This window comes from Silene latifolia, chromosome 6 (genome assembly GCF_048544455.1).
Source record: "Silene latifolia isolate original U9 population chromosome 6, ASM4854445v1, whole genome shotgun sequence".
Taxonomy (NCBI): Eukaryota; Viridiplantae; Streptophyta; class Magnoliopsida; order Caryophyllales; family Caryophyllaceae; genus Silene; species Silene latifolia.
This window is the reverse complement of record NC_133531.1, coordinates 109,336,139-109,408,227: the sequence shown is the minus strand read 5'-3', so window position 1 is coordinate 109,408,227 and position 72,089 is coordinate 109,336,139. Positions and strand designations below refer to the sequence as shown.

Genomic DNA, 72,089 nt, shown 5'->3' with positions numbered 1-72,089 from the left:
TCTTACGGAAGCTTTGAAAAGAGTGGGAAAGGATAAGGATGTTGATCACTCCAAAATCAGCATTCACATAGCTAGGTTCAACCCTAAGGATTATAAGGGGACTGGGGTGCCAATTATGTTGGATAATTGGCACAGAGAAATGGAGAACATTCTTGAGTTAGTTCATTGCCCGGAGGAGATGAAAGTGGAACAGGCTGCGTTCTACTTGAGGGAAACGGCCGATGAATGGTAGGATAAGGTTAAGGTGAGTGCTAGAGAGATGTATATGAAGCAGGGGCTACCTGCAATACCTTGGGATGAGTTCAGGAAAGCTATGAGACGTGAGTTTGTGCCGGAACATGTGAGGAGTAAGCTAAGGGAAGAGTTTGATGATTTTAAGATGACATCCGATATGACGGTAGCTGATTACTTCCGCAAGTTTAATGAGAAGTCCAGGTATGCTGAGGACATGGGGCTGAGTGAGGAGAACTTAGCTTTGAGGTTTGAGAAGGGGTTGACCCCCAAGATTATGGAGAAGCTACCGGTGGGAGTCCTTACATATGTGAAGGAAGTCTATGAGCGAGCTCGGAGGGCTGAGAGGTTGGTTGAGATGACCAAAGAGAGGGGTGCTGAGAAGAGGAAAGCTGAGAGTGAGGGTGGTGGTCAGTCCAGCTACAAGAAGAGAAACCACCATCAGGTGAGAGCATATTCGTTGGGCTCGGTGTTTAGTGTTGGGGCTTCATATGGGCGTGGCTGTGGTAGTGGTAGTGGTAGTTGGGGTATGACCTGTTATAACTGTGGCGGTGTGGGCCACAAGAGACATGAGTGCACCAGTGCGATGAGTGAGGGGTTTCCAGAAACCGTCACAGGGAAGTTTCTCACAGGGTCCTACACAAAGTTATGCTAGTAACAGGCCGGCTGGGTCATGGAACAACAGGGGAGGTCAGAGCAACAACGGTGGGGCTAACCGCAATGGCGGTAATTCTTATCAGAAACCGGCTACAAACACCAACAACAACCAGGGGTCGGGTGCTAAACTGACTACCTCAGCTAGTACTGTCCAGGGAGGTTGGCAGAAGACTAGTGGCAAGCTGTTTATGATGGAGAAGAAAGCAGCTGAGGATGATGCTCACGTTATCATCGGTACATTTCTTGTTAATGGAGTTTTTACCTTTGTTTTGTTTGATTCAGGAGCGTCACAGTCGTTTATATCATTGAGTCATGTTAAACAGTTGGGTTTGAGTGAGTATGAGTCTGTAAGAGAGGAAGTTGTTATACCTTCGGGTGAGTCTGTATCTTGTGGGAGGTTGTATAGAGGTGTGTCCATGATAGTTGGGCAAGTTGATCTACCTGTAGACGTGTTGGGGTTTCCTTTAGATGGTTTTGAGATAATAGTCGGGATGGATTGGTTGGGAAAGTACAAGGCTAAGATAGATTGCCATCAAAAGAGAGTTTCTTTGAGAGGTCCCAAGGGGATTAGTGTGTCTTATCGTGGGTTTGTGGTCAAACCCAAAGTTAAGTTGATTGCAGCAGTGACCTTGAAGTCCTATCTGAGGAAGGGGTGCCCGTTGATCTTGTGCCATGTGAGGGATTATAGAGTGGAGAGTCCGACAGTTGAGCAGATACCAGTGGTGGGAGAGTTTTCAGATGTCTTTCCAGAGGACATTCCGGGGTTACCACCGAAGAGGGAGATAGACTTCAGTGTTGAGTTAAAACCGGGGACGAGGCCAATCTCTAAGGCACCGTACCGTATGGGTCCTAAGGAATTGGAAGAGTTAAGGAAGCAGGTGGATGATTTGATTGAGAGGGGATACATTAGACCTAGTGTATCACCGTGGGGAGCACCAGTTTTGTTTGTGAAGAAGAAAGATGGGAGCCTGAGGTTGTGCATCGACTATAGGGAGCTGAACAGAGTGACAGTAAAGAACAAGTATCCTTTGCCAAGGATAGATGATTTGTTTGACCAGTTGAGTGGTGCAGCAGTCTTTTCTAAGATTGATTTGAGGTCGGGTTACCATCAGGTGAAGATTCGAGAGGAGGACATACCAAAGACAGGTTTTACATCAAGATATGGTCATTATGAGTATGTGGTGATGCCGTTTGGGTTATTTAATGCACCTGCTGTGTTTATGGATTTGATGAATCGGGTCTTCAGTCAGTTATTGGATAAGTTTGTGGTGGTTTTCATAGATGATATCTTAGTCTTTTTTAAGACTAAAGAGGAGCATGAGGAGCATTTGAGGATTGTGTTGCAGACCTTGCGAGATCATCAGTTGTATGCCAAGTTGTCCAAGTGTGAGTTCTGGTTAGAGGAGGTAGCTTTTCTAGGGCATGTGATTTCAAAGAAATGGGTAGCTGTGGATCCTGTGAAGATTGAAGCAGTTACCATGTGGGAAGCACCAAAGAATGTGGCTGAGATCAGGAGTTTCTTGGGTTTAGCAGGGTATTATCAACGGTTCGTTAAGGATTTCTCCAAGATAGCTAGACCTGTGACAGCTTTGATGAGGAAAGAGAACAGGTTTCGCTGGGATGAAAGTTGTGAGACGGCGTTCCAAACATTAAAGGAACGTTTGACCACAGCTCCAATCTTAGCATTGCCTGAAGGGAGTGATAACTTTGAGGTGTATACGAATGCTTCAAAGAATGTGTTGGGTTGTGTGTTGATGCGAAATGGGAAAGTGATTGCCTATGCTTCTAGGTAATTGAAGCCTTATGAGGAGAACTACCCTACACATGACCTACAGTTGGGTGCAGTTGTGTTTGCTCTTAAGATTTGGAGGCATTAACAATATGGGGCGACCTTTAAGGTATTTTCAGATCACAAGAGTCTCAAGTACATCTTCACTCAAAAGGAGTTGAACATGAGACAGAGGAGGTGGATGGAGTTGATTGGTGATTATGACATAGACATCATCTACCATGAGGGGAAAGCCAATGTGGTTGCAGATGCTTTGAGCAGGAAGAGTGTGCATTCTTTATGCACAACTATATCTTTGATGAGATTGAGAGATGAGGTGGGGAAGTTCAGGATACATATGATCCATAAAGGGGATGCTAGGGGAGATTTGACAGTGGAGCCAGACCTTTATGATGATATTCGTAGTAAACAGGCGTCGGATCCCAAGATTGAGGAGTGGAGAGCTGGAGTAGAGAAAGGGACAGTGTCTAGATTCTCTATTCATACAGATGGTAGTGTGAGATTTGATGGGAGGTGGTGTGTTCCTAATGTTGAGGAGTTGAAAAAGATGATCATGACAGAGGCTCATTGCACACCATACTCGGTACATCCAGGCGATGACAAGCTATACAAAGATTTGAAAAACACTTTCTGGTGGCCTGGGATGAAGAAAGAAACAGCTGAGGTCGTGGCTCGTTGTTTGACTTGACAGAGAGTGAAAGAGGAGCATCGACGACACAAGGTAAGATTCAGTCTCTTGAGGTACCTGAGTGGAAGTGTAGAAGTGGGAGTCCATTTCTATGGATTTTATCGTGGGTTTACCGAAGAGTCAACGGGGTAAGAACATGATATGGGTTATAATGGATCGACTGACTAAGTCAGCTCATTTTGTGCCAATGAAAGATACATGGACTAAGACACAGTTAGCTATGGCTTATCGGAAAAACGTGGTTAGACTGCATGGGGTACCTAAGGACATAGTGTCTGATACAGATTCGAGATTCATCTCACGGTTTTGGAAAGAGTTGCAGGAGTCTTTGGGAACTACCTTAAAGATGAGTCCAGCATTTCATCCTGCGACGGATGGCCGGACTGAGAGGACCATTAAGACTCTAGAGGATATGTTGCGAGCTTGTGTTATGGATTTTGGTGGTAGCTAGGAGTAGAGGTTGGATTTAGGGCACAAGTGAGTTCTCCTTCTCACTTGTTAGAAAATATTAATCTCATTATTAGAAAATATTAATCTCATTATTAGATCTTGATACCGCTTGTTAGAAAATATTAATCTCATTATTCAACATATTCAAATATGTGATATTTAATTTAGTCATAAAATTAAATCTTGATCTTATGCATGCAAACATAAATAAATATAGAGAAGAAATCGTCATTCTTACTATAGTAATTTCGGATTTAGGGCACAAGTGAGTTCTCCTTCTCACTTGTTCTTGAGCTTTCCTTACAAATGGAAGAACAAGGATTCAAAGATAGAATCCCTCCCAAAGATGTATACCCAAGATAACCTCTTAAAAGATAAATATTATTTGAACTAGAACAATATAAATCTTACTAAAATTGACCTAAAATATTATTTTGGTCTCTTGCTTTTTCGGTCAAGAGAGGAGGGAACAAGGAGTAATTTTTTTCTCTCTAAACTTTCTATAAGTTTTAGATATTGAATGAATGAATGAATACCCACACATTATTGTAGTGTATATTAGGAAAAATATAGAGAAAAACCCTTGGTCTTTTTCTATGACAAAACCGGGTAGGGGGTGGTGACAAGGACCAATGCATGACCAAGATGCTTTTCACAAAAGCAACTAGGTGTGCATGGCTATCAATTAGGTTAATGATTATGCTTTTAAATAAAATATAAAGCACACTTAATACCCTAATCCACCCTATTTTTTTCGGTACATTTTGTGTAAAATGGAAAGTCCATTTTACACATTATTTTGTCAATTTGTCACATGTAACATGTTCCAAGACATTATGTGTATAAAATGTATTTTTAACAATTAAAAATTAACATATTAATAAAATATGTCACTTATAAAATTAACCTAGTAATTCATAATTACTTGTACCAAAAAGTGTTTCCGAATTATATACTACAACATTCTGTATTTATAATAATTTATTCATTCCGTTTTAATTATTTCCGTAAACAATAATTTCATCTAAGTAATAAAACAATTCGATTATTTAGACTGTATCTTATTTAATCAAATTACAATGAGACACGTAAATATTACTTCCAAAATTGTCCGTCAATTTTAAGTAATTTAATTAACTCGTATCGTCATACGATCAATTAAATATTCAATTAAGAGTGTTTACCCTTTAGGTATGACCTACGGGGATCAACTGATCACCACCGTCGCACGACAGTAATGTCAAATTCTAGTCAGCCAATCATTACCGATATGTATGGACCAGTTGACTGTAAAATATTACTTCCCACATGTATTCTTAAAATGAGACTTAAACATGTGATCATCATGATCGACAGTCGTGATCGCATTATTGTCGGAGGACATATATTCCAACAATCTCTCACTTGTCCTCGACAAGTGTGCGTCACCAATTCTCTTGTCCTATTACTATCTCCCACTCAATGCAAGGTGTCTTTCAGGTCGTACTTGCAAGTGATCATATCTAGAGTGGTTTCCTCGATCTGGAGAATAACTGATTGACCGGAATTATCCACCATGGATACCTTCCGAGCGTGGCCACGCATTTCCAGTTCATTACTCCTCGAGTGGCCCTGAGATATTGTTATAACCCTGACAAGGGGTGGACAATTCCTATCGCACTCATTCCCTTCGACTAGGCACAGCCATCATAACCCAAAATATGCCCATTTGACCCCATTTACGAAGGTCGTAGTAACACAAATCAAAGTTAATCTGAAACTGTGCCACCTTAGGCGAACAGTCTTTAGTCAAAAGAATCGACTCATTAGAATACTATAGTAGCTCTCGCCACGACCAGTCTATATAAATTTGCCAGAACTCTATAAGCGGTCATTAGGCCCGACAAGGTGTTCCTAACAGTCTACCTAATTGATCGACTAGTCATCTCACATGACTCCATGGCACTTGAACTTGCCATCAATCGCATCACACTCTAGTCACTTCGAGACGTCACCTCATGTAAGTGACTATGGGTGAATACAATGCTAATCTGTGTTCACTTTAACGGGGTTCAATTGTCTCCACAACCCATTTGGATGTAACAAAGTATAATGTGAGTTAATAATAACTCAAACGACGAATGTCGACATCACATTCGGGTAGTCAATACCATATTACAACCTTGTGATGTATATCGTAAGTGTGCAAACACTAGTTGTTTGCAACATGAGTTTAACATACCATGTGTCCATGTGTTCAAACTCTTGAATTTCATTTTCCTTCATTACCATGTTTGTCTCACATAGCATGAACCTTACCAAGTACACATCTAAGTTCCCAACCTAGGTTCAGGTTCTTTATCTTGAAAGAACTTTCTTGTTGTTTATCACATAACCAACGAATTGTGGTGGATGATATAACTTGCACTGGTCAAGTGTTCTACCAACTCGCAATGCACTAGGTATACGTTTTGTAGGGTCTTGCAACAATTGTCAAGATGATTAGCCTAGCACTTCTCATAAGTCCTAGCATATTAGAAAATATTAGTTTTGAGTAACTTCTTACTATAACTAAGTATCTTTCCAACTTCTTATTTCTCCTCTTAGCTTGAATAGCTTAGGATTTTCATAAATCCTTACGCGTCTTTCGAACTTCAATATGTGCAACTTCTTGTCACATAACAGAGTGTTCTGTCAAACACTAGAATAGCTCATTAGTTCTCCTCGAGAATTCATGACGATTCTTCTATGGCTTGCCAATGACCCATCATGCTCTTAAGCATATGATTCATTATTGGACATGTGCATGATTATTATAATGGCAGAAACATTAGTAATCTTTAATCATGTGATCAACCATTCTTAGGTTCAATGAATGACCATGACTACTTATGATAATTCCATTTTCATTGACATGAATAACCTACGTTTCTCGTTGATTTGATGTGTATATCTCAATACTTATCCAACATCCCATGATGTGATTGGATTCATCATAGTCCATTTTCATCCAGAATTGAAAACTCAAACATATCTTTGTGAAAGATAGTATTAGCTCGTCATTCTCAATAAGTAATGAGTTATAAATTTTACAAGATGATTGCTCCCACTAAATTCCATATCTTCACATGATAATTTCAAACTCCCACTCAATTCCACATGTTTCGCAATTGACTACTCAATCGAAATATTTCAAGAATTGAAATACATTTTGCTTTGCCAAGTTATTAAGATAAAACCAAATATGTTCCCAACATATCTTTTCAAAATACCTATTTAGAAAAGGTTTCAATCTTAAACTTATGGAAGTAGATTTTTAATCTCTAACTCATTCATTTTAAAATGATGCGTAGCAATGTCATTATTTAAATGTGAATTTCATTTAATACACGTCCTTCTTAAAATACCCTTTTCCGGAAGGAGGTTTAACCATTTCATTTTCATAATGAGGTTAAGTAATGACACTAGCATGGTTAACAATTAACTTAGCTCTTTTAGATATTTGCATATCTTTCTTTACAACTTTTAGTCATAAATCTCATTTATTTTCAAGGATGCAACTTTGTTTCATTCAGGCTCTTAAGTAAATATCAATATTGAAACTCATGGTCAAGTGTTATTCATAAACTAGCCAAATCTCTTGTTAAGACTTTTCATTAGTCATTTTCTTCCAAAACTTTCTTTTAGTCTCCTCGTGTAGTTATCTTGAGAACATATTCTTTTGATTACTTCACTTGGTCTCTTTTGTCATGTAGATCTCATCTATTCGAGACCATAGATCTCATCTATTCGTGTATACTTTTTATTTAGGTATACAAATCATTCTTTCTTTCGTAGATCTCATTTACTCAAGTATACAAATTATCTTTGCATTTATTGTGTCTTCATTTTTCTCCCACTCTATCTTTAGAATAAATACACTAGATATTCAAAGATAGCTTATGAGACACACATAATGATTTTGAAGTATAAGGAGGACTATCTCATAGATTGACTAATAGTTTTAGATTTGATGAGTGTACTTGGTAATTGACATTCCTTTAGGAGAGTTCATCAACTCAACATCACTTTATAATTGATCATATACAAGCCTTAAGCTTGTGGACATATAATGAATCCCATCATTATAGTTGTCTATTGGATCACTTTAAGTAGATGATCATATGTTTCTATGTGCAAGCATATAAAGACGAATTTTTTAGAACAAAGAAATACGATAAAAGGGGTGACTTGGGTTGCAAACTAAGCCACCATAATCCAAAATACAAGAATTGTTTAGAAAGGATCAACCATTTCCATGTCGAACACGGAAATCAAAATAGTTCTAAAAATCCGAAACACAACTTAAAATAAGACAATAATAAAAAGCCAAGCTTCATGGAAGCTACTCCTAGCTCCTTGATGATTTCTTAAGCTTGCTTTTCCTTTCCCTTGTCTTTGCTTGGAGGAGGCCCTATTTACAATAAAAAGGGGATACATTATCACAACTTTGTATCAAAATACCATAGTTGAATTAGAAACATAAGAAAGGATAGTCATTTTCCTACTGGAGTGATTTTTCCAGCTTTGATGTCACCAAGGTACTTGGAACAATTCATTTTCCAATGTCCAACACCATTACAATAATGGCATTTGTCAAGAGGACCCTTCTTGGTCTTGGAAGTGCTAGCTTCAAAAATCTTAGCCATGGTGGACATGGGAGCTTGCCTCTTACCCTTTTTCCCATTCTTCTTGAACTTCCCATTGCTCTTGGTGCTTATGTTAAGCACATCCTTAGGTGGGTTAACATTTAACCCCATGTCTCTTTCGGCTTGCACAAGTAACTTGTGCAACTCTTCAAGAGACACGTCCTTGTCTTGCATGTTAAAATTCACCCGGAATTGAACATATGCTTTGACTTTGGATAAGGAGTGTAGAATCCTATCTATAATGAGCTGTTTGGGGATTTCAACTTTTTGAATCTTCAAGGTCTCGACTAGCTCCAACAATTTGAGCACGTGAGGGCTAACCTTTTGGCCCTCCTTGAAATCGAGATCAAAGAATGCCGAGGCCGCCTCATATTGGACGATCCTCGGAGTTTGTGAAAACATTGTCACAAGTTTGGAATAGATTTCATTAGCGGTGCCCATTTTGAAGGCTCTCCTTTGGAGATCCGCCTCCATCGCAAAAATCAACACATTTTTCATTGCGGCGGACTCTTTGTGGTAAGCCTCGTATGCTTCCCTAGTGGCGGCACTCGACCTAGCATTAGGTTCGGCTGGAGAGGCCTCGGTGAGGTAACGAAGCTTGTCGTCACCTTGGGCGGCTAATTTGAGTTGGGCATCCCAATCGGAGAAATTTGACCCATTCTTTTCAAGTTTACAACGATCCATGAAGGATCGGAGCCATGAAGCATTAGTGAGAGGTGCGGCGTTGGTGTTTGGTGCGGCCATTTGTTATGAGAAATAAAAGTGGTCTACAAAACGAAAATAGAAGGAATAAAACATTTGTCGTTTTCACAATAATAATAATACTTGTAAATTTAATTTAAACAAGTTTTATTGCATTTATCTAGTGACCTCTACCCACCTTGATAAATGATTCCAAGACCCAAATTCATGTCAACTTAGGGCACGGTGTGCCGAAATATCCTTTATTAACATAACTTGGTGGATTAACCTTTTAATCGATTCTACTTTTAGAACTCTTGGTCGATAAAATTACATTAATATTTATCTCTAGCCCGAAACACATCCGGAAATCGTCGTGAATACTTTCGTTGAGTTCAACCCAAATTTCGAATAAATGTGTCCATGATCCAAATTTATATTAACTTAGGGCACGGTGTGCCGAAATACCCTTTACTAACATAAATTCGGTGGATAGAGATTTATCACCCACTTCCCCTACGTAACAAGGTTTGTACCCCGGGGTGGCCGAGTGCACTCCCTCGCGAAATAGGTTTTCATGGTTTCTACTTTTTGGTAAGGTTAAGTCTCAATTGTTTGTTTTAGAGAGAGGTCATGTCAATTTATTATCTATCACGTTTTAAGTGAACTAAAGAGGTGAACTACGATAATTGTAATTGACACGGTCGATAAACTCGATAAAAATGACAATGCATGTTTTAGTTATGGCGATTTAGCGATGCATGCAACATACAAATAAAATGCAAAGCATAAAAATAAATCCTAGTATGGCCTTCCTAAAATAGTAAATCTAATAAATTATTACAAATTCGGAAACCAACTCCTTTGGTCCTTTGAACTTCGGTCTTGGCACGCAAATCAAGGCAACATTCTTTGATGGATCGCCTTCTCGAGTGGCACCGTCTTCAAGGTACTCCGAAATAAATAAATTACATAATTTCTTATTATACATTTGTAATTAAAATAAAAATAAATCTATTAAATTACAAAACGGTGATACGAGATCACAATAAATTACAACCGAATCGATATTCCCATACATTTCGGGCAATACCAATTAACAACTAAGGTCATACTAAGTAAAATTACATAATTCAAAAATTACATAAAGTTAAAATATGATAATCATAAATAAAATGCAGCATTATAATATGTATGAACATGCCCAATTTTATGCTAAATCGCCTTTAAGGAGCCAATTTCGTATATTAATCGGTTTTTACGGATTTGCGTGATTTTACCTTTTAAAAATCACAATAATTACATAGTTAATTACCCTAACCAACTTAGGACTCAAAATTAGTCTCCACTAACATATTGACAATAATTAACTTATATTTTTTAATATTGTTCATAATTGGGCTTAAAATACAAAAATGTGTCATAAACTTCAAATTAAATCATAAAATTTCAAATAAATTTGAAATTTGAAATTTAAACTCATGAACATTCTGAAAAAATACCATGACACTCATAATGTTCAAAAATTTAGGTTAAAAATTTCGAAAATTTATCGAGAAAAACAATGTTGTGGTTTATCGGATTTATCAATTATTACCATAAAAATATGAGAAAAATTATTTTTATTAAATTTTCACTTTTAGATCTGAAATATATGATAAAATGCAACATGTGGCGTTTTTCCTTAGTCATGAAGTATGTTTTAGCAATTTTTACTAATTAAAGTCACTATTTATGTGATTTTTCATCAAAAATTCATAAATCATGCATAAAGACTTCATTATAGTCAAATATTTTACACACATCTTGTACAATTGCATGTGACAACATACTAAAGTTCTATGACCAGATTCGAAATATATCTCATATTAACCTATTTTTCAATTTAAATATGATTTTAACTTGAAAAATCCATATTTCGAGCATAACAACTCATTTTATTATGAAAATGTACAGGCCATCAGTAGATAATATATGTGAAAACATATCCAAAAACCACTGAAAAAATCGAAGTTTAGCTATTTTTAGTCCAAAAATGACATTTTTATCATAAAAATCACATTTTAATGCCATTATTATATAAAATGAACAATAAAATCCATAAATAAACTCAAAAAATCCTAAATACATTTTAGGACCAGAAACTTTAACATGCAAATAAATTTCGTGATATTTCATAATAAATACAAATTTATAAGTTTTGTTTGTTAATCGTATAACTCGGAAAAACAATAACCGATTTGCATGCAAACAACCTAAGGCTCTTGATACCGCTTGTTAGAAAATATTAATCTCATTATTCAACATATTCAAATATGTGATATTTAATTTAGTCATAAAATTAAATCTTGATCTTATGCATGCAAACATAAATAAATATAGAGAAGAAATCGTCATTCTTACTATAGTAATTTCGGATTTAGGGCACAAGTGAGTTCTCCTTCTCACTTGTTCTTGAGCTTTCCTTAAAAATGGAAGAACAAGGATTCAAAGATAGAATCCCTCCCAAAGATGTATACACAAGATAACCTCTTAAAAGATAAATATTATTTGAACTAGAACAATATAAATCTTACTAAAATTGACCTAAAATATTATTTTGGTCTCTTGCTTTTTCGGTTAAGAGAGGAGGGAACAAGGAGTAATTTTTTTCTCTCTAAAATTTCTATAAGTTTTAGATATTGAATGAATGAATGAATACCCACACATTATTGTAGTGTATATTAGGAAAAATATAGAGAAAAAACCCTTGGTCTTTTTCTATAACAAAACCGGGTAGGGGGGTGGTGACAAGGGCCAATGCATGACCAAGATGCTTTTCACAAAAGCAACTAGGTGTGCATGGCTATCAATTAGGTTAATGATTATGCTTTTAAATAAAATATAAAGCACACTTAATACCCTAATCCACCCTATTTTTTTCGGTACATTTTGTGTAAAATGAAAAGTCCATTTTACACATTATTTTGTCAATTTGTCACATGTAACATGTTCCAAGACATTATGTGTATAAAATGTATTTTTAACAATTAAAAATCAACATATTAATAAAATATGTCACTTATAAAATTAACCTAGTAATTCATAATTACTTGTACCAAAAAGTGTTTCCGAATTATAAACTACAACATTCTGTATTTATAATAATTTATTCATTCCGTTTTAATTGTTTCCGTAAACAATAATTTCATCTAAGTAATAAAACAATTCGATTACTTAGACCGTATCTTATTTAATCAAATTACAATGAGACACGGAAATATTACTTCCAAAATTGTCCGTCAATTTTAAGTAATTTAATTAACTTGTATCGTCATACGATCAATTAAATATTCAATTAAGAGTGTTACCCTTTAGGTATGACCTAAGGGGATCAACTGATCACCACCGTCGCACGACAGTAATGTCAAACCTTAGTCAGCCAATCATTACCGATATGTGTGGACCAGCTAACTGTAAAATATTACTTCCCACATGTATTCTTAAAATGAGACTTAAACATGTGATCGTCATGATCGACAGTCGTGATCGCATTATTGTCGGAGGACACATATTCCAACATGATTATCATTGGCTCGGGTAATCGAGATGGTGACGTTCTTATACCTAAGTGGTCCTAGTAAAGCACTTGGAGTATGGGGTGTCACAGGTTCGAGTTCTGTTAACATTTTGTTTTCGATTTTGTTTTACGAACTCACACCTATACTGGAAATGTAGCTGAGTGCGGAGATTGGAACTGAAGGAATTATCTCGGGGCAAGGAAGATTGATCAGGGAAGTGTATAGATTATGCACAAATGAGAAATAAGGCATCAAAACTTGGTCTGTAAATGGTAGGTAGCATCAATCAATGCCTTGGAAGATTGATTGGTTTGTACTTGAGAACGACCTCCTTGTCTGCTAAAAAATGGCATCTCAATCAATGCCTTGGAATAAAAAGAATTTTAAAAGCGATAGTCTCATTTCTTTCTCCTGAATATTTATCATGTGAATTAAAACGATCGTCTTATCATTGGAAGATTGAAAAACGGCATTTGTAACTCTATCTAAAGTATTTTTAACTTTGTTTTAGATTTGGTTTAAATACTCCGTAGAGTCCAGGAAAGTTTCAACCAATTGCCACTTGATTCGATCGGATGAATGTACTCGTTCTATTGTTAGTCAAGAGTTGTTCTCTATAACTCTGTCTTCTATTGACTTTTTGATAGTTATCTGGTTCTTCAAATAACCATCTAACAAGGATGTCTATTGACGCAATGGACGGAGATCAGAGTCTGAGAATTGGTCGTTCGCTCCTCGGATTAGATATTTGGCCTAGTTTTGCGTACGTGTCAACGCTATCTGCTCTATATTAGCAATACTCTCCATATTTAATGAAATTGATCGGATTTGAATTGACCTAAGCGAAACAGACTCGGACTCAATGAATATGACATCAAACTCATCTAAACTCGAAAATTCGCTTTAAATCGATCAAACATAACTCAGATGGAAGTTGGAACTTGTTGAGTAAAAATGGAGATTAGAGAGGAACAAATTATCAAGGTTGATACACTGCGCCAAATAGCTTAGCACCGGGAAGCCTCACAAGGCTCTCGACAAAATAAGGTCGAGCGATTGTTAACTGGAATAACACTAGCTATTAGCATCTTTAATGGTAAGCTACGACGTATTGTAGCTTAACTTGCCACATAAGAATTTCAGCAACATCGCTTGTAAGATACGTACCCTCTTAATGGTGAGCTACATACAATTGTAGCTTGAATTAACCCACTTCTCAAATATCGACCAATAGAAAGAAAGCTACTTATTTTCAAGCATGTAGCTTAGTATAGCTGCAGTAGCATTCAAGCGGGTTGTAAATTTGCTACTCCAATGGTGAGCAACATGCTTGAATTTTTTTTTAAAATTGCAAGCAACTTCTTTTTGGTAACCATTGGAGATGCGCTTACTTTCCATAAATAATGATTGAGCCAAGAAAGTGCATTCACAAACCAAATTCTTCTCCATAATTTGTCATAGTCATTTGAAGACCCGGCAACGGAAGCTTTAATATTTAGTCCGTCTAACAAAATGATAAGTTGATTTGGACATTATAATTTATAACACCATCTTTGCTAAAATTTTGGTATAATACGGGTTCAGGCAAACGTCTAATAATGAGAGATCCGCAAAAGTGGTAGCTTACATTAACTTTATTCAATTGTGAAATTAGGCCCCATAAGTTTTATTTGGAGCAATCAAACCCCTTAAGTTTCACCAAAAGTGAAATTCAACCCCATTTTCTTAATTTTCACAAGAATTTTAATTAAAAATATTTTATATTAGTATTAAACAATTTATTAAATATTAAAAATTACTAATTGCAACTTTACGAATTTCTACATAATTTATTAATCATGAAGAACACTTTTACATACATATTTAGTAAATTGTTTATAGTTTATATAGTAGTATTCATACATAAATAATAAATTGTCTATATACTATAAAATTCAAAAAAAAAATTAATATTTAATATAAATATAAAAGTTCTAAAATGGCAAAAAAAAAAATTATATTTGATAAATTGTATTAAAACTAATTTTACTATAAGAATTTGGTGAAAATTAAGAAAATGGGGTTGAATTTCACTTTTGGTGAAACTTAAGGGGCTTGATTGCTCGAAATAAAAGTTATGGGGCCTAATTTCACAATTGAACAAAGTTAAGGGACTTAATTAGTACTTTCACAATGATCGATCATATTAAACTTAAGACAAGCCAAGTAATGGAAGAAAATCAAAAAATCATATATTTATCTAATGCAAAAGCCAAAGCCGCTGACATGGCATCACAAAATTTGATCTCAAGATGACATGTCAATTAATGAAACAACTAAGTTCAAAACACAAATATGGCAACAAATTTAAAGCTTCCTATAATAAAAATGAATTTAAAATAAAATATGATGTATTCCCTATCTTGTTTAAAAATATTTTAATTGATTTTTTAGTTAACTTGAACAACTATAATAGTAATCCAAATATAAATTTTATAGGATCTTTTTTGAAAATCATTTTTCAAGTACTTTTTTTCCAAATTACACGGGTGTAATCATTTCCGAAAGCATCTACAGGATAAAGTTGGCTGAACTTATCAACTACGAGTAATTAGTGGAAAATGGAAATCATTCATTTTGAATGAACACATAAATGTTCGTAATTGCTCTTTCATGGACCAGTTTTACTCTTTCATAGACATTTTTCCATACCTCGCCCTTCTCTAAAAAAAAACCTCCCTTTTTCTCTCTTTCAAGATCAATTACAGCCTCAACAAATTTTTTCATTATTGATCTTAATTCTCACGTCGATCAAGTATCCTTTGTTTATGCATCGTTTTTTTAATCAAACTACGTAGGTGTAAATTAAATCAGCCTTGATTAAATTAGGGTTTATAAAAACAAGGACTAAATTCACCCATATTTCAAAAATTGTTGCAGGAAAAATTGAAACCTTTAGTCTGAAAAAGCCAATCGGGCTTTAGGAAAACATCAATTAATTTAATACACTAATGGAAGACACAATTGTTTCGACAAAGGCTAGAAACGAAGGAGCAAACAAAATTTTTAAAGAACATAAAGTGATGCGTTAATATTCTTGATACTATTCAACCAAGCAAATGAATAATTACTTAAAGCATGTATAACTGTATAAGCAAATTGCAATGCCAGTTAGGTGAAAAGTACAATTTAAAATGGGTAAAATGCATCGCGGTAATGCTTTCCTTAGATTTTCTTGCCATTTTAAAAAGCGGATTTGGGCTGGTAGTGGAGGGGGCTGGTGTTTGGGCATCGGCCGCAAAAGAAGAGGCTGATCGATGTAAGGGTGGTGGCGGCAGGGGTGGTAGTTGTGATATCGAGGGAGAAAATTGAAAGAGAGAATTGAAATGTAACGAAAATTGAAAAATGCGGTTGTTAAAATGATAAGGGTAAAGTGGTAAATTATGTACGTGATTGAGTAAATCATGTACATGAAAGAGCAACACCCTAAATGTTTTAATGGTGTTAATATTAGTATGTCTGAATACATTTATATAACTAATTTTATCAATCTTGAATATATAATAATATGCAAAGACTTAATTTTTGTTATAAAATATTTATTATAAAGTATTTGAGCAAAAATAAAATTGGTACTATTATATGCAATGATTACTCCTAACGTTCAAATAGGATATAATTACTAAAAATTAATCAAATAAGTTAAAATAATGATACATTTACAAAATATCAAATTTTATATCGGTTACAAACATATTTAAACCTGATTTATCTTCATCACAAAGCAATGAATTATGTTTTTTAGTTATTTGTATGTTTTACAAAATTACATATAATTGCTAATTGAGAGTTTTTTATAGCAAACCCGTGAATTTTCACGGGTTTAAACCTAGTTTGACTGATTCCATACTTTCGATGCTTTTGTCGTTATCACGGCTGTTAAAAAAAATAAAAAATAAAAAAGATGCTTTTGTCATTATCAACTCGCCAGTTTGGATTTATTGCGGACATTCAAATTCAACTGTATAAATACCACCAACTCTAATTAAAAAATGGACCAACTTCCTCCACCACCGCCACCGCCACCGCCACCGCCACCGCTAGATAGGTTATCCAGCCTACCAGAACCTATCCTCGTCGAAATCCTGTCATTTGTCCCCACCAAAACCGCCGTCTCAACCTCCGCCTTATCGACCCTTTGGCGATCCTTATGGACCCAAATCACCTCTCTCCACCTCGACTACCACCACTTCCCTCAACACTTATCCGACTTCTACACCATCGTCAACCACCTCCTACTCACCCAACTCACTTCTCCTATCCTCCGTACTTTTTATCTTCACGCCCCCTTCCCCCAGCATCAACACTTCGACTCCTGGCTCCGCAACTTATCTGCTCGTAATGTTGAAATAATTGACATCAATGTTGAGGCTCTTTCCAGACTCAGTAACACTACTCCGGGTCCACCCTTCACAATTCCGCTTTGCATTTTCCAAACCCAATCTTTGGTTTGCCTTAATTTCCGACATTGTCGCCTTGAGTATGATCTGCCTGTTGATCCTGATGTTGTTATTCACCTTCCTAATTTGAAGAAGTTGGGATTGAGTTTAAATGCCTCGCAATGTCGCTTCGTTTCCAAACTGCTTAAATCCTGCCCTTTACTTGAGGATTTGTCCTTGAGTGCTGGAGAACGTAGGCATGGCCGGATTGTTTTTGATGATGCCCATACTGGTGCTCTTATTGGTATATCATCTGGGATTTTGAAACGATTGGAGTTGGTTATGTCGTTTATGAAGGTTAAGGTTCTGATTGATACGCCTACATTGGAGTCGTTTTCTCTCATTGGGATTAAGATGGATTGTTGTTTTGTCCAGAAACCCATTGCATTATCTGAGGCAACAATTATTACCGTTTTTCCAGCGGTAGTGGCACCGATTATGCCCGTGCTTTTAGATGTTAGAGTGCTTCACATACTTGGGGTCACATTTAAGATGTTTGAGGGTTTCAAGGATGATAAGGGTAATCTCTTGTTTTTTCGCAACTTGGATGAACTAAACTTGCAATTGAGCACTGGAAAAGTTGATGAGTTGAAAATGTTCCCCTTGAATTCCCACTCTTCTTGTCTACTACATCATGTCAAGAAGATAAATGTCGTTGTTCTTAGGGCCGAGCATGGCTTGAATTTGAAGAAATTGGCACACTACTTTTTACGGAAGGCCCCTGCTTTGGAGAGGCTTTCTTTTGTAGTCTATCCTCAAACAAGTCAATCTGAAGACGGAGTAAAATCTAGGCTTGAAGAAATGGTGTTTTGCATGGATCTGTATTCGTGCTTAGGGAATTCTCCCAGATGTTTGATTGAATTTCAGGGAAAGTACGCCAAAGTGCCAGCTAACATTGCAGAGTTGCAGGACATGGAAAACCAAGTTCAGCTATTACGCGAGTCTCTATCTCCAGCAGATGCTGTCAGTACTTAAAAGATGGTGTTTATACTCTCTATTAACTCTCGTGTGGGTTTTCTTTTGTTGCGGTCATGGTATCGTTTGGCTTTGGTTTGCTTTGTTGGTCTAAGACTCTAAGGTATGACTTTTATATGCTGCCCATTTCGCTTGAAATTGCAGTTCAATAACATTGACTAGTTACGATGTCCTAAATCTTCGTCTCTGAGTTGTATGGCAGTCATCTTTTCCATTGATTTCCTCTTGTCTACTGGGCTGCTTGCTATCATTGTAAATTGTAAATTTGTCTGTTTGGATGTTTAATTGTAGCAACATGGTTGATTAGCCAATAGTTATTTTACATGTTAATGGAGGTAAAGGCTCAATATTTCTGACTTCACAGAACCACACGGCTGATGCAAATTTCTAATGCAATCTGTATTATGGATGTTTTTTACTACTCCGTATTACGTAATCTACATTAGCAGCTCAGAATGTAAAACCTCCCTGGTTTCGTCGCTGTTGGAATTTGGAGAGAAATACTAAGATAAATTATGACAAAGAAAAGTAAACTTGTTTTGTATACGACTGTCATAAGGGTTTTACTAACTTCTCAGTGCAATTAAAAAAGAGATTCCATTTACTACTTCTCAATGCAAGTAAACTTGTCTTGTATACAACTGTCATAAGGGTTTTACTTTCAATGTATAACTCCTCTGAAGATTACCGTTAGGCGGGGTGCTCAGTTTGGAAGAGACCAGTGGTGAGCTACTGTGCTATTCCATTTAGTGCATCAGCTAGTGGTTGGCTTCCTCATTACTTGGTGAACTTCAAACCCAGGCCTCCTATTTTTACCAATGATCGGGCTGAATTACGGGCATGTCTTACACAAGTCTCAAACCTAAGGATTATGTTCTCACAAAGTTTAGACGTCATGTTTGGGGGAAATGGTGCAGACCAGAGGCGAGCCAGAGAGTGTGTTAATGGCTTTGGAGGCGAATGCAAGTTGTAGGTCAAAGAAAACTTACTCTCACAATTGTACCTCCTTATTAAACTCCTTAATACGTTTTCTTATAATAGTTTGTTGTTTGTCTTCATTTTTGTGTAATGAGTATTTTTTGTAAAAGGTTATGCAATAGTCTATGGGATTGCCTCGTTGTCAGTTGTTTAATGAGAATATGGGCAAGAACATCTGGTCATCTCAGAATTTATGTGGTTTTTGGTCGTCATTTCGTAGAAGCGCGGTTGCTTGATATACAAAGTATTTCTTTCTGTTATAGTGGCTGTATGAGGAATCGAAGAGACATCATGCAATTACTAAAGAACTAGTATAGATCTCGCGTAATAATGCGCGGTATTTATAGAGTTTTTACTTTTTAATTTATTACGTATTCATTACAAATTTATACCTTTACATTTTCATATTTCACCTCATTGAATTTGTATGAATTGTATTTTGGTTTAAGAAAAAAATTAAACTGCAAAATTAATAAAAAAAATTGAGTATGACATACATTTTTTTTATCACAAAATTAATGATTTCATTTTATAACTTTTTAATGAATTTTTTTTAACGAAGCTAATATTATTAGTTTATTTTATTGTTTTAGACAGTGTAAGTATGCATCAAGTCATTTTCTAAGAAAATTTAGCAATTTTAAATTTTATAATTTATACGAGTTAAGGGTAAGATAAGGGTCTCAACTTTGACATTTTTTCCAGTTAGGGGATTATACTTTTAAAGTTTCCGGGTGAGGACCTATAAACAAACTCCGTTAACATTTCCGTTAAAATGATTAGATATCCATTAACAGCATTAAGATGAACAGAGGAAAAAAAAACGTGAGAGAAAAAAGAACGATGACAATCGAAACATGCAGCGTCACAGGTCCTTTTCTAGTTCACTAATCACCATAGGAAGTTTTTATGAGCCTTGTGCTCGTCGCCATCTATTTATCCATCTTCATCATCGTCGGTTACTCAAACCTTTGAAATGACAGCGACTTCGGTATTAGTTTTAATAAATCATCCAATGGTGGAGTCAACTGTTCTGTTCTTGGAAGTTATGACTTCTTCGTGAGTTAACAATCTAGGTAGGTATGTGCAGTGTATATGCTATGGCAGCAGCGTAACAATTGCAGACAATAAGAGATGGTTTTGTTTCGTCCTGAATGGCTTGCAAAAAGAATATTGAATGATATGAAAGCTAGAGTAAGGGAGAGGGATAAGAGTCATTTAAGCATTTTTGATATAGAATGGTTAGAGAGCAAGAATCTTATGTAATATGATCATATGAGCTTTGTACATTGATACCTTTTTATCTAATATATACTTACCTTTCACCAAAAAAAAAACAATCTAGGTATGCACAATTAGGATAGTCCACTACTAACCTGCCCGGTGAACCAAGTTGTGCTTGTGACGCTAGAAAAGAAGGGTCATCAACAAGCTGCTCTAAAAACCATCGGACTTTCGTAACCATTGTTAGTCCACACCTCAACAGCCTCGAAAGATTTCAAGATAGCATAGTTGCGGACCTTGCGGTCTTCAGTCACCCCCACGCTTTGCATATAGTATCAGGGTGCTAAATCGCCTACATAAATTGCTCCTTAGGAGTTGGACCCAATTTATTGGAACTGGCTTTTAAGTCATAATGAATAGGCTTGAGGAGCCCCTAGAGGCCAATATCATGCGCCATAATCCACCAAGCTTGATCCAGCAAGTCATCAACATGCCTCGCCCATTTGGTCACTCCCGTCTCCAAGCCAATAAGTCAGCTCGGCTGTAAATATTCCATTTACCGTCGGTCAAGTAAAACTCAACGAGCATCCAAAATCTAGCTGTTTTAAAGATAACAGTCTTAAAGTACATGGGCAACAAGAGAGTCTGAATTCTACAATAATCTTTAAACTGGAAGTTCATCTATGAGCTAACTTAATTAATTCCATCATCTTCTTGATATGGAGTTGGCTTTGTGGTGGGATACTGGGATGTGCACTGTGGATGGACAAGGGAGTGGTGAGAAGAATAAACTTATTAATTAATTTTCTTTCAATTAAGGTGGGACCCACATAAATTGCATAAATCATGCATCTCTGTATCATTTGCGCTAAAGTTAACGGAAATGATAACGGGAGGTCCTTAACGGGATAATTTAATAGTATAGTCCCTTAACCGGAAAAAATTGTAAAGTTTAGGTCCTTATCTTAACCTTAACTCTTAATCCCTTTGTAATTATAATTTAGAATTTAATGAAAAAATCATACTAAATGATAATAGTTTAATTGTACAAAAAAAAGATAATAGTTTAATGGGAAAATTCTCATTTCTTTCCTTATATAAAAGAATGGAGTTTGGAGGGAAAACTTTTGAGAATTTTTATTCTCTTAGTAGTAGAGGGAATGAGGTTTGGTGAGATATATTTGTCGACGGTGTGTTGGGGGTTACTTAAGTCTCTTTGATAAATTTGGACCCAAGCCCACAACGTATCAAGTAATTTGTCATGCCAACCTCTAGTAATTTGTCATGCTAACCTCTAGGATTTTCAACAATCATGTAAGAAATCTCAACTCTAATCAACTTATTTGTTGACTCTGTCTGCCCATTTGCTTGAGCATAATATGGGGAAGAATTCAATAATTTAACCTCATATTGAATAGTAAACTCTTGCATCGCTGGTCTATTACACACTCACAAATTCTCATTGAAGACGGACACTATCTGTCACAAGCTGAAGACGGATAGTGCCCCTCTCACAATATGCAAGTGGTATTATCCATAAGATGCTCCATTTTCACCCCACTTGCCCTCCCACTTGTTTTATTGTGAGAGAAGCACTATTCGTCTTCAGCTTGTGACGGATAGTGCCCGTCACAAGCAAGACGGATTGACAATCACAATAAAGGCGCTTGATCCATCGTAATGTTTTTAGGCACTCCAAAGCGAATAAAAATGAATTCTTTTAAAAAATCCACTAAATCCTGTGTTTTCACAGTCTTAAAGGTTTAGCCTCCACCCATTTGGTGAAGTAATCCGTAATTACCACCAAATATCTATGCCCTTTTGAGGACAATGGTGAAATCTCTTATCATATCCATCGTCCATCCACAAAAAGACCATGGTTTTATAATATGTTTTAAATCATTGACAGGAACTCTACTTATCTGACCATAGTATTGACAAGCCTTACAACCCTTTGCATATGTTACAAAATTTTCTAAAATTCAAGGCCAATAAAAACCATGACGATGGATTAACCATCCCATTTCAGGTGTTGATTGATGAGCGCCACATACCCCTTCATGGATTTTTGCCATGAGTAATAATGCATCATCAGCGCTCAAACACTTTAATAACACATCGTGCATGTCCTTCTTATATAAGATATCATTTATCTATTAGGAAGTATACAAAGGCTTGTTTTTTAAGCTTTAGAGTAAATTCTTTCACAAATTCTTATTTCAGACCGTCATATTCGTTTGAAATGGTCAGACGGATACCATTTCCTCTCATAAAAAACCCATTTAGGGTGTGAGTGGGAAAGCACATGGGGGTGTCCCACCACCCATGTGCTTCTCACTTGTGAGAGGTCTTATTGCGGTCTGAAATAAGGCGGTCTGAAGCAAGACGGATTGAAATTCTTTTTATGACGGACTTTTTAAGATACTTATAATATCCTTTCGCAAGTCTAATGGTTTCTCCAAAATATCCACTTTACAGATTTATGTTGGAAAGGCAGCATCCTTTACCAAGAAATCTTGCTCTAGCTAGTCCATATTAACAGAAATCTCTTAAAACATGAACACATTCATCTTTCGAAAATGTTGGACACATTAATCAATTAGCAACCTCATTTTGATCTCTTAAAACATGAACACATTCATCTTTCGAATATCTGGCGCAGATTTACATCTAAATAGACAGACCATTAACCTAATTAATAACAAGTTGTGAATCCCCAAGGATCTTTACCAATGATCTCAAGAAATCAAAGACGAGCATATTCCATTTTAACTCACACTAACAACAATACCAACTAAAATTATGAACAATTAACTTAATCTTATATTACAACAACAACATCAGAGCCTTAATCCCAAAATGATTTGGGGTCGGCTGACATAAATCATCCTTTCGAACCGTCTATGGGTGAACACACGCCTCAAAATGCGAATAAAAAAAGGAAAATGAAAAACAAAAAGGAAGACCGAAAATGTAATGGAAAGTCAAGGTAAACTTAGGGGTTTTAAAATCGAATTCCGGATTTCTTTTATAAAAACTTAAAATTTAAATCGAGAGAAAATATTAAAACGATTTTTAAAAACCGAAATAGAATTAAGGATCTGGAATGAACCAAGTAGAATCTATAAGAAAGTGATTGGTAAAAAAGTGTAATAAAGGAGAGAAGAATAAACAATTTAATTTCTTTAAATTAAATAAAAAAACACTAAATATGTCAAAAAAACATCAAATACTAAAAATCCACATGTATCCTTTCCCTCCATTGTGCCTTCTCCATCACCATACTCTCCTCAAGCCCCAGAAATCTCATATCGTGCTCTATCACTCTCAACCATGTCTATTTCGGTCTTCCTTTACCTCTAGGGACCTTTTCTGTTCTCCAAGTCTCCAGCCTCCTAACTGGTGCGTCCATAGGTTTTCTTCTCACATGGCCAAACCATCTTAGTCGGTTTTCCATCATCTTGTCCTCTATTGGCGCCACTTTTACCTTTTTCCTAATCACCTCATTCCTTAACCGATCTTTCCTTGTATGTCCGCACATCCACCTCAACATGCGCATCTCCGCCACACTTAATCGTACACTCAGTAATATTAATTAACAATAACAAGGAAAAATCAAAAAACAAAAAAAAATGGAAAAGTACTACTCACCGGAGGTTAGAAATGCGACAGTCTGATGACTGATGGTCGTTGGAGTAATCCAGGGTAGAGAGGGCGGCGCTTAGGAAGAGTGACAACAAATATGTGATAAGCGAGGGAGTCAGAGGTAATTAAGAGAAGAAGAGAAATGAGAAAAGGAGAGAACGAAGGGAGTCGAAGGAGTGACCACAAGAGAAGAGGTGGTAGGAGGGAGGACCATCGGCGGTCGACGCAGGAGTGATGAACGGAGGGAGAAGTGCTGAATTGGTTTTTTTTCCCCAAAATTAGGTTAGAGGGGTGTTTGGTAAATGGCGGATTGGCAAATTTTCAGCATATTCAAGGCTTTTAGCATGTTTGACTCACCAATCTACTATTGTGAGTGTTTGGTAAATGGCATATTGAAAGAATAGATTGGAGCTCAATCTACTGTTTTTCAATATGCTGCTCTACCCAGCATATTCACATTAGTAGATTGTGAAATATGAATCCGTCAACAATCTACACATAGATACAACAATCTATTAACCAAAATCTGCTAATTACCAAACACTTCTACTAAATCTGCTAATTGAAATATACTAGTCAAACTGTTAATCCAATCATCATTTATAATCTGCTTGACCAATACATTTCGCTAATATCAATCTGCTAATTTCCAAACAGGGCCTAGGCGTTGTTTGGTAAACGACATATTGACTAATTTTTAGCATATTCAAGAGGTTTTAGCATGTTTGACCAATTAATATGCTAATTTTAGTGTTTGGTAAGCAGCATATTGAAACAGCATATTTGAGGTCAATATGTTGTTTTACAATATGCTGCTTACCCCAGCATATTGGTTAGCATATTGTAAAATAGTAAATTATTCTCCATTTTACAAATAAAACTAACAATCTACTAATCATAATCAACATTACCAAACACTCAAATTAATTCTGCTAATTATAATATTCTAGTCAAACCTTCCGATAAAATCGTCATTTATAACCGCTTTGGCAATCGCTTATTCGAAATTAGTCCATTTTACCAAATAGGGCCTAAGTAACTTGTTGTTCAAGTTGTCGGTCTCTCTAACGTGTTCGAGAATAAGGGAGTTGAAGTGATTAAATTAGGAATATTTAAAAGGCGGAGTAATTAAAAAAGGGCACCAATAAGTTGAATTGTTCCTATGAAACTATGGAGGACTTTTAGTTTTCACAAATTCTCATTATAAACGGACACTATTAGTACATAATGAAAGGCGGGTCAAATATAATACCATTTTCCTAATAGGATAAACAACAACTAGGGTGGTGGGGGCAAAAAATGTCACCACTTTTTTATTGCGTTTACATAGTATTAGACTGATGTACCCATTTATAGCAAGATTAATTGTTTAGTTTTTTATATGATTCCTTAATATTTTACCTACTTTCAAAGTCATCTTAAACTTCATCATTTTTGTTTGTGGAAAGGTCATCTTAGACTAGTTAGGCATAATATTCTTTTCACAAATTGAGCACTTATAGTTATCAATCGTAGGTGTAGGAATAGGTATGCGCAATAGTTGTAGCAGTAGACTGTTTCTTAAAGTTGTTCGATTTTTTCAATTTTATGCTGGGCTATCAAAGTACACAAATTCTCATTTGTGACTGGAAATATCCGTCATAAGCTTATAACGAGTCAAATAAAATTCACTTAACTAAATAAAGATAAAATATTTGTGATTCCCTAGACACTTTTGATTTTGTCTTATCTACCCAAGTGGGTGATCTTTGACGATTCTGAGCTTGTAACGGATTATCCGTCACAAGAGAGACTTATCTTTGAGAATGGAAAATTCATGAGGTATTTTTGAGGTTTGATATTTTGTACTATCATTTTTTAATCGGAAAATTTTAAGTAGTTATAACTCTTGTTTACGAGTTCGAAAAATGACGATTGTTTTTCCAAATCAATCATCTTTTTAATAACTACGATTTGAAAAACAAGGTTGTCGAGTTTAGAACTCGTGATCAAAAGATATGATCATTCAAAGTTTATTCGGTCAACAAAAACATTGACATGCTAAACCTTCTAGCCACGGGATCCAAATGACCAAATGCAACAAATATTTTTTTTTTCAAATCGCAATTCTCGAAAATATAATCGATTTGAATAAAAAAAAAAGAATCGTCATTTTTCGAACTCGTAAATACGAGTTATGGACTATGGTCGCTGAAAATATCCTGGTTAAAGAAAATGGGTATTCTCACTATTTTGTGCAAATTGTCAAATTTCAGGGTTTTCACGTGAATTTTTCCAAAAAGATAATTCCTCTGGTCATTTGTATACCTTTAGTTTAACACAAAACCAAGGAAAGAGGAGATGACAAGTGGAGCAAATTAAGTGTGCAAGATCAAATAGTTTATCAAAAGCATTCCGAAAATAGAATATAAAATAATAAAGTGACACACCCAAAAATAAAATCGGTAAACAAATGGCTATGACACACGGTTAATAGTAGAATTAACCTGGTTTAGAGCCGAGTTGAACAACTTGGATATAATATGAAATCTAAGTTCCGGTCAAACTGATTTATAATTAGCTGGTTGATCTTGAATTGTTATAAACCAAGATATTTTAATTCGTTAGTAATAGATCGCAATTCTTAATCCATAGTGTTAGTGTTCATCAATATATATAAGGGACTTGGAAGAAGTCAAATTTAAATGCATATTAATATGCTAGAAGAAAGACGCCATAGGAGAAGCAATATATCAACACATTTAACTTTCTTGTTGGGAATCTTGATATCTTGCGCATCCGCTCCATACATTTCTGTAATGGCGGCACATCTCATGAATGTCACTAATGACTTGTCGGAGCTGTCGGTAATACCAATAGAACCACCGCCATCGTCCCATATCCCATATATATCCATTGACATTATCCAATCCGAAATTCTTCCAAAACTCCCGCCTAAATCGCTTATGCGCTTCAAAACTGTCTGTAAATCTTTCAACGCAACAATATCATCCCCCGAGTTCAGCCGCCTCCACCATCATCATTTTCTCTCCCCTAACAGCCGTCTCCTTGTCACCAACGGCACCAAACACACCATTGATATATACGACCTCAATTCAAATTCCTCCGCCCCTTACACTACATTTCGCTGGTACGACTTCAGTACCTCCCTTGTTGGTTCCTGCAACGGCCTTGTCCTTATTCAAATAAACCGCAACATCCAAAGAGTCCTCCCTCTTATTTTACTCAATCCCTCCACTAGATCCTTCATCGAGTTTCGATCAACCGACATAAACGGCGTCGATGGAAACGTGGGGCTTGGTTTTGACAAGCAAAATGATGATTACAAAATTGTCGTAGTATCGGGCATGTCTAGTAAGTATTACAGGTATAGTGAATACGAGAGAGTCACAAGAGTCTACAGCGTTAATTCGAAGTCATGGAAAGTCGTTGATGAAACATTGGTTTCAGAGTGTATGGAAAAGCCGTACACAGGGTACAGTGGTGTATTAGTCAACAATCACTTGTTACACTGGTTAACCGTGAAACAGTCCGACCCTAAACATAAGATCAGTTGCTTTGATGTCGTCGGTGAAACATGGTTACAAAATGTTCTTTTTCCAGATTGTTACTATGATCCTAAAAGCAAGAGCAAATTTCTTGACTTTGGGGATCTCGACGGTTGCTTGTTTTCTTCATTTGGGAATAAAAGCAAGTCGTGCTTAGACGTGTGGGTATTGAAAGAGTACGGTGTTCATGAATCGTGGATTAAGTTGTTGAGCATTAACACTAATGGTCGTGTCCCTATCGGCAAATTTTTTGATGAATCATTGATAAGTTATAGCTGTCGGGGAATTGGTCCAATACTTGATATGCCAGGTGGAGTTATCCCCGTGACTTGCCGTGGAATAGGTCTACGTGAGGTGTTGCTTAAAAAGCGTTATGACGCTTATTCGCTTTTTTGGTACAATTGGAAGAATAATACAATTGTTGAGCCTGAAATTCCCAACGTCTATGGCCATCAAACCTATTTTGTCAAGGAGACCCTTGTTATGATTCCTGATGCTAAATTATTTGGAGATTTATATGAAACCTCATGAGTTTGCTTCGTTACATTTTACTTTATATTTATTCCAATATAGATTTAAACTTTATATTTTTCTTTTTTCATATAAAATAAATAAAACAATTTCAATTACTACACTTTTAATTTACAATTCCTCATACATTTATTTTCAAAAGTTAAAACATTCCAATCTAAAACGCCTTAGGTGGTGTTTGGCCTAACTTTAAAAGTGCTTTTGCAATTGAATAAGTAGAAACTAGGCCAAACAATATAAATTAGGGAGGATTAAAAGTGTTTTTAAAAAACCAAAAGTTGATAATTAACCCCTAAAAGTAGAAGTAGAAAATTGTTACTTTTACTTCTACTTTTCACTCTATTGCCTAAAAAACCCAAAAAATAGTTAGGCCAAACATCAATATTTATTTAAAAAACGTTTTTACAAAAGTTTGGCCAAACAATCAATTTTTTTACGAAAAGTAACTTGTTAATAAACTCATTTTAAAAAGAAAAAATTATTTTACATAATCACGGCCAAACAGCACCTTATTTTCCTCAAATCCTTTAATTTTATATTTCCCAACTTTTTCTTCTGTTATTTTTATGAAAACAACTCCAACTTTTTAAGAATATGAAAAAAATACCTAAACTTTTGTTATTTTTCTCATTAAATTTTTGAAAAAATAACTGCGATAAGAACAAAAATGTATTTTCATGCAAATGAGCATTAACCTTGCAGACGATCTAAACGGGAAAATTGATATAACGGAGCGATTTGATGAATCAACACTTAAAAAGGCAAGTCTTGTTACCCGTGCTATGAGTGAAAAATTCTTGTGTTACACCTAAAGGTTATCCACTAAATGAAATATTATAATGGCTTAGATATAAGGAGTACGGTCCTTCCGTGAACACATGAATTTTTGGCTAGGAGTATGGTTCAAGATATGCCTTGTGACATATGATATGTTGTTGGTTATATGTTTATAACTTATAACATTGTTTAAGGTTTTTTTTTTTTTTTTTTTTTTTTTTTTTTTTTTTGAGTGAAAAAAGAGAAAACTTACATCATAGCAGATTTTGCTATCATGTGAGCTCTCCGGTTGAGTCTCCTAGGACAATGACTAAGAGAAAAACAGTGACAAAGATAAATAAGACGCTTTAAATCCTTGATGATAACTTGTGTGTCCTGTGATACATTGCCCGCCTCGTTGACTTCAAGAACCAAAGAAAGACAATCAGAGCTTGCATCAATGTGTCGGAACCCAAGCTTGAGCGCATGATCCAAAGCCAAAAAGAGGGCTTTAGCCTCAGCCTGTAAGACGGATTTACTCCAGAAAGCCAAGTGCCCGGAATGAATAATAAAACCTTTAGGATCCATCATAACCCATCCTGCAGCGGCCTTAAGATTCGAGTTCCACGCAGCATCACACTTAATTCTTATGTGTTCGGGGCAGATTCTCGAACCCACCAAGAGAATAGGAAAGTAATTTCTAATAAGCATGTCAACCTCCATTTCCTCAGGGCTAAGGACGGGTACCTTCTTTATACCCAAGACGCCACCACTCCGAGCGGAGATGGTACAGCTAGCATCATCAGTCAATAGCCGGAAAGACGTAGATAAATCCGGCATCATGCCTCTAAAGACTTTTTCATTTCTGATACACCACAATCTCCATAATGTACTAACAAAAAGAGGAATAGATTCAAGTGAGCTTCCCTTGGAAATAAGGAAATTAATCCAATTTATGATCCACTGTTGGATTGGTATGTTATCGCCACTCAGACAGTTAATGCTAAGGGGGGAGCCAAACCAGAATCTCTTGGCAAACTGACAGTCCCTAAATAAATGCTCGAGAGATTCAGTCGTTCTATTATTTTCTTCACAAAGCTGACATTGGGAGCATTGGTCAAATCCCCTTGCCTTAAATTCTGCTCCACAAGGAAGAGATTGAGATAAAATCTTCCAGAGGAAAATTTTCCATTTTCCATGAATAGGCAAATTCCATAGACGATTCTTGCAAAAGGAGGCAGTAGAAAAGGAAATACGACGACGATCCTTATCCGAAGCCTTTTTATTCCAAAGCTTATCAAAAGCAAGAGCATAACCACTCTTAATGGAGTAGTCGCCAGATTTAGTAAAATTCCAATAAAAGCTATCAACTTCAGTAGCCAACGAGATAGGGATAGAAAGAATAGAGGGTAGAACACCCGTACCACATAAATCAATAATACGCTCCACATTCCAGCACCCATCAAAAGATTGAAGTTGACAAACAGTTAACGGAGGTTTAGAAGCCAAATCAGCAACCTCAAGATTCAAGATTTGACCAAGGGAGCAACCATCAATCCACCTATCGTGCCAGGCATCTAAAAGAGACGGTAAGCCGACTTGCCACGCAAGTCCCTCTTGAAGGAGTTCGAAACCCCATAGAATTCCCTTTGCACCCCAAGATAATTGTCCATGCTTTGAAACCTGCGGATCAAAGGGGTTTGAATCTGAAATTTTAAGTTTTGACCCCAGAACCTGCGCAACTAGGCTATGTGGCTGACGGATGATTCTCCAGGCAACTTTTGCAAGAAGACTCTGATTAAGGCAACCAGCATTTCTAATACCCAATCCACCTCGACTTCTCGGAGAACTTATGAAAAGATTGCTGCTCCAGGAGATACAATTACCAGTCTTAGAGCCACCCCACCAAAAATGCGAAAGCAAAGAATTAATCTTTGAAATCACACATACCGGCATTTTAAATGCCGATAGAGAATAAATGGATAGCGAGGATAGAACAGACGAGATAAGAGTAAGTCTTCCAGACGGAGAAAGAAAAGAGTTATTCCAACTAACAATCCTTTTTCGAACTTTTTCAACCACTGAGCTAAAAATCTGACGTTTGCTGATACCAAAGTCAGTGGGCAGGCCCAAGTAAAAACCCAGCTCCTTATTCGCAGGAACATTAAGAATCTTGAAACAAGATTTAGTAAAGGTAAGCGTACAGTTCGGACTAAGAAAAATCGATGATTTTCCTTCATTAATTTGTTGTCCCGAAGCTGCACAATAATCGCTTAGAATCTTCTTAAGGGCCCAACACGAACTAACAGTTGCTTCTGTAAAGAATATAGAGTCATCAGCAAAAAATAAGTGGGAGATAGGTGGAGCGTCCCTACATATTTTTATACCCTTCAGTAGCTTCCGCCTTTGAGCCTGAAACAACATTTGCGAAAAAACTTCCGTACATAAAGCAAATAAGTAAGGGGATATCGGATCCCCCTGACGTAAACCCACCTTGGGATTAAAAGATTTTCCAGGAATTCCATTAAGAAGAAGAGAGTAAGAAACTGATTCAACACAATTCATAATAAGATTGATAAAATTAACAGGGAAGCCCATGAATTCCAAAGTGCAGCGAATGAAATTCCAGCTGAGTCGGTCATAAGCCTTACTCATATCCACTTTGAGGGCCATGAGCCCTTTCTTTCCCAAGGATCTTTTCCGTATATGATGAAGCAGTTCATGGGAGATAAGAACATTATCACATATATTTCTTCCAGGAATAAAAGCATTTTGATAGTCACCCACTAAAAAACCCATGAACTTCTTTAGGCGATTGGTAATACATTTTGTAACAATTTTCATTGCTACGTTGCACAGACTAATCGGTCTATAGTCTGTCACTAATTCTGGCGCCTCTGACTTAGGAATAAGCACAATAGACGTTCTGTTAAGATCCCTTAAAATGTTACCAGAGTTAAGCATAGAGAGAACTGCATCAGTAACATCGTTCTTAATATGAGACCAATATCTTTGAAAGAAAAGAGCAGGAATACCGTCCGGTCCCGGAGATTTGAACCCACCCATTTGGAAAACAGCAGATCTAACTTCTTTCCTTGAGAACGGTTTGCTAAGGTTGTCTCTCGCATCGTCATCCAAAGTAAACTCAAGAGACTCAAATAACTGGCGGTGAGCATCAACAAAATTTTCATAAGGTTCATGGACAATATTGGATTCAAAAATGTTTTTGAAGTAGCTCTCAAAAGAGGCCCTAATTTCACCATTGTCGAAACTCCACGACCCATCATTCATCTTAAGGCCAATAACTGCATTTTTATTAGATCTCCCCTTAACAGTGTTGAAGAAAAATCTCGTGCATGCGTCACCATCTTTAATCCATTTTATTTTTGCTCTTTGCTTCCAAAACAAAGTGGCAGCATTTGAGAACTCAACGAAGTCAGCATGATGGGTTTCATAATCGATCTCATCATTCCCCTCAAAGATTCGTTCTAAGTCGCGCTCTAAGATGTCATCAAAATCGCTCCATGCCTTGTGCCATTCCTTTCTTTTATTACATGTCCAAGCCATAAAAGCAAGTCTAATTCTCTTAAGCTTCAAAGTAAGTTTAAATGAAGGGGAGCCTTTGTCCCTCCCGAACCATTTCTGTTTAACAATATCCACACACTCTTCGTAATCGAAACTCCAAGCATCAAGTTTATAGGGACGTCTTCTATGAGGCGCAAAGAAATCTGTATCTAGAATAATAGGCGCATGATCGGAGCATTGGATGGGGAGATGCTTGATACCAGTCAGAGGAAATAACGAATACCATTTAGAAGATGCCAGGCCTTTATCAATTCTCTCGTAAATTCGAGCACACCCCTTTCTATTGTTACACCATGTGAATTTCGGACCCTTAAAAGCAATATCAGAAAGTAAATTTCGAGCTTTCCACTCGGAGAAGTCAGACGCACCGTATATATTACTAGTAGAACCTCCCAATTTGTCGCTTGTGAATTCCACTTGGTTGAAGTCGCCAATTAAGATGTAATGAGAGTCAAGGTTACAAATTTGCTGCTCAAGATCAAGCCAAATACGCAGTCTTTTCTTCCTCTTTGGCTCCCCATAAACACAGCACATGTACCAAATTCTATCACTACATTCAGTAATCTGAAGGATTATATAGTTGTTACACTTGGAGATGCATCTAATACACCAATTAGACTTCCATCCGACCCACAAACCCCCCTTCGAACCCATGGCATTAACGCCCACAGATTCAGAAAAGCCAAAATGACGAAACAGAGAAGAAACTCCATCGACATCACACTTAGTTTCCGACAGAAATAAAATATCATACATATTATTATTGCGAAATAACGCTCTAAGTTTAGAAATTGTAGGGGCGAGCGGATTATTAAGACCCCTACAATTCCAAGCCAAGCACTTCATAGATATTAAATACGGAAATAAAACCACAACATCCAACCTCGCCATCACCATCAACCAACCCGACTTGATCAACCCAGTTCAACAACCCCTGATTAAGACCAAACCTACCCAGAAAGAACACACTTAACAGAGAACGAAGGCAGAAAACCCACCAGCCCTTCAGCAATCTAAAAGCAAAAACCTATGTCAAGCCCGACAAACACAAGCAGACCCATAAAACACGACACCACCATTTGATTGGAGACATGCAGCAAATGAAAGTGATGGTAACCGAAAGGAGCACCAGCCAGGTGTATCAGAGAAGAGATCAAAAGGAGGGGGAAGGGGCGAGGGGGAGGGGAACTCCAAAACGATCTCATAATCCACCATACAAGAGGGTGGAGGACCAGCAAGCCCACCAAAAACATCCGATGATCCATCATCTCGTTACCAGAGATGAGAACATACCAGGGGAGGTGGGGGAAGGGGCGAGGGGAAGGGGAGACACCTCCCCTGACTGCATGCAAGCACCGACAAGAACAACAGGAACAAAGGGACAGACGAGGGAGACGATCGGACCACAACAACAAATCCAATGCTGAATAGATAAGCCAACAAAGAAGGACTTGTGGGGAAATGAACAAAGACGGCCTTCAAAGCGAGACTTTGATTTAAAAGAAAACTTGATAATTTGGGGTTTTGCCTGGGTAAATAAGGATTAATTGGGATCAAATTGAACAGTTGCCTGGGTAAAACGAGGTGGTAGCAGAGATTAATTAAATTGGGGTTTCTAGAGAGAAGGAGTTTGTAGAGAGTTAAATTGTTTAAGGTTGTGACTGTGAGATATTTGCTTTTTTTAGCATCTTACTTTCCTGGGGTGAATGGTGATCTATTCTTTTTGTGCGTGTATTTTACATAATTGTAAGGGAGTATTTGAAAACTATTGTACTTTATCTATCTCAGCCATTATTTAACGTTTGTTCTATTTACAAAAGAAAATAAGAGTAAATGTAAGCAATTAGTTGATTATGGTTTCGACCCGTATAATGTATTTAACGTTTGTTCTCCAACTATTATTACAACACAAATTCTTATTTGTGACGGAGGAGTATCATCACAAACAAGACAGAGATCATATGTTATCACAAAAACCCATAGGGGGTGAGAGAAGGAGCACATGGTGTGGGTGCCCACCTTGTCCCCTCTACCCATTTCCACTCACAAAATACCCGTCGCAAGATCCGACCCGTCACAAGCAAGACTTATTGTTATTACAATTGGTCTCCCTTGTGACGGGTCACCATTTGTGGCGGATATTTTGTAAGTTAAAATGGTAACAAAATGGGTTAGTGGAGAAACGGGATCACATGAATAGTGTTGCAGAGAGGGAAAAAGTGGGTACTTTGTGAGGTAAAATGGTATCCGTTACTCCAGAGTGACGGATATTGTTGGTCACAAATGAGATTTTGTGCTATTATTAACCAATGATGTCCTTCCAAATCCTTTGTTTTTATAGTTAGACTTGTTAAATGGGTCGGGCGAGTCAGGTCCCGGACCGGGTCATACGGGTCGTATTAAATATAGATCTGGTTAAACGGGTCACGGGTCACGGGTCGGGTTAGAGTAAAAAATACGGGTCAAAAAATATTTTCTAACGCCTTGTTTTACCATTATTTAAATAAAAAAAAAATACTCCCTCCTATTCTAAATAACTCTCCCTATTTCCTTTTTCGTCTATTCACAATACTCTCCCTATTTCCTTATTTGACAAACTTTTATATTTATTTTAATCACCTCACCCCACAACAATACCCCACAATACTCATACTTTATCTTATTTTAATCACCTTACCCTACAACAATACTTATTTTAATCACCTTACCCCATAACAATACTTATTCTAAACACACAATTCCTTCCCTCTCTCCAATCTCCTACCCCACTACAATACTTTACCATATAATACTCTCCTCCCTTAATTCCCGTGCCCTTCATGAAAGGGGAGGGTTATTAAGAATAGGAGGGAGTATATTTTTTTAAAATTAAAATATATCTAAAATTGATATTTTAATCAGATTCAATGTATACATTGGTTATATTGACAATTTTATAAAAATAAAGCTTTTTTAATAATTATTTTAATTTTAAATGTTTTAAAAATTATAGAAAATGATTTTTAATTGAGTTTGTAGTTTAAAGTACTAAAAACATAATTTCTTAACTGCAAACACAATTAAAAAAATCAATTTTCTATGAGTGTAACTACAAATACAATTAAAAAATTTGTCTTAAATCTTAAAATGGGTCAAAGACTACCATATGGTCGCAATAAAGACAAATTTTGCCATTTTCTATGCAACTTGTAATGTGATTCGGTATATATTTAACTCATCTTAAATTTTACCACCATAGACAATTTCCTTAATTATTTAACGAAGTGGGTGGAGTCTCAAATTAATTACCTAAAATGGGTCCACGTCATACCCGAAACTAGGTTCGATCTAAGTCGTCATCTCGGTCAGCGACCAATACCGTTGAGAGACAAAACGCCAACTCGGCTGGCGACCTCGAGCTTAGTCGCCAACCGCCCTGGCGACTTGACGCCAACTCTGATTTTGGGATGAATGAAACTGGGAAGAGGAGGGGATCCGCAAAATTTGACTTCGAGCTTAGTCGCCAACCGCCCTGGCGACTTGACCCTCACAATAGCTTCGTCAATACCAAGCCTACGTGGACCCATTTTCGACAATTAATTTGAGACTCGATCCATATCATTAAATAATTAGTGAAAATCGCTCATTTTGAAAACGGATTCCGGATAGTGACTATCTTAAATGAGAATTTATGTTTAAATTTATATCTTATGAATTTTTAGTTTTTTAAGGACATAACTATGTCATGTATGACAAGATTTGGTATTTGTAAGGATAAAATAATATTCCTATATTTTACCCAAAAAAATAATCTGGTGTTTGGTGTATGAGTTAGCTTTTTCTCTTTAGTACGCAGAACAAAGAGTGTCATTACTAGTTTAGATTTCGCGCAATGAATGTGCGGTATTATTAGAGTGTTTATTTTTGTATTACTTAATCATGCTAAATTAATACCCCATTAATTTTTCATATTTTACGTCATTATATTTTGATATGGGAAAAAAAAAATTGAACTGTAACCATGAAAACTGAGTAAAATTGAACTATGATATAATAGTGGTATCTCATTAATTGTTCGTTTATCTCGTTATTGTATTTTGTTTCGAGCAAATAAAAAAACAATAAAAAAAAAACTAAAAATCAATTCAAGAGAATTGAGTAATGTGCTGGAATGTATTTTTTTTAAAAGGTATTTTTTATGCCACAAAGCTAGTGATTCCATTTTATAAATTCCCTCAATTTTTTTTTTGTTATAAAAGTAATCAAAACAATTTATATTTTTGTTTATAGAAAGCATGAATAGTATGAGTCAAGTCATTCTTAAATAATAGAAATAATAAAAGATTTAATAGTTTAAAATTTTATATTAAATTAATAAAAGATTTAATAGTTTAAAATTTTATATTATTTATACTTTAAATAAAATATTATAGTTTAGTGTTTAGTGAAAATTATATAATTTGAAGAAAAGATTAACTTTAATGAAAATAATTATATAATGAAATTACATTTCTTAATTATCAATTACATTTATTAGTGAATATAATTAAATTATCAATAGCTTTCTTATTTAAAAAGATGCTTTTTGGAGGAAAAATTTGTGAGTTCACTTATTCATTTAGTAAATAAGAGATTATTACTTGGGGTTTTGTCCTCGGGGTGACGCGTCATGAACTCCCCGCAATTTATTAGGAAGACATGAATAGTAATGAGGAAAACAGAATAATTCCACGACTTACCATGAATATACAGGTCATCTTTTTTTTCTTACATTTTTTCGGAGGAAATAATACCAAATCTCTCTGATGATATATTGATAAGTCAGCCAAAACATTTAGGTCGAAAGTTGGTGGTCAGCATATATGGGAGACTTGGAGAAGTCTATTGAAATGCTTAAAACTTGACAAGAATAACCCAAAACATTTACCTCGCCTATTTTTTTTTCCCAAGTTTTGATATCTTCAATGGCGGCAAAGCTTATGGATGTCATCGATGACTTGTCGTTGCTGTCGGTACAACCAATAGAACCACCAATATCTGATCTAACCATCGACATCATCCAGGCCGAAATCCTTCCAAAACTCCCATATAAGTCCCTTATGCGCTTCAAAGCTGTCTGTAAATCATTCAACGTCCTTATATCGTCCCGTGAGTTCATCCGCCTCCACCTCCGCCATTCTCTATCCTCTGACAATCGTCTCCTCGTTACTAAAGGCAGCGTTTGCACCATGGATATCTACGACCTCCATTCACATTCCTCTGCTCCCTCCATTACATTCTGTTGGCCTTCAGGCAGCCCCTTTGTTGTCGGCTCCTGCAACGGCCTCCTCCTTATCGTAGTTGACCCCTACATCAACAACCTTCTCCCTCTCGTTTTGCTCAATCCCACCACTCGAACCTACATCGAGTTCCAATCAACGGACACAAACGTCGTCAGGGGAAATATTGGGTTCGGTTATGATGACAGTAATGATGATTACAAAATTGTGGTAGTCTCCGACAAGCACAACACTTTTGGTAGTTGGCGAGTTACATCGATCTATAGTGTGAATTTAAAATCGTGGAGAGTCGTTGATCAATTATTCACTTCAGATTTTATGGAAGAACCGTACTCATGGTTCAATGGTTTGCTAATCAACAACCATTTACTGCATTGGATATTCTTGAATCAGTCCGAGCATAAAAGATCGATTGGTTGTTTCAATGTCATCAGTGAAAAATGGGGAGAAGACCTGCACTTCCCATACTATTATTATTATGATTGTAACTCGACGGGTTATTTCCTCGACGTGGGGGTTCTGAACAATAGCTTGTTTACTTCGTTTGTAGATACAGTGAATTCATTTTTCGATTTGTGGATAATGAAAGAGTATGGTGTAAATGAATCGTGGATTAAAATGTTGAGGTTTAACATTGGGGATGATCCAAACGGGGGAGTTGTCCCTATCAACAAACCATTCAATGAATCGTTGCTTAGAATGGCGGGCTTTCTTACCCTGATTGAAGTACCAGGTGGAGTGATCCCGGTCACTTATAGGGGAAAAGGTCGAAGTGAGGTGTTGCTTAGGAGGCGTCGTGATTCATACACGCTTTTTTGTTATGATTGGATGAATAATGCAATTGTTAAGTCTGAAATTCCCAATGTTTACGGTCGTCGACCTTATTTTGTCAGGGAGAGCCTTGTTAGGCTTCCCGGTGCTAAGCTATTTGGTCCCCTATATCAACCTTGATATATTTGCTCCAAATTCTACTAGATGTTTACTCTATCTATCTAAACTCTGTGTACATATAATGAAATCGGAACGAATGCACCTACAACACCGTATCCCTTCACTGATCATTTCAATTCTCATTCAATGTACGGAGTATATCCACATACAAGTTGCTCTTTTGTAAGAAAACTCAAAAATGTAACAAAATTTATGCAACTTTTGTAATCTTTCTTATCAAAATTTAATGATGTAAATAGCGTTGATCCCCTCTTGCTTGATCCTTGCTATAGTCTACATCGCAAATATGATACACTTAATCATTTCACATCACAGATAAAAAAAAAAAAAAAAAAAAAAAAAAAAAACTGCAGGATTTTTCAATTGACGTTCCTTGTTACTTGTTAGAATGGTCATTTGAAGAACAAGAAACTCTGTAGCTATTATAGAGAACAACTCTAGCCTGAGAGCAGAACTGGTAAATTAATCCGACTGAATCAACTGGAAATTGGTTGAAACAAAGTCTTGAAACTTTCCTCGACTCGACATAAACCAAATCTACAACAAAACGAATCGTTATTTATGCATTCAAACAACCAGTTTGATGTAGTCAAGAGCAACATTCCAACATCTTTACATTAAAAATTGATTTGTTTGATTAAAAATAAAAAATACTCCGTAATAAATTATGTTATATACGAATTAAAATATAAATTATTCATTCTGTTTGAATGCATAAATAACTGGTCTAACAAAAAAAAACAAAGTTTAACCCCTTATCAGGTCATCATTTCTTTGATTCAATCCGGTATTTTTGCTCAAATGGCCGGGCCATCAGCAATACTTACCCTGATGCTGCAACCCTCGTCCATGTCAGATTTACAGATCGACTTTATCCTAGCCGAAATTCTCCCAAAACTCCCAGCAAAATCCCTCCTCCGCTTTAAAACTGTCTGCAAATCATTCCGAAATACAATAACATCACCAGAGTTTATTCACAGACACCTCCGCCAATCGCTCGCCTCCAACCACCGCCTCCTCAACATCGGTACCACCAGTCGCACCCTTTATACCTTTGACCTCGATTCACTCTCTTCCTCCGTCCCCTCTGCTACCTTCCACTGGCCCAGAGCCGTAGGCAGCATTTCCGTTTTTGGCTCCTGCAACGGCCTCTTCCTCATCAAACTCGATAACCGTGGTATCTTCCCTCTCGTATTGCTTAATCCCTCCACCCGAACCTACATCGACATTAACTCAACTTGGGAAGCTCCACCCAAAATAAACATCGGACTCGGATTCAACCATTTTACCGACGATTACAAAATCATCTTGGTCTCCGACAATAATACCAACAGAAACAACGTCAAAACAAGAATCACAATGATATACAGCGTAAATTCCAAGTCATGGAAGGTGCTGGAAGACACATTCTCTTCTGATTCGCTGGAAGGGTGGCACAGCGGTGTGCTAATTAACAACCACCTGCTACATTGGAGGTTCTGGAGTCCTACCAAACGTAAACGCAGAATCGGTTGCTTCGATGTTTGCTCCGAACAATGGAATGAAGACGTTCTCTTACCACCTTATTACTATGATCCTACCCACCAGAACTACCTTCTAGATATCGGGGTTCTCCATGGTTCATTATTTTCTTCATTTGAGAATCGAGTCGATTCGTGTTACGATGTGTGGGTAATGAGGGAGTACGCTGATCAACAATCTTGGCTTAAGTTATTGAGCATTACTATTTCGGATGATTTGGTCTTGCACGGGGGAGTCGTACCGGTTGCCTGTTGCAGGCCAGGTTCCAGTAAGGTGTTACTTAGGCAGCGCAACAAAGCAAGATTATTTTGGTATGACAAGGAAGATAACGCGATCAATAATGCTGAAGTTCCTTGCCTTTGGGAACATGAACCTTATATATGCAATGGGAGCCTTGTTACTCTTCCCGATTTGTACGCTTAAAGACAAATTATATTGAATATTGAATTTTCTTCTGATGATTGAGGAGTAAAACGGTGGTGGTAGTATTTGTGCCACTGTGACCGGAATATGGGATTGCAAGAAGATGGTAAAACGAGTTTAGTAGCAGATATTCACACAATATCCATCTTGCCTCTAACATGGAACTCAGAGACATAATCAGGGAGGTTTAACATTCTGAGCTACTAATGTAAGAGATTCATAAATTCTTATTTAAGATCGGTATCCGTCTTAAGCTTAAGACGGGTCAAATAATTTGCAATCAGCTGTGTGACTGGGTGAAGTCAGAAATATTGAGCCTTTAGCTCCATTAAAATGTAAAATAAGAGTAGCAGCCAAGCACACAACAAGAATCAACCATACCTAAACCTTACTACCTCATAACCGCTATCTTTCCTTACCATGGTCAAAAGTCAAAACTGCCAAATAGACAAATTTTTGCGAGATAGCAATCAGCCAAGCACAAAACAAGAATCAATGGAAAAGATAACGGCCATAGAACTCAGAGACAAATATAGTACTCCATGTTAATGAACTCCAATTTCAAACGAAATGGGCAGCATATAGAAGTCATAGGAGCAGTTGCAAAATAACGATTTCCACATTAAGAGATTTTTAGTACTCATTCATACCTTGGACCACCAAAGGGAAACAAAGATGCGTACTACGCGATACTAAAGAATGCAATAAAAGAAACTCACATTAGTGACGGTGTGGTAGAGGCGGCAGTTCCAACAAAACAGAGGGAAGATTTCCCTCAGCACGTATACAGATCCATGCAAAACACCATTTCGTCAAGCCTAAATTTTACTCTGTCTTCAGGCAACAACAAAAGAAAGGCTTTGCAGAGAAGGGGCATTACGGAAAAGTAGTGCGCCAATTTCTTCAAATTCAACCCATACTCACACTGGAAACAACAAAATGGTGTTTTATCTTCTTGACATGAAGTAGCAAACAAGGAGACGAGGACGTGAACGGAAAGATTTTCAGCTCATAAAGTGCTCCAGTACTTAACTAATACTTAACTAACTGCAACTTGAGTTCTGTCAAGTTACGGAAAATGAAGAGATTACCCTGATCATCCTTAAAACCTCAAACATACGAAACGTGACACCAAGTATTTGAAGGACTCTAACATCTAAAAGGAGAGGCATAACCGCATAAGCGGCCACAGTACAGCTTGGTGAATGGTATTAATTGTGGCCTCAGATAATTCAATTGGTTTCTTAACAAAACAACAAACCATGCCAAAGAAAACGACACCAACTTCGGCGTATCAATCAGAACCTTAACCTTCATAAACGACATACAGAACTCCAACCGTGTGTGAAGTCATAAATATGATGATAGAAAGCAGCCAATTACAAAACAAGCATCAACGGGAAAGATGACTATCAGAAATTCAGGAATAAAGATCTAGTATTGCATAACTTGTCAATGTTAATAGATTGCAATGATCAAGCAAAATGAGCAGCATATAGAAGTCATACCATTAGCTGCGAAAAGATAATTCCCACATAAAAGTTAAGAACACATTCATACCATGGACCATTACTCTCACATAAATTAACAAACATATGTAAGTGACTTGAATTGATTTGGATTATTTTTTTAAGTCTATTTTTAAAGTAAATGTACAGAAAGTATGAAAACACCACGATATTAAAAATATGTATGATCGCCCTCTAGGCTCTCACCTATGATTATTGTTAGAAGTGTGAAGTTCCTAATATATTACTGTACCTGTAAACAAATAATGTGAGTTCATGATCGGTCAATGGGAATTGAATTGTATATTTGTATGAATTTTCTTCTGATGATTGAGAAGTAAAATGATTGATGTTCTAAAGCCATTGTAATGGGATTGCAAGAAGATTGTAAAATGAGTTTAGTGGCAGATGTTCACTTTTTTAACTTCCGCACAAAGCTAAGGTCCATCAATGGCCTCTCCCTCAGCCAATTTCATCACCTCCCACATCCAAAACACTTTGTTCCAAATCTATCAAAAAGATCTAAGTACCCCCACACGCCATCGACAAATATGACTCGGCTCAACTTCAATTCCTCAGTAATTCCAAGATGTCCCTTCGATTCCTCAAACGGTCAGTATAAAAGAAAGAAATATATCAAGCCAATTAACCGCGCTTCAACAAAACTATGACACTAACCACATAAATTCTGAGATGACGAGATATTCTTACTCATATTTTCATTAAATAACAGGCAATCCCACAAATTTCCAAAACCTTTTACAGAAAATACTCATCAAACAGAAATGAAAACAAACAACAAACTAAGATAAGCAGAAGTGTTAAAAAGGATTAATAAGAACGAGTATGAATGAAAATGAGAGTAAATTTTCATTGATCTACAACTAATTCGCCTCCAAAGACATTAGTAGACTCTCAGACTCACCTCTAGGTTTGCACCATTTCCCCAAACTTGACATCTAATCTTTGTGAGAACAGAATTCTTAGGTTTAGAGTGAAGGTTTGAGTAAGACATGCCTGCAATTTAGCCCTACCATGGAAAAATATAGGAGGCTCAGGTTTGAACAACTACTGAACCATTGAGTAATCAGGAAGCCAACCACTAGTTGATGTACTAAATGGAATAGCTCACTCGCTGGTCACTTCCAAAGCGACCACCCAACCTCATATGGTAATCTTCAGAGAGTTATGCATTGAAAGTAAAATGCTTTTGACAAGACAATATGAATACTTAAATATGTAGGACTTTCTGAATGCAATGCAACAAGCTTGTAACGTCTCACTTACGCAGCAATTATCCAGTTTCTGATAGTTCTATGCAGTGCGTAATCTAACATTTCAACCCTACAAAGCCACAAGAGCATTGCTTAACTTTGACATTAAGAGCCTCTACCTCTGCGACAAAATCAGGCCGAATGTGGAGTATTTGAACAAATCAGGGAGAATGTGGAGTACTTTTATCCAGTTTTACATTCTGAACTGCTAATGTGGAGTACTTAAACAACAACATTACCCCACTGCTTCAATGCAATATAACTATATTGTTACAGTTAAACCTCACTACCTCAAAACCACTATCTATCAAACCTTCCAAACAGAAAAATTTATGATGATAGAAAGCAGTCAAGCACAAAACAAGCATCAGCGGGAAATACGACAGTCAGAAAATTTAGGAACAAAGATCTACTACTGCATAGCTTGTCAATGTTAATAGATTGCGATGAACAAACAAAAAGGGCAGCATACAGAAGTCATAACAGTAGCTACGAAAAGACGATTCCCACATAAGAGTTAAGTACACATTCATACCATGGACCAGCAAAGCAAAGCAAAGCAAAGATCGTTTAAAACTTGAGGTGAGCTGAGAGGGTGAAGACCATCATGAAGCCTTGACAGCATCCGCATCTACTGGAGATAGGGACTCACGTAACAGAACAACTTGATTTTCCATGTCCTGGAACTCTGCAATGTTTGCTGGTACTTTGGCATACTGTCCCTGAAATTCAATCTGACACCCGGAAGATTCCCTTGAGCACGAATACAGATCCATGCAAAACACCATCTCGTCGAGCCTAAATTTTACTCCGTCTTCAGATTGTCTTGCTTGAGGACCGAGAACAAAAGAAAGCCTCTCCAAAGCAGGGGCATTGCCTAACAAGTAGTGTGCCAATTTCATCAAATTTAACCCATACTCGACACTGGAAAAAACAAGGTTTATCTTCTTGACCTTAAGGAGCAGACAAGGAGATGGGGACTTCAACCGGAACATTATCAACTCATCAACTCCTTCGGTACTAGATTCCAAGTTGAGTTCGGTCAAGTTGTGAAAAACCAAGAGATTACCCTTATCATCCTTGAAACCCTCAAACATATGCAATGAGGTACCAAGTATTTGAAGGACTCTTACATCAAAAAGCACGGGCATAATCGGTGCTACTACCCTCGGATAATTGGTAATAATTGTGGCCTCAGATAATGCAATGGGTTTCTTGACAAAACAACAAGCCACATCAATCCCCTTGAGAGAAAAAGACTCCAATTTAGGCGTATCAATCAGAACCTTAACCTTCATATACGATGTATTCAACTCCAATCGTTTCAAAATCCCACAAGATATATCAATAAGATCACCAGTATCATCATCATCATCATCATCAAAAGTAAAATGGCCGTGACAGCTACATTGTGCAGCAGTTAACGAAAAATCATCAAGCAAAGGGCAAGAGCTAACCAGTTTGGAAACAAATAGACATTGTGAAGCAATTAAACTCAAGCCCAACCTTTTCAAATTAGGAAGGTTAACAACAGTATGGGGATCAACAGGCAATACATAATCAAGGCGTGTAGGTCGGAAATTAAGGCAAACCAAAGATTGGGTTTGGAAAATGCAAAGCGGAATTGTGAAGGGTGGGACCGAAGTAGTGTCACTGAGTTTGCTATCATCCTCAACATTGATATCGATTATTTCAACATTACGAGCAGATAAGTGGCGGAACCAGGATTCGAAGTGTTGACGACTGCGGAATGGGGCGTGAAGATAAAAAGTACGGAGGACGGGGGAGGTGAGTTGGGTGAGTAGGAGGTTGTTAGCGATGGTGTAGAAGTCAGAGGAATGTTGAGGGAAGTGGTTGTAGTCGAGGTGGATGGAGGTGATTTGGGTCCATACGGATCGCCAACGGGTGGATAAGACGGAGGTTGAGACGGCGGTTTTGGTGGGGACAAGTGACAGGATTTCGGCTAGAATGGGGTCTGGTACGGTGGATAACCTGTCTACTGCCAGTCGTTTTGTTGGTGGAGGAAGTTGATCCATTTTTTTTTTTAGGGTTTGATTTGCACACTAACAACAATCTTGTGCTTTCTATCCGACTATTCTAACACAAATTCACGTGGGTTATTCTCATTGGTACCCCTTAGTTATCAACTTTTCTCAATGGTACCCCTCCCTTTTTATAATCCCCAATTATATCCCTAAACTTTCTTTTTGACTTCCAACAGTTACCATTACTCTTTTCCGTCAAATTACTTCCGTTAGATTATGGCTCAGGGATTTTGGGAGAGAGGAGGTATATGGAGAATATGGTACACTCAGCTGCATATAATCTAAACCTTAATGAAAACCCTTCCCATTTTTCATCCCTATTGTTATCAAATCCCAACAAACACAAAAAAGTTGATGGAAGATGTATAAGAATTAGGATGCCAGCAGTTTGTGCAACTAAAATTTTCCAATTAACTAAAGAATGAGGTCAAAAATCTGATGGTGAAACTTTCAATGGCTTTTACAACAATCAGAAAATGCCATTATTGCTACCACTGGTACTAATACCATCCCTGCTTCTTTCTTATCCGCTTTCGACTCCTCCGTTTCTTAACATGGTACCTCTGTTTCTGCAACAATATCCGAGACTTGGAACTTGATTGGTAGCAATCATTTGCCTCCGGGTTCGTGGGGATACAGGTTCAATTTGGGTCAAGAAACCGGGTTTTCAAAGACGAGTATGAAAGTGTCAAATTTGAACATGGGTTTGGTGGGTTTTGGAGAGTATAATTTGAGTTGGGTTTATCACATGATATTTTGAATTATGGTGCTATTAATCAATTTTATGAACAAATTAGGAATAATAGCAAATCAAATGTTGGCATTAACAATGATTATCATCAGCAAAAACAAGTTCCTGATCATGCGGCAACATGAGTGAATTTTGGGAGAGAGAAGGTATATGGTACACTAAGCAGTTGAGCCATAATCTAACGGAAGTAATTTGACGGAAAAGAGCTATGGTAACTGTTGAAAGTAAAAAAGAAAGTTTAGGGGTATAATTGGGGATTATAAAAAGGGAGGGGTATCATTGAGAAAAGTTGATAACTTAGGGGTACCAATGAGAATAACCCAATTCATTTTTATTTGTTTGTTGTTTTAATACTCCCTCCATACCACACCAATGGTAACATTGACTTTTTCACACTTGTCGAGACACGTTTTGCAATGTAAATATCTTTTGTTACACATTATTAAAAATTATAAAAATCTGATATCCTTATTGCATTCATGACGATAAATCAAACAAGATCTCACATGACTATATTTTGTCTTATAGATTAAGAATAATATCGAAAATTCCCTACGACCATGAATAGTGGCAAAACGGTCAATGTTACCATTGGTCTGGTATGGAGGGAGTAGATAGGTATACTCCTATTTTAGGGTTATTTAATAGGAATAATTCATTTTAAGTCTCTCCTTCTTATTTTAATTCATCCTACACTTTAACCCATATTAATCTGAACTATGCACTTATTTATCTTTCATTGAACTTACCCTTTTTTCCTTCATTAAACTCAAGCTAATTCATCTTCTTCTCCAAGATCTTCGACGTTCCCAAATCAAAAACAAACCCCAGAAAATCATACTTCCTAACATGAATAAAATTGAGCATCAAAGTAGTAATTCTTCAAATTGATTACAAGAGATTTGAGGAGATTAAATTAGGGAATTACAGTAAACTAATTAACACCCTAAAATTGGAGAGGAAAAAAAGGCAAAAAGGTTTATATTCCTATCATACTACTGCTAGTCTGCTACTAGTCTCGTAAAATCCCCCCATAATCAAAAGAATCAGACCCTTTACAAGTTAAGGTTCTATTTTAATAAAAGAAAGTTGAAATACCAAAACTGACCCCTTAAAATGATACGGTGATTATGGTCAGTAGAAGAGTAAGGGGAGTACGATCATTAGAAGAGTGATGGCGCGGCTATGATTGCCGATTTCGGCATGACGGAGCAGCGAGAAGTTGATGATTTGATGTTGAATACTGTTTTGTTGGAATGGCGATGAAGACGGGACATCGGAGAGGAAAGAGGGAAGTGTCGTGGACCGTGGTGATGGTGCTCCTGCCAAGATAGTGCGAAAATGTTGCAACGGGTTGGGACGGTTCCAAGATGAGGTGGGATTGTTTGTTGGTGGTGCAGACGTCGGGTGGTTTTGATGTCTGTGTAATGGTTAATTGTTATTGGTGATGGTAAAGAGGTGGAGGTTAAAGGTATACTCCCTCCACACCACACCACACCAAAGGTAACGTAGGGAAAAATGGAGTATTTAAGAAAATGTGGAAAAAGCAAGGGTAAAGAGGGGAAAAATAGGTGGGGTATGTAATTGTGGGTTTAATTGTGAATTGGTAGGTGGGGTATGTAATGGCATTTTGTGTAAATATCAAATAGGTATAGGGATAACTTTGTAATGTTGTGGGCCAAATAAGGAATGTTACCTTTGGTGTGGTACGTCCGTTTATAGTAAGTGTTACTTTTGGTGTGGTACGGAGGGAGTATTTTTTTTTTAATGATTTTAGTTTATTTTTTTTAAAATGTGACCTGACAAACAAGTAGTTGGTTACCCGGTGCATTTTGAGAATAATGAGTGTATAGTTCAAATTAATATGGGTTAAAGTGTAGGATGGATTAAAACAAGAATGAAAGGCTTAGGATGGATTATTTTCATTAAATAACCCCCCATTTTAATTATGCATTCTACTGTGTATGCTGGGGTTTTAGGTTTTCTCTGTTGTATCTTATATTTTTGAGAGAGTAGGTCTCCTGAGAGACGGTTGTTGGGGCTGGTGTCCTTTACAGTTAGTGCAAGGACTTGTAAATCTCTAAAAGGATCAAAGGGTATACTTTTGTATTACAATCAGTTGGTCCACGTTTATCAATAACGGTTGGCTTGCTAGATAAGTTTGACGTTATTGTCATACAGATGGCGGTGATCAACTGGTCCCTAAAAGTCACACCTATAGGATACGTTTGAGAGATGTGACGGTATGAAAATACAGTCATATTGATGCCAAATTGACTAACCAGTTAGTCCGAGTTATTTGACTAATAATTAGTTAAAATGTGATGTTGAGATATTTTATTTAATACGGATTAAATAAAAATGGCTAAGACGAATTAAGCGGTTAATTCGTAAATTGAATATAAGCGATTTATATTTGATTAATTAATGTATATTGGATAAATTAATTATACGATATTGTCTTTGTCGGACATGTATTAATAATTCAACTAATCCGTGTTATTAGTTGATGCTTTAATAACCGATAACCGATGACGATTTATAATGAAACCGCGTCATATACATTTAGTAATTGGGAATCGGACCACGAGTTAAAATGAAGAGGAAATGAAAAAGCCCAAGCTTCTCCTCTCACTCGGTTTTGGCCGAATCAAGTGAACAAAAAGGGAGCCCTCTCCTCACTTGTAACCGAATTGTCATTTGCAAAAGAAAATTAGGGTTTTGAGAAACATTTCTCTCAAAACTTTAGATCTCACATCTAAACAAAACTCACATAACAATCCTCTCAATATTGCAAGGCAATTAGAGGATACATTCTAGCACAAGGGCATTTCTCAGACGATCTTGGGTGCAACAATTAGGAGGAGGTCTACTTTGATCTCTCATTGCCGAATTGCACTAGGACCGAAGGTTAATTCTTGTGCTTTATCATTTTTCATTGTTTTTCGTTTATGACTATAAATCACGTATTAAATTTGCGTTATAATCCTATAATTTAAGGGTTTTATACGGATATTACCCTTCAAGTGGTATCAGAGCAAGGCCACGTAATTTTTTTATGTGATTTTCATCAAACGAAATGGATCGATAATTTTTGTTGCTTAAAAACCACACGGCTGAAAATTTTTTTTAGCACGACTATTTTTTTTTGCACGGCTGCCTTGAATTCCGTGCACTGCTTTATTGTTTTTTTGTTTTCGATTTTGATCTTTGCATATTATTTTGTAATCGATATTCATTGTAATATGTTAAAGATCTATCAATTGCAAATTCATTTCTATACGGATTAGGTGATATCGCAATTGGTTTTTATCAAATCGATAATTTTTGTATAAAAACTTGATAGACCGTGTGGCCTTTAGGTCTCGGCATTTTTTTTTGTGCCACGGCCTGTTTTTCTTTGGGAACCGTGTCCAGCTTACACGGTTGCATTGTCGATCTTTTGTTGTCCTTTTATTCTTTGCATATTGTAATTTTAATCGATAATTGTTGCAATATGTTAAAGATGTATCAATTGTAGTTTCAATTCTATACGGATTAGATTAAAATTGCAATTGAGTTTAAACAAATCGTTTTGTTTTGATCTTTGTTGCTCACGTTTTGAGCCGTTTTGTTTTTTTTTTGTTGCTCTCGGTTTTCAGCAACTTTATAAAAAAAAAAAATTTTTTTTACTGTTCTCGGTTTTCAGCACCTGGAACACCTCAGTTGAATGGTGTGTCCGAACGGAGAAATCGAACACTACTTGACATGGTTCGATCCATGATGAGTCACACCGTGTTGCCTGACTCATTGTGGGGTTATGCTTTTCTGTCAGCTGCTCTAATACTTAACCGAAGTCCGTCTAAAGCTGTTGACAAGACTCCATATGAACTATGGAAGGGAACGGTCCCTAACTTGTCCTTTATACAGGTTTGGGGCTGCGAGGCTTATGTCAAGTGGAGACACGAGGATAAGCTCGGCCCGCGATCGGTCAAGACATACTTTATAGGTTATCCTAAAGGAACACTTGGTCATTACTTTTACTCGCCAACCGAACAACGTGTTTTTGTTGCGGCTAGTGCGACATTCTTAGAGAAGGAATTTTTCGAGAATGCAAAGAGTGATAGAACCTTCGACCTGTCGGAGATTCCAGAACCAAATACCGAGCAACCATTCGAGGAACCAATTCCTTCAATCCCGGCTGCGGTAAATATTCCCGAGGAACCTAGGAGGTCGGGAAGAGTCTCTATTCCTCCGGACAGATACATTGGTATGGTCGAGGAACATGACATAGATGACATTCTACTCTTAACGAGTAGTGAACCCGCAACCTATAAAGGTGCCATGACCAGTTCTGACTCAAAGCTATGGCTTGAGGCCATGCAATCCGAGATGGACTCCATGTATGAGAACAACGTATGGGATCTTGTTGACTTACCTGCTAAGGTTCGTCCCCTTCAATGCAAATGGCTTTACAAGATAAAGCATTCTGTGGAAGGTCAACAAGATATCTATAAAGCACGACTAGTTGCTAAAGGTTTCACCCAAGTGCCAGGTCTGCACTACGATGAAATTTTTACACCCATAGTCATGCTGCGTTCCATTCGGATTATCTTAGCGATTGCCGCTTTTCATGACTATGAAATTTGGCAAATGGATGTGAAAACCGCCTTCTTAAACGGCTTTTTGGAGGAAGAGTTGTACATGGTACAACCCGAAGGTTTCATCGATCCTGAACATCCTAAGAAAGTGTGCAAGCTTAAGCGTTCCATTTATGGACTTAAGCAAGCATCTCGGAGTTGGAATCATCGCTTCGACCAAGTGATTAAAGAGAATGGATTTACTCGATCGGTCGAGGAACCATGTCTTTATATCAAGTCGAGTGGGAGCAAGATTCTCTTCCTAATATTGTATGTCGATGACATACTCCTGATTGGGAATGACATACCTCTCTTAACTTCGGTGAAAGTATGGTTGAAAAACCATTTCCAGATGAAAGATCTGGGAGAGGCACAAAGAATTCTAGGCATCCGTATCTATCGAGATAGATCACGACGGATGTTATCTCTCAGTCAGGAGTCTTACATAGACAAAGTCCTAGAGAGATTCAGCATGACTAACTCCAAGAAGGGGTTTCTTCCTATGGCTCCAGGGGTGCATTTGAGCAAGTCTCAGGCACCAGAGACACCGGAAGAAAAAGAGCGCATGACACGGATTCCTTATGCCTCGGCTATAGGATCAATCATGTATGCCATGATATGCACACGTCCCGACGTGGCATATGCATTGAGTATGACAAGTCGATTCCAACAACATCCAGGTGAATCACATTGGATGGCTGTCAAGAACATTCTTAAGTACCTATGGAGGACTAAAGATTGGGCATTGACTTATGGAGGCGATCAAAAGCTATGCAAGAACGGCATTCTGCGAGATGCTAGCTTCTAAACGGATCGAGATGACTCAAAATCTCTCACTGGATTCGTCTTTACTCTTAATGGCGCTGCAGTCACTGGAAGAGTTCCAAACAAAGTGTTACAGCAGATTCTACGACCGAGTCCGAGTACTATGCCGCGTCGAAGTCGCAAAGGAAGCGATATGGATGCGTCAATTCTTACAAGGACTATCCGTAGTGCCTAGTTCGAATGACCCGATCACCATCTATTGCGACAATAGAGGTGCCATCTTCCAAGCTAAGGAGCCAAAGTCTAGCAACAAGTCTAGACATGTACAACGGAAAGCTCATCTAATCCGAGATTACGTGGAGCAAAAGGAAGTAGTGATAGAAAAGATTGCTACAGATGATAACATAGCAGATCCTCTCACTAAACCATTACGACAAGATAAGCATGAAGGGCATGTTAATTCCATGGAAATTAAACGTGTTCCTAAGTTGTAGTACTCTTTTATGGATTAGATTCATTCTCTTTTGTACTCTATACGACATCATCGTTTTGATATTTATATATATTGTTTTTCATGTGGTTTTGTACGACAATTTTGAACACCACAAAGTGAACTGAACAAACATTATATTTTTGGTCCTTAATTGCCCACATGAGCTGATAACTCAAGGTAATTATTTTGTGACGTTGGTTGATGGTGGGCTCAACGAGCCATAAGTCAACCGGTTGACTGACCAATCACAGAAGCGGGTTATACGGATATCTCGTAGGACACAATTGTGACATCAACGTGGAGTTTTAAATGTTTTATAACATTCGGTGCTCGGTCGTGGATAGGACCTCCATGGTGATCCTAAGAGTCGATTCTTTTGACTATCGACTGTCTCTTGAGACTAAGGCAGATTTTGGGTGACTTTGGTTTCTTTCTCACGGTCATCCGTAACAGGGGGCCAAGTAGATTGTTTCTGGGTCATTTCATGCTGTGCTTAGATCGGAAGGAGTTCGAGTTGAAGGAAATATTCAGCCTTTATCAGGTACTCGATATTTCTCAGGGCCACTCGAGGAGTCAGAATCGAAATGCATGGCCATGCTCGAATACGAATTCGTTTTATCAGTTAAGTTACTCTCTAGTCGGGGAAACCACTCTAGATACAGATCGATTGTAAAATACGACCTTTGCGGATCCGGATCTGCAAATTGTTTTACATTGAGTGGGAGAAATTTTAAATGAATATGAGAATCGGTTATCGCACATACACTTGTACGGACAAGTGGGAGTTTGTTGGAGCTGTGTCCTCCAGTTATTGCGGATAACGTCATTGCACATACACTTGTACGGACAAGTGGGAGCTTGTTGGGGCTGGTGTCCTTTACAGTTAGTGCAAGGACTTGTAAATCTCTAAAAAGATCAAAGGGTATACTTTTGTATTACAATCAGTTGGTCCACGTTTATCAATAACGGTTGGCTTGCTAGATAAGTTTGACGTTATTGTCATACAGATGGCGGTGATCAACTGGTCCCTAAAAGTCACACCTATAGGATACGTTTGAGAGATGTGACGGTATGAAAATACAGTCATATTGATGCCAAATTGACTAACCAGTTAGTCCGAGTTATTTGACTAATAATTAGTTAAAATGTGATGTTGAGATATTTTATTTAATACGGATTAAATAAAAATGGCTAAGACGAATTAAGCGGTTAATTCGTAAATTGAATATAAGCGATTTATATTTGATTAATTAATGTATATTGGATAAATTAATTATACGATATTGTCTTTGTCGGACATGTATTAATAATTCAACTAATCCGTGTTATTAGTTGATGCTTTAATAACCGATAACCGATGACGATTTATAATGAAACCGCGTCATATACATTTAGTAATTGGGAATCGGACCACGAGTTAAAATGAAGAGGAAATGAAAAAGCCCAAGCTTCTCCTCTCACTCGGTTTTGGCCGAATCAAGTGAACAAAAAGGGAGCCCTCTCCTCACTTGTAACCGAATTGTCATTTGCAAAAGAAAATTAGGGTTTTGAGAAACATTTCTCTCAAAACTTTAGATCTCACATCTAAACAAAACTCACATAACAATCCTCTCAATATTGCAAGGCAATTAGAGGATACATTCTAGCACAAGGGCATTTCTCAGACGATCTTGGGTGCAACAATTAGGAGGAGGTCTACTTTGATCTCTCATTGCCGAATTGCACTAGGACCGAAGGTTAATTCTTGTGCTTTATCATTTTTCATTATTTTTCGTTTATGACTATAAATCACGTATTAAATTTGCGTTATAATCCTATAATTTAAGGGTTTTATACGGATATTACCCTTCAACGGTCTCTCAATAAATTTATTAAGAGACCATTTTACAATTTTAAGAAAAAGTTGTACTAAAAGTAATAAAATAAGTACAAACTAGGTTTGGTGCCCGGCTTCGCTCGGGCTACCTTTATTTACCGTTAAATTTTATTTTTAATGAAATAAACTATGTTGGAGTTGTCTAACTCACACGTTTACTATTTGTAATATATTTTTCTATGGCATATCTTGTAATTATGATGAAATGTAAAATTTATTTTCAAATTATGAGACACGTTCACTACCCCGCTATTAATATTATTACTTTCACGACATTCTTTCTTAATATCATTACGTTCACTATTCCCGTGGTTACTATTGTTTCTTTTACTAATTCCTCTATTTTTTTTCCTGTTAAATTCATTATTCCCGTTAATTTTATTCGTCCTATATTTAAATAAATAAAATATTTCCTTGAGTCGATTGGTTATTTAATTGTTCATACTTTTTCTCATTGTTACCACTTTTACTTTCACTACATTCGTAGTTACTTTCACTACTCCCACTATGGGCACTATCATTTTTATAACTGTCACTACTCCCACATTAATACCGTTAATTTTATTAAGCTCGTTGTTGTTACTATTACTTTGACTACATTTAATATAATGTATAATTCTATGATGATACTAATTAATTCCATAAGTGGAGCATGTTTATTATACTTTTAACCAAAACTGTATAATATTTACATTTACGTCCCTTTTATCAGGTCCATCACACGGTGCTATCGATTTAAAACTATATAGTATAATTAATTTGTATAAATTTTTTAATTACATTGAAGTCCCTTGGTTTCTGGATTTAATATATAGTACTAGTATTGGTGCCCGGTTTCGCCCGGGCTACCTCTACTTACCATTAATTTTTTTTATTAAATAAAATTACTTAAAGTTGCATAACCCATAAATTTATCATTAATATATTTTTCTATGACATATCCTAAAATTACGATGAAATAAATTTTGAGACAAATTCACTACTCCAGCTATTAATATTTTACTCTTATTAATGAAACAATAGTAATAACATTTCACTACTTGCCCGTAATCATTGTCACTTTCACTACTCCCGCCATAGCTATTATTACTGTTACTACTGCCGTATTAATATTGATAATTTCACAACTCCCGCCATAATTATTGTTACTTTCACTATTGTCGCATTAATATTGATTATTTCACTACTCCCCTTGTTGTTTTCTACCACTTTTACTAATCTCGCTGATAATATTGTTACTTTTACTATTCAAATGAGTGATTACTATCATATAACTATATCCAATGTTACTACAATTCTTTTCTTTACTGACGAAATTACTTTTACTACTTAGGCATGCAATTTTAAGAGGATTATATATTTATATAAATATATTACATATATGCATTAAATCAAATCGAAAGAATTATGCAATATTATATATTATGGAATCTAACTTAAATTATTTATAACCTATTTATTATATTTTTGTATGTTAAATAATTAACGTTTCTATACATCTAATAAACTACTCCCTCCTATTCATAGTAGCTCTCCCCTTTCAAAAGGGCACACAAATTAAGGGGAGGGTTATTTTATTATAAAATATTGTAGTGGTGTACTGTAAGGTAATTGGATAGAGGGAAGGTATTATTGTGGGGTAAGATGATTAAAATAAGTATTGTTGTGGGGTAAGGTGATTAAAATAAGAAAAAGTATGCATATTGTGGGTATTGTTGTGGGGTGAGATGATTAAAATAAGTATAAAACTTTACTAAATAAGGAAAGGGGGAGAGTTATATGAATAAATGAAAAAGGAAAGGAGGAGAGTTATTATGAATAGGAGGGAGTGTTTTTGTATTTTTCTACCGAATTAGGTTAAGGTCAAAGTGGTCTTATTCGTTGTATATTTTTTTTTTTGGTGAAATGTGAAAATTATATTAATAATTAAGAGCTGAAGTACATTAACACCAATACAAGCAGACATTAATAACCCTATGACACACAAATAAGCTAAACATTTTTACATCCAAGGTGACCGGTTCAAACATTGATACTTGGATGTCCACTTCCAAGTTCGTCCTCTGTCCTGCACAATGCTTTGAACAGTCTTGAACACATATGAAGGCATAAGAAGCTGACTATCCACCCTGCACAGGTTTCGAGCCATCCAAATCTGATATATCATGGCCAAAATAGCTGTAATGACAATCTTCTTTTTCACTAGGGGCCTGCATCTCCACAAGCAGCACTATTCTAAGATCCATGTACTAGGCAAATCAACACCAACCCAATCAGCTAACAAGGTCCAGCATTGAGCACTAAACCTGCACTGGTACAACAGATGGGTATTGTGATACCCCCATACTCCAAGTGCTTTACCAGGGCCACTCAGGTATAAGAACGTCACCATCTCGGTTATCTGAGGCAATGATAATCAAATGACAATGAAGAAACATAATTTAAATAGCAATACAGTTTAAAGTGATTACATGTTCAAATCCAAAACTAGCAAAAGTACGATACATGTTCTTGAAATCCAATTGTCTCAACAACTAAAGTATAACAGCGGAAGACTCTAAACTGCCTCATGGTGACACATCCCAGCTAGCCCAAATGCATCATATCAAACCTGCTCAATAACTGCTCACCATCCCCGAATGGATTATCACAGTTTTACAAAACAAACAACGGGGTCAGTACTAATTACACAACATAAATCACAATAAGACAAATGTCAAACAGCTCAATCGTCACATCAATCCTCAACTCCATAATCAATCTCCTCAAAACTGACTACACACTAATGTGTGTAGTCCTGCCAAAGTACCCATCGCAACAGATACTCCACACCGCCAGTGGGGGACCGCAGCCGTTCCCACCTAAGCCCCGCTCATCTCCATCGAGCGATAAACCCATGTTCATTAATGTGCACATCTCTTATGTGGCGGGTTCCACAGAAGGCGAATCAAGGGCGTGAAGCCACTCCCGCAAGTGACTCCACTCAGCCAGGGACACACCCTGAAGATCACAGACAGATACAACAACAACAACAATAATCAACAATAATAGACAACAACCGTCACAACCACCAACAATATGCTTTAACAACGATCACAATGAAACCATCAATCACATCATGTAATTAATACTGAGTAGGAAAAACCCTACCTGGAATGCAATCACAATTCAGACGATCTAGCAGCTGTCTCAAAACCTTTCTTCTACGAACCCTCCTCCTATACACATATGTTAGGTTTATTTACCTCTTATTAGACTCCTCTAATAGTGAACTAATTAACTTCTTAATTGTTTGTTCTTTAGATCTAGCGCATGCATAACAAAATAAGAGATTTATAAGAAAACAATGTCCCTTACATTGTTAATTTCGGTTTTGTGGGCACAGGTAAGGTCTCCTACCTTCACTTGTTCTTGAGCTATAATGAATATAAAGATGATCCTCCAAAGACTCCAAGTATAGAAGCCACTCCTTTTCATTGTACCCAAGATTATCCCTTATCTCTACTAAATAATATTTGCTAGATATTTGTTTAGTAGTTTACCTTAAAATTGATTACTAATACTCATATATTACACTAATAATATTAGTAATTTGATTGAACAATTTGGATCATGATTTCTCTAATTTTGGAGAAAAATGAATTATGAAAGAGAAGAAGTATTTGCATGTGAATAGAATGAATGATTAAGGAGTAAAGAAGAGAACAAATTCTCTTCAAATAAGAGCATGGCAACCGTGGGGTTCAAGGGCATAATGCCAAAATTTGGCATCTTCTTTTTCTTTCTCTTCTCCATAATGAAGGTGTGTAAGGCTACTATTGTAGGCATGATTATATTAATCTTATCACATAAAATAATATCATCCACACTCCACTACAACCTCCATTTCGATCCACTTACATAAAATGGACTACCATTTTATTTTGTCAATTTGTCATTTGTCACACAATATGTCACATGTAGTATGTTACATGTTATTAATTAATTTAATGCATATTTATCACATAAATATCATTTTATAAATTAATTAAATTACATACAACAAATTGACTAGTGATACTTGATCACATAAATAAACTGGGTCATATAATTATGATTCACTTGTAATAATAATTAACCATTCATTCTTATCTATATTGTTTCTCAAACAATAAATAATTTTAGTAATAAAGCATTTTTATTACTAAAATAAATCTTATTTAATCTCATTATAATAAGAAATAATATTCTCTCTCACAATTGAATTGTTCAAATTTAAGGAATTGATCAACTTGTATCGTCATACAATTAATCAACTTTACAGATAAGGGCATCATCCTTTAGGTGTGACCTTAAGGGATCAACTGACCACCACCGTCCCACGACAGTAACGTCAAACTCTAGCAAGCCAATCATTACCGATTAATATTGATCAGTTGACTATAAAATGAATCATCCCTTAGGTATTCTTATTATGAGATTTAATTATGATATTAAATCATGTGATCGCACTATTGTTGAGGACACATTTTCCAACAATCTCCCACTTGTCCGAGACAAGTGTGCGTCACCAATTCTCTTGTCCTATTACAATCTCCCACTCAATGCAAGGTGTCTTGCAGGTCGTACTTACAGTTATCATATCTTGAGTGGTTTCCTCGATCTGGAGAGTAACCGTCTGACCGAAACTATCTACCATAGATACCTTCCGAGCGTGGCCATGCATTTCCAGTTAACTACTCCTCGAGTGGCCTTGATATTTCAAACAACCCTGACAAGGGGTGGACAATTCCTATCGCACTATTCCCTTCGTCTAGCCACAGTTCATCATAACCTAAAATATACCCAGTTTGACTTCATTTACGACAGCCGTAGAGTATAAATCAAAGCTAATCAGAAATTTGTGCCAACTTGGGCGAATAGTCTCTAGTCAAAAGAATACTATAGTGGCTCTTGCCATGACCAGGTTTTATGAATTACCAGAACTCTATAAGTGGTCACTGCTCGATAGAGTGTCCCATACAGTATGCCTATGTGATCGACTAGTCATCCCGTATGACTCTATGGCACTTGAACTTGCCATCAATCGCATCATACTCTAGCCACTTCGAGACGTCACCTCATATAAGTAACTAGGGGCGAATACCATGTCAATCCAGTTCACTTTAATGGGGTTCAATTTGTCTCTACAACCCATTCGGATGCGACAAGGGAACGGGTGAGTTTAATGAAAGTCAAACGATAAATGCGATTATTACATATGAATAGTCAATACACTATTACTACTTCATATCCTATAATCTTTAGTGCATTATTAACACTAGTTAAAATGCAATAAAAGCTTGGCAAGTGGATATACTCTATATCCATATATTCCAACTTTGTCAATTGTTATTTCCTTCTATTCAATGTTATTTCTAATAACTTGAATTTATCTCTAAGTATTTGTCTAGTCTTCTTACTAGACTTGGGCTCTTTAACTTGAAAGATGCTCCCACTGTTTTCTCATAACTTGTGATAATAGTCATTTGTAAAGGGATTCACTCTTAATCCCTACGTTGACCATTTTATCACAATTTACTTAGATTCCTTTTATAGAATTTGCAATGCGCGAAACTAAAACACTTTTCTTAGTCTCTTACTCCTAAGTCAATAAGATATCCTGGGATTTCAACAAATCCCTTTAAGTTTGTAAACTAAAGTCTGTGCATACTCTTCAACACCTAACTTAGTTTATCATCCAAACATATGAAGAATCCTTAATTCATCTCAAGAATCTGAAGGATGTTCTTTAAGGCTTTCACAAGCCATATCATGGGAATTGTCTTGTTATTGACTTATTATGCTACAAGTATATGATTCATCACGACGTGTGCATTTAATGGCATACATGATCGTTCTAATGGCAGAAACATTAGCAATCTGTTACATGTGATCAACAACTTAATAGGTTCAGTGAACGACTATGACTCTATCATAGTAATTCCACTTCCATCAACATGAATAACCTATTCAACCTTGTTGATGTTAAACAAATACGAAAGATCTTATCCTCATAAGACTCTCAACTCTATGCCAATATTCTCTCTCATAGATTCAAAAAATCTAGAATACTTTGCATCCTTTTCCAAGTCTTCCAATCAATCTTTCACAGAGGAAAGCATTGGTACATTGTTCTCAATAAGTAATATGTTATGAATATATAAGACATGGAAAATGATTCTGGCTCCCACTTAACTTCATGTATAATCATGATTCTTCAATCATGTGAATGAAACCATTCACTATTATCACATAAACGAAAAAAATAATCCTTTAATGCTTGCTTAAGACCATTCTAGGATCACTTAAGAAAGCTACGCATAAGATGTTAGGATTCTTAGATCTTCATCTAAGGTTTTGTGTTCCAAACACATCCTTCTCTAAATTCTCATTTTAGAAAAGTGAATTTTAATATCATTTGCCATCCTTCATCAAAATGAAATGTGGCAATTCCTAACATAATTTATCTTGATCAACATCTTCATGTCAATCTTATGCATTTGAGTACTCTAAAGCTCTATTTACCTTTAAAGAGACCCTCGCCTTAAAGTAAATCTACTCTTGAGTAGCAATTTTCGGATTGTAATGCTATGGCTCGTATGTAACAAGGTCGATTTGGGATAAGGTCATAATACCATTGAAGGAAATGTAGATTCATATACATGTTAACATATTCTTATATGTCTAATTAATTGTCATAAATTAAAACGGATCTTATGCATGCAAACAATACAATAAAATAGAGGAGAAATCATGTCCTTACATTGTTGATTTCGGCTATTAGGGCACAAGAGAGATCACCTTTCTCTTCTTGTTCTTGAGCTTTTCCAATGGAAGAATGAAGATCTAAGAGTAAGATCTCTCCCTAAGCTTAATACCCAAAGCTTTCACTTAATCTAATTAATATTACAATACTAGTATAATATTAATCTATGAGAAAATTGAACCAAAAATATTGTTAACACTTTGAATATTTTCGGTTTAGAGAGGGAGGAGAAGAGAGCTTTTTATCTCACTAAAAATCTCTTATTAGATGATGGAATAGAATGAAAATAATCTACAACACTTTTGTATATTATTTGGTAAAAATAAAACAAAAGCCATGATGGCTTTTGCCTTCTCAAAACCGGGTAAGAGGAGGGGTTTTGGGGAGCCAATGCATGAAGTTGTTGTTCTAAACAAAGTCCATAGGCATGCATGGCTAGACAATTAGGCAATGATTATGTTTAGTTAAATAAATTAATCAACACAATTATTAACCTAACACCCCAATATTTCGGTACAATCATAATATGGTGTCCATATTATTTTTTGTCAATTGTCTATATGTAACATGTCATGTGTCACATATATTTGTTATGTATTTTTAACTTATTAAAAATCAACGTATTAATAAAAACACGTCATATACAAAATTTACTTAGTAATATCATAATTACTTGTACCAAAATATTTTACCAATTATAAATTACAACTGATTGTATTTATAACAATTCATTCAATTTAATTGTTACATTAAACAATTATTTCATCCGAGTAATTATACAATTTAATCACTCGGATCGTATCTCATTTAATCACATTTCAATTTGATACGTAAATTTTACTTCCAAAATCGTCCGTCAATTTTCAAGTAATTTAATTAACTCGCAACATTATACGATTAATTAAATAATCAATTAAGAGTATTGCCCTTTAGGTATGACCTAGGGGTCAATCGATCACCACCGTCACACGAAAGTAATGTCAAACTCTAGTTAGCCAATCATTACCGATATATGTTAACCAGCTTGATAACAATATTACTTCCCAATTGTATTCATTTTAATGAGACTTAAACATGTGATCATCATGATCAACAGTCGTGATCGCATTATTGTCGGAGGACACATATTCCAACAATCTCCCACTTGTCCTCGACAAGTGTGCGTCACCAATTCTCTTGTCCTATTACTATCTCCCACTCAATGCAAGGTGTCTTTCAGGTCGTACTTGCAAGTGATCATATCGAGAGTGGTTTCCTCGATCTGGAGAATAACTGATTGACCGGATTTATCCACACTGGATACCTTCCGAGCGTGGCCACGCATTTCAAGTTCATTACTCCTCGAGTGGCCCTGAGATATTGTTATAACACGACCAGGGTGGACAATTCCTATTGCACTCATTCCCTTCGACTAGCCACACCATCATAACCCAAAATATGCCCATTTGACCCCATTTACGAAGGTCGTAGTAACACAAATCAAAGCTAATCAAATCGTGCCATCTCGGGCGAATAGTCTTTAGTCAAAAGAATCGACTCATTTGAATACTATAGTAGCTCTCGCCACGACCAGGCTATATAAATTTGCCGAACTCTATAAGCGGTCATAAGGCCCGACGAGAAAGTTCCTAACAATCGCCTATGTGATCGACTAGTCATCTCACATGATCGTATGGCACTTGAACTTGCCATCAATCGCCTCACACTCTAGTCACTTCGAGACGTCACCTCATATAAGTAACTATGGGCAAAATAATGTTAATCCATGTTCACTTTAACGGGGTTCAAATGTCTCCACAACCCGTTTGGATGTAACAATGTACAAGGTGAGTTAATAATAACTCAAACGACAAATGTCGACATCACACTCGGGTAGTCAATATCATATTACAACCTTGTGATGTTTATCATAAGTGTAAACACTCATTGATTGCAATAGAAGTTTAACATCCCATGTGTCCATGTGTTCAAACTTCTTACACTTGCTTCTTCCTTTACATTCATGTTCTCTCTCATAACATGAATCTTACCAAGCACACATCAAGGTTCCCAACCTTGGTTTCGGTTCTTTAACTTGAAAGAACTTTCTTATCGATCATCTCATAACGAACGAATTTGCTATGAATAATACAACTTGCACCGATCAAGTATTTCATCCACACACAATGCACTAGGTATATGTTTTGTAGAATCTTGTAACAATTGACAAGATTATTTAGCATAGCACTTCTCATAAGTCCTAGCTTTTACTAGGAGAGATTGTTATTGAATAACGTCTTATTCAACCAAGCATCTTTCCAAAACTTCTCATTTCTCTTTCTAGGCTTGAAAGAATTGGGATTCTCATAAATCCTCATATTGTTCTCGGATTTTCTATAATATGTGCAACTTCTTGAAACATAATAGAACATTCCGTCAAACACTGAAATCGCTCATCGGATTCTACTCGAGAATTCATGACGTTTTTATTATGGCTCACCAAGTCAATCATCATGCTCTTATGCATATGAGTCATAATTGGACATGTACATGATAATTCTAATGGCGGAAACATTAGTTACTAATAATCATGAGATCAACCGTTCTCAGGTTCAATGAACTACCATGATTTGCTAATGGTAATCCCAATTTTTATTCATATGAATAACCTATGTAAATGTTGATACGATGTGTATCTCTTTAATACTAATCCAACATCTCATGATGTAATTGGATTCATCATTGTCCATTTTCATCCAGAATTGAAAACTCAAAAGCTTCTTTATGAAAGAAGGTATTAGCTCGTCATTCTTTAATGAGTAATGAGTTTTATACATTCAAGGATGATAGCTCCCACTAAATTCCATGTCTTCACATGAGAATTTCCTGACTCCCACTCAATTCTACATATTTCAAAATTGACTTCTCAATCGAAATTTGTCAAGAATATAAATATAAATCGCTTTGCCAAGTTACTAGGATAAAACCATATATGTTCCCATCATATCCTTTCAAAATGCCTATTTTGAAGTGGTCTCATCTCAACCTTACGGAAAGAGATTTTAAATCTCTAACTCACTTATGTCATAATGATGTGTAGCAATGTCATTATTCAAATACAAATAATATTCAGAATAGGTCCTTTGGAATACCCTTTCGGAAGGAGGTTTAACCATTTCATAGCGAGGTTAAACAATGACATTTGCGTGGTTAAAACGTTGGCTATTGAAGATATCGGAATATCAATCTTTGCAACTTGATCATAACTAGTATGTTACTATGATTCATTTAGGCTCTTAAGTAAAACTCATGATTGAAATTATTGGTCAATTGATTCATAACCTTAGTCAAAAGCTTGTTAAGACTTTACATTAGTCATTTTTTCTTCCAAAACTTCTTTTGGTCTCCTCGTGTAGTAATCTTGAAAAAACTTTTATGATTACTTCACTTGGTCTCTTAAGTCATTTAGAACTAACTTGAGACTATAGATCTCATCTATTTGGTATACTATGTAAATAGATATACCTTCATTCAAATCATTCTCTTTTGCGTAGATCTTCATTTACACAAGTACACAATTATATCTTGCCTTGTGTGTGTGTCCTCATTTTTCTCCCACTCTATCTTTAGAATGAATACACTAAACATTCAAAGATAGCATATGAGACACAAATTAATGATGTTGAAGTATAAGGAGAACTATCTCATAGATTAGACTAATAGTTATTGTATTCATATGTATACTTGGTGATTGACATACCTTTAGGAGAGTTCATAGACTCAAAATCACTTTATAAGTGATCATACACACGCCTTAAGCATGTGGACATATAATGAAACCGGTCATTATATTTGTCTATTAGATCACTTTAAGTGAATAATCTTATGTTTCAAAACGCAAGCATTTTAAAGATGAAATTTAGAACATTAAAAGGATAAATGATAAAACGGGTGACTTGGGTTGCAAACCAAGTCACTATCATCCAAAATACAAATCATCATCCAAAATACCTTTCCATGTCGAACACGGAAACTAAAGTTCTAAAAATTCAAAGCATAACTTAAAATAAGACAATGAAAAACAAAGCTCCACAAGAGCTATCCTTAGCTTCTTCATGGTTTATCATGCTTGTTTTTCTTTTCCTTTGTCTTTGCTTGGTGGAGGCCCTATTTACAATAAAAGGGAGATACATTATCACAACTTTGCATCATAATACCATAGTTGAATTTAGAAACATAAAAGAAGGTTAGTCATTTACCTCCTGGAGTGATCTTTCCAGCTTTGATATCACCAAGGTATTTGGAACAATTCCTCTTCCAATGTCCCATGCCATTACAATAATGGCATTTGTCAAGAGGACCCTTCTTGACTTTGGAGGTGCTAGCTTCACAAGACTTAGCTTTGGTGAATGTGGGAGCTTGCTTTTTGCCCTTTCTCCCATTCTTCTTGAACTTCCCCTTACTCTTTGTGCTTATGTTAAGCACATCTTTAGGAGGGTTCACATTTAACCCCATGTCCCTTTCGGCTTGCACAAGTAACTTGTGCAACTCCTCAAGAGACACATCCTTGTCTTGCATATTGAAATTCACCCGGAATTGCACATATGCCTTGACCTTAGACAAGGAGTGTAGAATCCTATCTACGATGAGTTCTTTGGGGATTTCAACCTTTTGAATTTTCAAGGTCTCGACAAGCTCCATGAGTTTGAGCACATGAGGGCTAACCTTTTGGCCCTCTTTGAAGTCGAGATCAAAGAATGCCGCGGCCGCCTCATATTGGACGATCCGCGGAGTTTGTGAAAACATGGTCACAAGTTTGGAGTAAATCTCATTAGCATTGCCCATTTTGAAGGCTCTCCTTTGGAGTTCCGCCTCCATCGCAAATATTAAGACATTTTTCATTGCGGCGGACTCCTTTTGGTAAGCCTCATAGGCTTCCCTAGTGGCCGCGGTGGACCTAGTGGAGGGCTCGGGTGGAGAGGCCTCGGTAAGGTAACGAAGCTTGTCGTCACCCTCGGCGGCTAATTTGAGTTGGGCATCCCACTCGGAGAAATTTGACCCATTCTTTTCAAGTTTACATCGATCCATAAAGGATCGGAGCCAAGATGAAGTAGCGAGTGGTGTAGCATTAGGAGTTGGCGTTGCCATTTGTTATGAATAAGAAGTGGTCTACAAAACAAAATATAAGGAGTAAAACAATTGTCGTTTTAATAATACTTGTAAAAATGTATGATTTAAACAAGTTATAAGCATTTTTCTAGTGACCTCTACCCAACTAGAATAAATGATTCCAAGACCCAAATTCATATCGACTTAGGCACGGGATAGCCGATACATCCTTTATCAATATAACTCGGTGGATTAACGTTTAATCGATTCTACTTTTAGAATTCTTGGTCGATAAAATTACTCTAATGTTTTATCTACAGCCCAAAACACATCAACAAGGGCACGGGATAGCCGATGAAACCCTTATCAATTACTTTTGTTGAGTTCAATCCAAATTTCGAATAAATGTGTCCATGATCCAAACTCATATTAATTTGGGCACGGGATGGCCGATACAACCCTCATCAACACGAATTCGGTGGATAAACATTCATCACCCACTTCCCCTACGTAACAAGGTTTGTACCCCGGGATGGCCGAGTGCACTCCCTCGCGAAATAGGTTTTCATGGTTTCTACTATTTGGTAAGGCTATGTCTCAATTAATTGTTTTAGCGAGAGGTCATGTCAATTCATTATCTATCACGTTTTAAGTGAACTAAAGCGGTGAACTACGATAATTCTAATTGACACGGTCGATAAATTCGATAAAAGAAGATGCATGTTTAGTTATGGCGATTTAGCAATGCATGTGACATATAAATAAAATGCAAGCATAAAAGAATAAATAAATCCTAGTATGGCCTTTCCTAAAATAGAAAAACTATTAATCTATTACATATTCGGAAACCAACTCCATTGGTCCCTAGAACTTCGGTTGTGGCACGCATCTCGAGGTAACACCGTCTTTATGTATCGCCATTCTTGAAGTAATCCGTCTTTAGGAACTCCGGAATGAATAAATTTTACATAATAAATTACATAATTCCTATTATACATTTGTAACTAAAATAAAATAAATGTATTAAATTACAAAACGGTGATACGAGATCACAATAAAAATTACAACCGAATCGATACTCCCATACATTTCGGGAAATACCAATTAAAATCTAAGGCCATACTAAGTAAAATTACATAATTCAAAATTACATAAATAAAAATTATGACAATCATAAAGAAAAATGCAGCATTATAATATGTATGAACATGCTCAAATTTTATGCTAAATCGCCTTTAATTAGCCAATATCGTATATTACTCGGTTTTTACGGATTTGCGTGATTTCAACATTTTATAATCACAAAAATACATAAACTCATATTTATGCATGAGTTAATTACCCTAACCACTTAGGACTCAAAATATAGTCTTCACTAATTATTTTGACCATAATTAACTTTTATTTACAAAATTGTTCATAAATGGACCAAAATTACAAAAATAAGCTATTAAACTTCAAATAAATCCAAAAATTCCAAATAAAATTCAAAATTCAAAATTTAAATTCATGAACATTCTGGAAAAATTCCATGACACTCATAATGTTCAAAATCTTAGGTTAAAAATTTCGAAAATTTTCCGGAAAAACAATGTTGCGGTTTATCGATATTTAATAAAATAATCATAAAAACATGGAAAAATTATTTTCACTAACTTTTCAATTTTAGATCTGAAAAAGTGACTAAAATGCAACATTAGACGTTTTTCCTAAGTCATAGAATATATTTTATTAATTTTCACTAATAATGTCACTATTTATGTCATTTTTCTTCAAAAATTCATAAATCATGCTAAAAGACTTCTTTATAGCCAATTATTTTATACACATCTTGTAAAATTGCATGTGACAACATATAAATTTTCTATGACCAGATTCGAAATTTAACTCATATTAACCTATTTTTCTCTTAAATCCATATTTAATAATGAAAAATTCATATTTCGAGTATAACAAGTGCAAAAATTATGAAAAATTACAGGTTATCTCAAAGTAATATATGTGATAACATATCCAAAAACCAACTTAAAATTCGAAGTATAGCTAATTTTCGACCAAAAATGACATTTTAACTCATAAAATCACATTTAAATGTCATTATTATTAAATATGAACAATAAAAATCCGAAAAATTAACCAAAATATCCTAAAACATTTTAGGACCAGAAATATTAACATGCATGTAATTATTTCGTGATATATCATAATAACACAAATTTTACAAGTTTTATTTTGTTATTCATATAACTCGGAAAAACTTTTAACCAATTTGCATGCAAACAACCGTGGCTCTGATACCGATTGAAGGAAATGTAGATTCATATACATGTTAACATATTCTTATATGTCTAATTAATTGTCATAAATTAAAACGGATCTTATGCATGCAAACAATACAATAAAATAGAGGAGAAATCATGTCCTTACATTGTTGATTTCGGCTATTAGGGCACAAGAGAGATCACCTTTCTCTTCTTGTTCTTGAGCTTTTCCAATGGAAGAATGAAGATCTAAGAGTAAGATCTCTCCCTAAGCTTAATACCCAAAGCTTTCACTTAATCTAATTAATATTACAATACTAGTATAATATTAATCTATGAGAAAATTGAACCAAAAATATTGTTAACACTTTGAATATTTTCGGTTTAGAGAGGGAGGAGAAGAGAGCTTTTTATCTCACTAAAAATCTCTTATTAGATGATGGAATAGAATGAAAATAATCTACAACACTTTTGTATATTATTTGGTAAAAATAAAACAAAAGCCATGATGGCTTTTGCCTTCTCAAAACCGGGTAAGAGGAGGGGGTTTTGGGGAGCCAATGCATGAAGTTGTTGTTCTAAACAAAGTCCATAGGCATGCATGGCTAGACAATTAGGCAATGATTATGTTTAGTTAAATAAATTAATCAACACAATTATTAACCTAACACCCCAATATTTCGGTACAATCATAATATGGTGTCCATATTATTTTTTGTCAATTGTCTATATGTAACATGTCATGTGTCACATATATTTGTTATGTATTTTTAACTTATTAAAAATCAACGTATTAATAAAAACACGTCATATACAAAATTTACTTAGTAATATCATAATTACTTGTACCAAAATATTTTACCAATTATAAATTACAACTGATTGTATTTATAACAATTCATTCAATTTAATTGTTACATTAAACAATTATTTCATCCGAGTAATTATACAATTTAATCACTCAGACCGTATCTCATTTAATCACATTTCAATTTGATACGTAAATTTTACTTCCAAAATCGTCCGTCAATTTTCAAGTAATTTAATTAACTCGCAACATTATACGATTAATTAAATAATCAATTAAGAGTATTGCCCTTTAGGTATGACCTAGGGGGTCAACTGATCACCACCGTCACACGACAGTAATGTCAAACTCTAGTTAGCCAATCATTACCGATATATGTTAACGGTTGACAAGAATAATATTACTTCCCAATTGTATTCATTTTAATGAGACTTAAACATGTGATCATCATGATCAACAGTCGTGATCGCATTATTGTCGGAGGACACATATTCCAACAACCATTACTTTCGCAAAGCAATATTTTAACAACAAGACATGTGTGCTAAACTCCGACTGAACTATACTCCCACTCTATATTTATATATTATAGTTCAATTACTTTCACAAAGTAGCACTATAAGACATGTTTGTAACGATCCAATCTACTCCCACTCTATCTCTCAGAAATACATCTATCTTTTTGAGAGATAGCTTTGTGAGTTACAAACATATATATGGTGGAGTATTAGGAGTTTACCTAGACTATGCATTAGCTTACAAAAGGCCATCCCTATCATTGCAGTTTGATTCATGTAATATGCCAGTCTGATCCATGTCATATGTTAAATAGACTCTCTATTTCAGGTATTACCTGGTTGACCATCCGTTTAGAATTACGTGTCCATTTTGGATTGCAAATTCCCAAAATTGAGTTCAACAACTCAAACCGACTCATATTAGTGTTATCTTATGGGTAGTGACACTAGGTCATAATCCATCTTTAATAAATCAAATTTATTACTTAGATCTTTGCCACTACGATCGAATCGTAATGCTTTAGTACTTTGTTCAATTGGTTCTTTACGTCATTTAGAAATTTCTCAAATTTCTCAAATGCTTCACTTTATATTTGATTAAGTAAATATACCCATATCTACTTAAATTATCATTAAAAGTGATGAAGTAGTCCTGAATTCCCCTTGCGATGATGCTTATTTAGAATACATACATCGGCATGTATTAGTCCCAATAAATCACTTGCTCATGTCCTTTTACCACTAAAGGGAGTACAAATTATTTTGTAAAGGAGACAAGATTCACATGTACCATATGATTGAAAATCAAACGGTTCAATAAATCTAGTCAACACTAGCGTTTAATGCGTTTCTCATTTATGTAACCTAATTGAAAAAGCCAAATGTACAAATCATTTGGATTACTAGTTATGAGTCTTTTGGATTGTATTATGAAGATATCTTTGCTTGAGTTGGAAGTGTCTAAAACTTGTATATCATAAAGATAAGTGACATGGCTCACAACCATGTCTATTTTCAACAAAATGCAACAATTGTCTTTGATAGCAAAATTTAAATCCTTTCATGTCTCACATAGAAATGGAAATAATGTTTTAGACAAAGTGGGTACATAATAACAATTATGTAGATTACAACTCAAAGCTTTTAGCTAAGTCCCTCTTGAAGTGGCGGCTACCCTAGCTCCATTTCCTTGTCGGAGATTCATATCACTCTTGTTTAGCTTTTCCACATTTCCAAGTCCCACTTGGAGTAATAAGTCCAACTTTGATATCTCCCAAATACATGGGGCAATTTCGCTTCCAATGGCCCATGACATTACAATAATGACATTCCTCATAGGATTGAGCACCCTTCTTGGTCTTGGTTTTGGTAGTCCCACTATCCATATCCAATTTATTGTCAGGTTTGGGTTTCTCACCCATCTTTGTCTTCCCTTTAACAACACCAATACTCCTTTCATTTGCAAGGACACTCTTGCTAGAACTCCCACTGATTTTAATATTTCTCCTTGTTTCTTCAAACAAGGATGCCTTGGGTTTAGCGAGATTTTCTTCACAAGATTTTCTTACCAAACCGGTGGGCATTAATATTGGATTTGGTGGTGTGGAGGTGGTAAAGAAGCAAAAAATTTCCATCCTGACCAATGCCAACGCGTAATTCTCTAATCGTATCATTGTCATACTCGGAGCATTTTTCATCGAATGATTGGAGCCACAAATTAATGGTGATTGATGTAGGAGTATTAGATGAATTCATTGCGTATAAATAACTACAAAAATGGAAATGAAGGAATTAATTAACATCTATCGTTTTAATAATACTTGTAAATTTTAATACAAGTATTTAAGCATTTACGTAGTGACCTCCACCCAACTATCATAAATGATTCCGAGATCCAAATTCATATCAACTCGGGCACGGTGAGCCGATTCATCCCTTATTAATATAACTCGGTGGATTAACTCTTTAATCGATTCTACCTCTAGAACTCTCGGTCGATAAAAATTACTCTAATTTTCATCTTTAACCCGGAACACATGCGACTACGGTCACGAATACTTCCGTTGAGATCAATCCAAATTTCGATGTAATAAAATTTTATTACCCACTTACCCAACGTAACAAGTTTAGTACTCCGGTGAGCCGAGCCTACTTCCTTATGAAATTGGGATTCATGGTTTCTCCTATTTGGTAAGGCTAATTCTCAATTATTATATGCTAGAGGTCTTGTCAATTTATTATCTATCACGTTTTAAGTGAACTAAAGCGGTGAACTACGATAATTATAATTGACACGGTCGATGGCTCGATATGATATGCATGTGTTGTTATGACGATTTGGCAATGCATGCAACATATTAAAAGAAATGCAAAGCAATAATAATAAATTCCTAGTATGGCCTTCCTAAAATAGAAAATCAAATAATCTATTACATATTCGGAAACCAACTCCTTTGGTCACTTGAATAAGCTATTCCTATTATACATATATAAAATGGAAAAACTAATAAAAATAAAAGTGATACGAGATCACAATAAATTACAACCGAATCAATATTCCCTTTCATTACGGGTAATATCGATTAAAACTAAGGCCATACTAAGATAAAATTACATAATTCAAAATTATATAAATAAAAGACATTAAACAATTGAAATATGCAGTATTATAATATGTATCTATCATGCAAAATTATGTGC

At 36.1% G+C, this 72,089-nt stretch overlaps 4 protein-coding genes across 4 annotated transcripts; 3 read left to right on the top strand and 1 right to left on the bottom strand.

The window, feature by feature from the left end:
• The first annotated feature begins 16,754 nt into the window (after nucleotides 1–16,754).
• On the top strand, nucleotides 16,755–18,176 carry LOC141588463 (F-box/LRR-repeat protein At3g26922-like). The gene has a single exon (XM_074409906.1). It carries the CDS (start codon nucleotides 16,755–16,757, stop codon nucleotides 18,174–18,176), a length of 1,422 nt encoding a protein of 473 aa, XP_074266007.1.
• Nucleotides 18,177–37,386: 19,210 nt separating this feature from the next.
• Nucleotides 37,387–38,652, top strand: LOC141588462 (F-box/kelch-repeat protein At3g23880-like). The gene has a single exon (XM_074409905.1). The coding sequence runs from the start codon at nucleotides 37,387–37,389 to the stop codon at nucleotides 38,650–38,652; it is 1,266 nt and encodes a 421-aa protein (XP_074266006.1).
• A 1,359-nt stretch (nucleotides 38,653–40,011) lies between these two features.
• Nucleotides 40,012–40,596, top strand: LOC141588461 (F-box protein At4g22390-like). The gene has a single exon (XM_074409904.1). It carries the CDS (start codon nucleotides 40,012–40,014, stop codon nucleotides 40,594–40,596), a length of 585 nt encoding a protein of 194 aa, XP_074266005.1.
• A 527-nt stretch (nucleotides 40,597–41,123) lies between these two features.
• On the bottom strand, nucleotides 41,124–45,483 carry LOC141587091 (F-box/LRR-repeat protein At3g26922-like). Its single transcript, XM_074408512.1, has 2 exons — nucleotides 43,914–45,483; nucleotides 41,124–41,521 (listed from the first exon to the last, which is right to left on the bottom strand). Exon 1 carries the CDS (start codon nucleotides 45,412–45,414, stop codon nucleotides 43,984–43,986), a length of 1,431 nt encoding a protein of 476 aa, XP_074264613.1. The 5' UTR covers nucleotides 45,415–45,483; the 3' UTR covers nucleotides 41,124–41,521; nucleotides 43,914–43,983.
• Nucleotides 45,484–72,089: the final 26,606 nt, after the last annotated feature.

What these genes read in the sequence shown, in the direction of transcription:
- LOC141588463 (XM_074409906.1), top strand. Translation starts at nt 16,755, where the DNA reads ATGGACCAACTTCCTCCACCACCGCCACCGCCACCGCCACCGCCACCG.
- LOC141588462 (XM_074409905.1), top strand. Translation starts at nt 37,387, where the DNA reads ATGGCGGCAAAGCTTATGGATGTCATCGATGACTTGTCGTTGCTGTCG.
- LOC141588461 (XM_074409904.1), top strand. Translation starts at nt 40,012, where the DNA reads ATGATATACAGCGTAAATTCCAAGTCATGGAAGGTGCTGGAAGACACA.
- LOC141587091 (XM_074408512.1), bottom strand. Translation starts at nt 45,414, where the DNA reads ATGGATCAACTTCCTCCACCAACAAAACGACTGGCAGTAGACAGGTTA.